Source organism: Lycium barbarum, chromosome 10 (genome assembly GCF_019175385.1).
Source record: "Lycium barbarum isolate Lr01 chromosome 10, ASM1917538v2, whole genome shotgun sequence".
NCBI classification, from domain to species: Eukaryota; Viridiplantae; Streptophyta; class Magnoliopsida; order Solanales; family Solanaceae; genus Lycium; species Lycium barbarum.
The window spans coordinates 19,059,948-19,132,036 of NC_083346.1; the positions used below are offsets into that span (position 1 = coordinate 19,059,948).

Below are 72,089 nucleotides of genomic sequence, written 5' to 3' on the forward strand. Positions count from 1 at the left end.
CCGCCTTTTTGTCGTAGTCTTGCCCTTCCGGGCGGCTGTAGCTTTCCCTTTTGGCGGCATTTCTGAAATCATAACACACTATTAAGAGGGGAAAAATCTTATAACACAGCTCTATCGCACGATCTCTTAAGATGAAAGATGGTCATTTTTCCTAAATGCCCTGTAGCCTCTTGTTTATTAGTGTGGCGCGCACCACACCATAAACAAGACTCTACTAGACACGGCTCGTAAACACTTCCTAGGACCGAACTGCTCTGATACCACTTTTGTCACGACCCGACTAGGAGCCGCGACGGGTACCCGGGGCTAACCACCAAGCACCGCTCGTTCTATTATTCATCAAACTCATTTAACGCTCTTTTATCAAATTTATACTCAAATCATAAGAAAATCATTTTTCCATTTGAGAACATAATTGATTTTATATACATACGCCCTTCGGCTATCAAAATAATAACATATAAACCACAGTAGCATCATGAGACCATACGTATCTACTAGCTTCTACTAGAGTACTAGACATATGGACGGGACAAGACCCTGTCGTGTATATATATATACACACACAAAAGTATAAACCCAAGTAGCACCTCCGGAATAATGGAGTGCTCCTGCAAATCTGTTGATCGCTCCTAAAGGTCTGGATCAAGCTCACCTTCCTGTCTACCTGTGGGCATGAACACAGCGTCCAAAGAAAATGGACGTCAGTACGAATATTGTACTGAGTATGTAAGGCATGAATGAAATAAACATGATAGAGAAATCATAAGTCATAAGATGAAGGCAAAACCTGCGCGGCCTTTTGGGACGAATACATTTCATATATGTATCATATATACATAATCATTGTACATGAATCATCAAAGCGTATACATCATTAGGTCATATAATTCATCATCGTAGTATCTTATCTGCTCACACACATAAAACATTATCCGTATTCGGCCACGTAGGGGCTCGACAATATCCGTATTCGGCCACGTAGTGGCTCGACAGTATCCGTATTCGGCCACGTAGTGGCTCGACAGTATCACATACATATCTTCCGTATTCGGCCATGTAGTGGCTCGACCATATCACATACATCATAAACAGGGATCGGTATATCTCATCATCATCATTGTCATCAAATACATCTTATAAGCGTATCGTAACCTTTCATTTATGCATACATTTAAATTTAAAGACAATCTATGAAAATCACATCATATTCGTAGCATGGACTTCGTATGAATATCGTAGGATAGACTTTATAATCTCTAGACTTAGGTTCGTCATTACCATTATCGTATCTATAGCATATCTCTTACCTTTATCTCATATGAAACCCCCTTATGAACATAGACTCGTAATTCTTCCAAAACATTTGTCATAGGGCATGCATTAGAACTTATAGACGATCTATAACAATATCGGGGTTACATAAGGTCGAGAACCCCCGATTCCACTATGGGGCATTCATAAGCATTCTGCCTCACCTTGAAGGAATTAACATATAAGGTGAGTGTATTCAATGAACAACATCAATGGATCATAATAAGGATCATTAGATTCATGGACATCATATCTTACTTTAGAATCTCTAGGCTTAAACTTATCTTCATCATTATCGTATTCTTGGCATATTTCTCATTTTTGTCTCATAAGAAGCTCTTTATCAATATTGTCTCATAGTTCTCGGAATGTAAGAAAGTCATGGAGAGGTAAGAGGATTCATACCATAAGATTTATGCCTTAGAAAGAAAGGACTAGCCTTACATACCTTTTCCTTTAGTTATTACACCGATTGATCGTTCCCCTTCAATATTCGCGTTCCTACCTTCATGAGAAGTCGTACGAACGTTAGTCAATCGATTACTTAAGCATTCTTACTATTTATAGGAAAATTTGGGCAGCATCTCCTTTGTTTATACAACTTTCCTCATATAATATATCAACTCCCAAACGTTCATAACAACATTCACAATATCGCAAGCAACAATCATCGTTTATCTACATTTACCACAATTCACCATTTCCCTTCAATTTCTCCACAATTATGGTTATAGCTCATTATCGCATTTTATCATATATAATACTTATTCCATGGTCTAAATGTCATTTATAACATATTCACAATCCCAACATACCAACATTCATGATTCACCCTAACCACTATTCAACAATGACACTATTCACTCATTTATGACCCATTTTCTATGTCTTTCTACAATTCAAGTGTCTTAGCCTTCCAATACCTTAAACAACATGGTATGGTCATGAAACTTACCTTAGATGATGGATTAACAACCCTTGAGTGGAACTTCTCTTCTTGTACCAAAACCCTAATTCACTTCCCTTGAGTTTTCTTGGTGTAGATGAGCTTTTGCTAGGTTTCACACACTTGTTTTCATGGATTTGGTGTAGTTGATCTTGGTTTTCCCTTGAATTCTTGTGGATGGATATTAAAGAGTGTTCTAGAGTTTTCTTGAAGGGAGGAGAGTGGAAATGAAAAGAGAAAAGGTCCCTTATATTAAATTGAAACCTGTCCCGACCACGTTATACGGACCAACATACGGTCCGTACATTTTATACGGGCCGTATGTGTGGTCGTATGTTTGTTCCAGTAGGTGGTGCTCCTCATGGTTAAATATACGGCCTAACATACGGCCAATATATTTTATACGGTCCGTATGTTGGGCCGTATAGTGCCCAGTTGTTCCGATTTCGTTCTCGTCGACTCGTTTGATCTCCAATCCTTATGGAACCTTCTTGACACTTGTTTAACACCTCAATACCAATCTAAGGGATGTTATCACTCATCTCAAAGACATCATTATGACATCGTTAACTCATAGTCCATGATTCTTACCCGACGCACAACATATTCTTTACTTCCTTTGTCAAACTTCTTCCTTTACATATAATGTATTGAACCTCGATTAGGATCGTCAAATACTATCTCTCACTTATCTGAATCATCGTATACCTCATGCTCTTCGCTAGCCTATTCACTGTACGCTAACGAGAAATTTTCCAAGGTGTAACACGGAGTCGTCATAAGAATCTTCAGAATTATAGACTTCTGGCATTTCTAGGAGTAAAAATATTATGGATGTCATGTATGGAATCAAAACATAGGAATCATGTCTTTTAAAAGAAAGGTTTAACCTTAAAATACCTTTTTGGTCGCCTTAACTTTAACTACTCAACGCTTGTCCTCCCAGGCTCGTAAATCTATATTCAAGAAAATTTATACTATTGTTAGACTCACCTTTATACGCTTGTCTTAATCCTTCAAATAATGTTTTTTCTAGAATCTGCCGAAATTTCGGCAGCACCTCCTCTGTTTATATCCCCAGCCCGAAATCACAATTACCAACAACAACAATACCAACATCAACAACAACATTACCAACATCATTACTAACATCAACATACTCCATAAGACATCTCATGTGACTTTTATTCAATTTCTCCACCGACAAATTAACTATACGCTTATTTAATCGTTCTACCTTCGAAAATAAATCTAAAACAGCGATAATAAGGAAAAATTCATACCTTAGTCTTGTTAAAACAGTGATATCTCCGATGTTCACCTTGAATCCACGCCAAACTCTACCGTAAAATGATGCTATAGGCACAACTATGCACCACCCGAGCCTTGATTAACTAAAATTACTCAAATATCTTAAATATTTATGACCAAAATGACCCTATATGTTGCTGAGCTCTAAAATTTGATTTTTGGTGAATAAAATAGGGTTTTTCCCCTTTTATAAGGTTCTAAAGTCGAGGGGGGGTCACTGTAGCAGTTTGTTGCGTTGGAAACTAGATACGACAAACTTCATTTTAGGATTTTAAAACGCCTTAAAACTCCTAATATAGTAGGAGATATACCCCACTAAAGTTGACTAAAAATCTGCCTTAAATCCTGCCAACTTTTTCCAAATTTTTGTCAAACTTATTCTTTTCGATTTGCTTGATCTCGGAATCTTCTGAAACTCTCCATACATGATATTTATCATTAATCATACTTGATAATGGTCATGTCCTTTGGTTCCAAGGTTGTCCTTCTCGGTTACGACTTATAAGATCATAATTTATCCTTTACTTAAACAATATACTTAATAATGTTTTGTTCCTCACAATCCAAAGTTGTTTTACCTAGCCATAGCTCGACATACTTACATTCAAATTTGACCAGTGCTTCTCCGAGGTACCGGGTGTAACACTTATGAAAATAGGAACAAGATAGATAAGTCTAATCAGCAATGTGAGTTTTGTCATATAAAGGGACATGTAGCAGGTGATTACTATAGACTTCATGGCTATCCACCTGATTGCATGTTTAAGAAGAAGAACAATGCATATGCCAACAATGTCACTACTGGTGAATTTTAGCCTTCAACTACCAATCATCTAACTGCCAATCAGCACCACTCTTACACTTCTTACTATCCCCAATCTTCCAAAGGGAACTTTCAACAAGCTCCATACTCCTCACAAGGTTATGTACCACAATATTATGCACCACCTCAACAGGCATATCCATAAGGCTATCCTCATAGTTATGGTACTTATCAGGGTTATCCTCAAGCTGCTTTTTCTCAACCCTCACTAGCACCTCCTGGATTCACACCTAATCAGTACTCTCAGATTGGAACCTTAGGAACCAAGTCACCTGATTCAGGTATCATTATTGCTCTCTTGTCTAGTCTAGCTGACTATAACTGTGTAGTTGACATAGGTGCAACTAACCATATAGTGCACAATGAAAAACTACTAGGCAACACAAAAATACTGATCCACTTAAAAGCAAAGTGTATTCAAGACTAAGACTGTGCAGGATGTCTTATATATCCCTGAGTTTAAGTATAATCTACTCTCAGTATCTAGGATCACTAAGGCACTCAAATGTGTTGCTGCTTTCTATCCTGGTTTTTGTTTGTTTCAGGAGCTCTTCACTGGGAAGGTGATAGGGATTGGTAGAGAAGCAGATAGTTTATACATTCTAAAAGGAAAACATTTCAAAGGAACAATTGAAGATTTATAGGGGAAAACTGATGCTGAAGTTGCACCTGCTGATACTTATGTAACTAATGTTTCTCATTCTAGTAGTACTACAAATAAAACTGACATAAATGATTACATGTCCCTTCCTGTGTCTAGTGATAGTGCCTTTACTTCATTATGGCATAGAAGGTAATTAGGTCATGCATCTTTGAGAGTCTTAAAGAAAGTCTATTGTTTGAATCATGCTATGCTGAAAGACCATGTTTGTACTGTTTGTCCTATTGCTAAACAAACAAGATTACCTTTCCCTCTGAGTACTTTTTGTTCTGTCTCTGCCTTTGATCTTGTCCATGTTGATGTCTGGGGCCCTTATAGAGTTCCTTCACATAAAGGTAAAAGATTCTTTATGACTGTGGTGGATGATCATTCTAGATACACTTGGATTTTCTTGATGACTACTAAATCTGATGCTCTTGTGCTTCTCAGAGATTTTATCATGATGATTAAAACACGGTTTAATTGCACCATTAAATCCTTTAGGTCAGACAATGGCACAAAATTCTTCAATTATCAAGTTTGTGATTTGTTAAGAGAAAATGGTGTTCTTCATCAGAGTTCTTGTGTGTATACACCTCAACAAAATGGTGTAGTTGAGAGAAAGCATAGATACATTCTAGACATAGCTAGAGCACTAATATTTCAAGGCTTTGTTCATCTAAATTATGGGGGTAGTGTGTGTCCACAGCTATGTACCTATTAAACAAACTGCCTACAGTACTTCTGCATGGAAAGTCTCCCTTTGAAATGCTCGAAAATATCCCTTTGAAATGCTCTATCATAGAGTCCCTTCCTTACATCATGTAATAGTATTTGGCAGTCTAGAATATGTTACAGTAGTCAAAGGCTCAGACAAGTTCAATCCAAGAGTTGTTCCTGCAGTTCACCTAGGCTACTCTTCTATTCCTAGTTCATCCTATCCTGATCCTATTCCTCAGTCAGCTGACACCTATGATCCTTCATCTAATCCTATTCCTCAGTCAGATAACACCTATGATCCACCTCCTTTGCCCCCATCTATTTCATAATCTCCTAGTCTTACCATCTCATCAGCTGACCCTAGAAGATCATCCAGTCCTCTAAACCTCCTGTTTGGATGAGTGATTACATTGGGGCCAAATCACTTTGCACCTATCCTGTTTCTAACTATGTGTTCTATGACCATCTTAGCCCTCATTATGCAGCATCCTTTGCTGCTTATTCTGCTATCATTGAACCTAAATCCTTTGCTGAGGCAAGCACAAATCCTTTGTGGGTTGCTGCTATGAAATCAAAAATTTCTACACTTAAGGAGAATAACACTTGGTCTATTGTTGACCTGCTCCCTCGTAAGGTTCTTATTGGAGGTAAATGGGCCTTCAAGGTGAAGTATAAATCCAATGGTGAGGTGGAGAGATATAAAGCTAGGCTGGTTGCTAAGAGGTTCAGTCAGCAAGAAGGGCTTGGTTTCAATGAAACTTTTTCTCCGGTTGCAAAGATGGTCATTGTGAGGTCAGTTGTTGCTCTTGCTGCCTCTTCCAATTGGTTCATTTTCCAGATGGATGTTCATAATGCCTTTCTTCAAGGTGATCTTATTGAAGAAGTGTACATGCAAGTTCCAAATAGATTTTCAATCCAGGGGAGTCTAAGCATAGGGCATGCAGGTTGCATAAATCACTATATGGCCTAAAACAGGCCCCAAGCAGTGGAATTTTAAGCTCACTAAAGCCTTGATCAGTTTGGGCTTTGTCCAATCTCATTATGACTACTCTCTATTTACTCAGAAGATTAAGGAGGAGTTAGTAGTAGTTCTAGTATATGTCGATGACTTGTTAGTCACTGGCAGTTCCCTGAAATTTATTCAATAGGCAAGGAAGAATCTTCAAGAGAAGTTTAAGATGAAAGATCTTGGTGAACTAAGGTACTTCTTAGGGATTGAATTCTATAGGTTTGAGAAAGGCATACATATGTGTCAAATAAAATATGCTCTTAAGTTAGTGTCTGAATTGAGATTATCTGGTGGAAAAACTGCTTTCACACCTTTGGAGTTTAATCATAAACTGACTTCAGTTGAGTATGATGAAGCAGTCAAGAAGCCTAGAGATTGTAATGACCCCTACTAGAGAACAAGAGCAGTTATCAAAGAATTGTGGGAAGACTTTTGTATTTGACCATAACAAGGCCAGACTTAGACTTTGTGGTTCAAGTACTTAGTCAATATATGCACGCACCTAAACAAAGTCATATAGATGCAACATTAAGAGTGGCAAGATACATCAAAGGAAGTTCAGGATTAGGACTGTTTATGCCAGCAGGTGGAAAACTAAGCTTGACAGCATTTTGTGACTTTGACTGAGCATCTTTTGCTGAAACTAAAAGGTCTGTAACTGGTTACTTAGTAAAGCTTGACAATGTACTCATCTCTTGGAAATCAAAGAAACAAAGCACTGTTTCAAGGAGTTTAGCTGAAGCAGAGTTCAGAAGTATGGCAATGACAGTAGCAGAAGTCACTTGGTTAGCTGGTTTGTTTAAGGAGTTAGGTGTTGCTGTTGAACTACCAGTTCAGTTGTTTTGTGCAGCAAAGCTACCATTTAAATAATAGCTCATCTGATATTTCATGAGAGAACTAAACAAATAGACATTGATTGTCACTTTGTCAGAGAAAGGATATAAGAAGGATTAATTCAAACTTTGCATATTGGCACAAGAAAGCAACCTGCAGATCTTCTGACCAAGAGCTTATGCACATCACAACATGAGTACCTTATTACCAAGCTGGGAATGAAAAAAAATATTTTCTTCCATCAGCTTGAGGGGGAGTGTAGAAGTTAGTTAGTGTAGGGACTACTGTAATTAACTTAAAGATGTGTTTGTTAGTCGTGTAGATATCAAGATAGTTAGTTACTTAATGATTGGGTTAGTTAAATGACGAGCTGTACACATGTAGAATTAGTTGTGTATAAGTAGTCTTGGCATTGTATCATTTACATAGAATTGAATGCATACTTTTAGTTATCCTCCTCTTATAACCGACTCTCTCATTTCTCATTCTAAGCTAATTTCTTCTTCTTCAAGCTTCTAAATCTCCATGGCTGATTACTTTAACACACAACCATTAAGTGTATTTGTTTACATTAAAATTTAAGCACTTATTTGATTTGAACGGATCTTAATCATTAAGATCATGAACAAAGTCTTAATATCATTAAGAGGTACTTTTGAGTGGATAATTTTCACCACCACTCTATCCACAACCACCAACCACCATCACTAACCACCTCTACCATCACAATCACCACCACCGTCGGCAACCACTAACCACCACCAACAACAACAACCTTTGTCATCACAACCACCACTAGCAACTACCATCGCTACCAACCACTATTGTTAGTCGCTATCACACCTAATACGTCTATCATTATAATTGCATCCATTGCCACCACTGCAGCTGTCACCGCTGCCGCTACCTCCGCCACCACTATCACAACTGCAGTCAATCCCTACTACCAACCACCTTCACTAACTACCACCAACACCATCATCAACCACCACACATTCTTCAGCCGCCACCACCACCAACTACTAACATCAACCAACTCCACTATCACAACTACCACCATTACTTCCAACCCCCACCATCGCGCTAGGCACAACGACACCAATCACCTCTACTAGCACAACTATCAACACCATTACTGGTCACTAGCACAAACCATCACCACCACCACCACTACAAACCATCTCCACCATCACTGGCAAAGATAAGTGTTTTATTTTTTTATCAAATATTTTTGCTTTTATTAAATTGATGTGATTTTCATATTCAATTACTTTTTTTATTTGAATTGTATATTTATTATGTTTAAAAATAAATAAATTATGCACATTCCGACGTTGAGAAATAAATAGTATTAATCATTCGGTGTTTAGATCTAGAAACAACATCTTAATCACTCAGTTGTGCATTGAGATTCAAATGTCTTAATCTTGATGCAAACAATTGAGGTCTTAGTCTACCAATGTCTATTTCTCCCTTAAGATTGTATTTCCTTTCTTGTAGAGTCATTATACTTGGTTCTTTGAGTCTAGTTTATACTTTAGTTTGTTTTTAGAGAGCTCCTGTATACTTTTTTCTTTGAGAGCTTCCACTGAGGAAGATAGTTTGTACCCCCGACACTTCCCTTGAAATGATCCCTAGTGTTCGGTTTTAGCTTTCTAATTCCGGGCATTACATTATACCAAACATACTGGAAAGGAATCAATAAGACTTCTGCGCCCTTTCTTTCTATTTAATTATTATCTGTCATTACTTATTGTTCGTACTTACTTTTGGCACACCACTAAAGGCCTTGTTTCATAATTGACTGTAAAGCAGAAGTTTTCCTTTACAGTTTGGTGTCCACCGTGAGCCCTTGGCAGTGTTTTCAATATAGTTTTGTTTATCATTTCTTATCGTGCTTTTGATTACTCAACACTAAAATGGCAGAAAAAGCACCACGATTCACACCCTGTTAATATTACTTTGTTTTCCCTTTTTCATTTAGTTCTGTACTTTACGAAACTTCCTTTATTACATGTGTTAGAAAGAAATCTGTGATTGAAGTAGCTCAGCTAAGGCACAACTGAATTTGGGATGTCATGCATAGAAAAATGTGATCACTTAGTAGAAAACATGATCGGATGGGAAGAGCTATCCCTGCGTGAGATAGCATAGCTTGGGAGTTCCGTCTATCTCAGACAAATAAAAATAAAAAAGAACAAAGGAAAAACTTCCTAAGAGAGCACATGAGGCTCGCTCTATAATTTAAGCAGACATGTTTTATTAGTTGAGCTTCAAATCAAAGTATTTATTATCACTGGGTTTAGTTGTTAAACAAATTGAGCTCCATTAATTCAATTTGTCATTACGGAGCCAATAGGATCAGACTAGTCTGCCCTTTGTTATTCTAATATCGTCTTGAGTGTAACACTAAGAGATGAACCTCTTTGAATTATCACAACATCCAACCCTTATGTAGTCTTCCTCTTGCCCATACTATACTTGAAGAGGAAAATAAATAACAATATAATGTGCTTCAATTTTTCACATTTTTTTTCTACTCTTTCATCATCCCAAAACCAATCAAAGAACCAAATGCCAAAATAGAGAAAAAAAAATTACAAGGCCAAAAAGAAAAATGCACACACGCACACACAAAGAGAAAAGAGAAGCAAGCATTTTCCAGGTTTGTGATAATTTCACTTTTTAATTCGACTCAATCTCTCTGAATTAGCTATTTCTTTTTGTCATATTTGATTGATCCATACATCGTAAAACAAATTATGTGTTTCATCTCTTTTAACTAAGAAATCGCCGAAGCAAGTATCGCAAAGTTCAAAACTTGATAATAATAATGGGCTCACTCTTTTACCTCATCCACTTAAATAGCATATTTTTGTATAGAGAAGAGTTTGAAACTGTGACGTGCGCCTAACACACACATCACGTGGGTGCTCTCACCACCAGATCAAAGTCATGTGAGATTTTTTTATGTCTCATTATCTTATGGATTTTATGATAGAAATTTAAGGGCCTTTTAATATATTTTGTCTTTAGGCCTCTAAATCCATTGAGTCGCGCTCATAAAGACTGTAACAACAACACCACATAGTTTAAGTATTGAAAGAGCAAAATGTAAATGGTTTAGGGGGCTTTAAGTATTAACTATTTAAAAGTAATCGTTATAGTTAGCACTCCTTGATAGAAGTATAGAGGGCAGCCTGACATTAGGATTTCTAAAAATGTTGGCTCTCATGTCGTGCTCATCTCTATTTTAACCGTCTCTTTGTGCTTAATTGGGTCAAATAAATTTTGTATGGAAGACTGGAAAAGGATATTGAAAACTTTGTACTGCTTTGAGACTAATGCAACTAGAAATTTACTGTAGTTGATAGCAGATGCGAATCTAGAATTTCAAAAGAATGAGTTCACCATTAGCTATGGAGTATTTTTATTTCTTTTGCCTTTGGTTCGCCGCTTAGCGCCTATGGAAAGTTAAAAGGCTACTTTAGAAATAAAAAAAAAACATAAAAAGTGGAGGAGCTCGAGTTAGATCCCAAGACCCTAAGGAAATAAACACAACTCCTAACCAATGCTCTATTAGATATATTTTCAGAATTATACACATAATATATCGAGTTTAGTCGAGTAAACATGTGTTAACGTGACCTAAATTTGATACCTAAATTCGTCTCTAGTTGATAGAGACAAAAATGAGAGAAAAGTCGATACTCCAGAAATAGTCTTGTAAGTTGTACTGTGTTTTTTTTAAAGTATATTAGAGACAATTAGAACAATTATGACGAAACTAATCAAGCTCATTCAGAATATTTATATTTCAATATTAACATTTTAATATCAATTAATACTAAAAGAGCTAGCAGTTGTTTTCCTTTCTCTATATTTTCCGAATTGTAATACTCCCTCTATTTTAATTAATGTCAATCTCTTTTTTTAGACCGTTTAAAACAATGATTCATTTCTTAATTTGAAAAGCAATTAATTGAAAGTTACATTATTTTACTCTTAATGAAAAACTTTACAATCACACAAATTTTAACCTCAAGTTTCAAAAGTCTGTATTTATTTTCATCATCTTTGTGCCCAATCACGTAATTTTACATAAATTGTAACGGAGATGGAGTATTTTATATTAGAGAGATGGAATTAAATACATCCTAATTTTTAAATGAAGCAGGGAAAACTTACGATATACTAATCCAAAAGGAATCTAGTTTAAACCCTCTTTAAGAAGAGGTTTATAAGCACATAAAATATTGGTATACATAACTTGGAAAGGTATCACCAAAACTAAGATGATTCAAAATTTTAGTTTACTTTTCTCAGTTAGACCGTTGAACTGTTGAAGGCCACAAGTATTTCGACAACAATATAATAAGTTTGTTTACCCCGAATTTAGGTAATCAATTGAATTTGTAAGTGAGGTATAGGATATGTGGGCAAACTTCAATCTATTTTGGTTTTTCGTGGAGTATATATATGGATTCGTGTGCAATGGTTTGTGTATATGAATCTATGCGTTAATAACTTGAATAAATACGTTGCTATGGATGATCAAGTAAATGATGTTAGAAGAGTAAGCTAAAGACAATAATATTCCACTGATTCGGACTAAAGAGAAGAATGATATTTTGACTTGCTATTACAATGCTCTAGATCCCAAAAAGCTAACCTTTAAAAGTAGGGAAATGCCTCATATTTATAGTTTTGTCTTATGGGCTTTGCATACAACATAAAGCCTTTTTAGAATAAAGTAAACCCTAAAAAGATAAGGTTGGGTCGTACGGTCTGACACCCGTACGGTTGTCGGTACAAAGTGACAGAACGATGTTGACGCGTGGCGATTTTGTAACGATTAACCGGACTAACGACTACGATCAACTCGGTCACGCTAAAGCCGGACCAACAGCCACGATCAACTTGGTCACGGAGAAATCGGACTGGCTTAGATGCGGAGTTTGGTCCGGAGATACCGAACCAAGCAGATTTGCTTCACTTTTCTCAGGTCAGCTGCAGCCGGTGCAATTTCACCGGTTCTAAGAGAAGACTCGGTGATCATGCCTGTCTTTTCTTATCTCCGGTCCTCGGTCTCACCGGTCTTGTGTATATCCAATTTTTACCGTATACAAAGTAACCTACCGATTTATTTTTAAGAAAGACTAAAAGTCAGTTTGGTTTCTTTTATAAGACTTTTATAAGTTGCTAGAACTCATAGATAAAATTTGTACATGGCATGCCGCCTTTTTACTAGTTGAATTTCTAAAATAAGTTCTAACATAACTTATGTAAATATAATTCAAAAGAAAAGGAAAAATATGTTTGTAGCCTCATTCAACAATGAAATTATACTTTAATGACATCACTCATTATATGTCAAGTTTGTTAACCACTCATTTTTTTTTTAATATTATTAGCAGGTGTAGTTTCAAAAAATATAATAACGCATATACGCTAAATGAAGAAAATAAAAAAATAAAAACTACGAGCAGTTACATGGAATCACAAGAAGTAAAGGTTGAAAAATGAGAAGAAAGAAAATGAAAGATAAATAGTATACAAAATGTATTTTAAAAATAAAAACAATATAAAAGTCAAAACAAAAAAGAAATTAAAATAATAGAAACAAAATATAAATTAAAAAGAAGAGAAATTAAAATAATAGAAATTTAAAATAAATTTAACAGAAAATAAATTAAAATAAATAGAAAAGAAATTAAAAAAAATTCCATGTAATTACACCCCATTCTCAACCCCCCTTGAGAATTGGAGAGTATAATTACACCCTCCCAATTACACCAAATTCCCCTCTAACTTGGTAATTGACTGACTAAACAAGCATGATAAACAATGTAACTACATCCAATTATACTCACTTCCAATTCCCTTATGACTTTCCAAATAGGCTCTTAATTAACCTATTGGTGGAGATTGTTTCCGCTACAACTTTCTTTGTAAACAGAGTCGGATCCAGGATTTGAAATTTCCGGGTGCCATGTGCCATTGAATCAATTTAGGCTTCGGGTCGGATAAGGATTATTCATTTTTCGGGCTTTGGTTCGGGTTATTCGTCTTTTCCGATGAAACATTTGTTTATAGCAATATATAGAAGAGAAAAGCATAAAAGTTCCACTAATATTACTAATATCATAAATATCCATCATTCATTTACAATTGTCCTCGACGAGGTTTCATCTTCTGAAAATGATCAATGATGACATCATTACTTACATTTGTAAATACATCACGCTCTATGTAACATACTAAACAATCATTCAAATATTGATCACCAATGCTATTCCGCACTTCATTTTTGATCCGCTTCATGGATGAGAATGCTCTCTCCACAGTTGTGGTTGCAACAGGTAAGATCAGAGTTAACTTCACAAGTAAATAAACAAGTGAATAAGTATCCACAAGATTTTCCTCAACCAATGCTTTTGCCAAATCACGAATTCCTTGCAAGTTAGAGAACTTGGGATTACCACTTCGCATATGAAATATGACAGTATCAAGTTGGTAACTCAAATCTCGAATTCGTACTTCATCAAACTCATCTGGATAACACTTTGCTAAAGTCATGATTCTACCTTTATCAAAATTAGCAAAAGAATTGATTGGATTCAAGCTACCCATCCCAAGAAGCAAATCACTACTCGCTACATCAAAACGATCATTAAGCTCTTGAAGTTGCACATCAATCACGGCACAAAAGATTTCAATACGCAAGTGGTGTGAATAACAAACACCAGAAGACTTACGCTTTGACTTTCCAGGAAAATAAGACTCATCTAACTTGGGAATCAAAATATCATGTTCATCACAAAATGAGGAAACATCATCCAACAAAGGCTTCCATCCAGTTTCCCTCATATCTTGCAATCTTTCTTTTACAATGTTAAGAAACCCCACCGCATTGATAATATCTTGATCCTTTTTTTGTAAAATCTTGCTCAACTCATTTGACATTGCCAACACTTTCAACATCAAGTGAAGCATAAAAACAAATTTGAATGTTTTAATCTCAATCAAAAGATATTTTGCTTGATTTCTATCACTTGAGGTGGAACCTTCATGTTTAATCACTTCAAGAACATGAACAATAGTTGAGAAAATAACAATAAAGTTATCTAATGTTTTGAAATGCGATCCCCAACGAGTATCACCTGGTCTTTGAAGTCCGCGCGTTTGATTTAGTTCTCGTCCAGTATGAACTTCACCTGATTCAAGTAACTGCTCCAACTTTTCAACTTGATGATGACGAATTAAATCTCTATGCTTAAAAGATCCTCCAACAACATTCAACACATTAGTAACATGATCAAAGAAGTCTTCAACATCCCCATGTTTTTTAGCAATAGCTACAAGTGTTAATTGCAATTGATGAGCAAAACAATGAATGTAATATGCCGATGGACTATCTTTAATAATCAAAGTTTTGAGACCATTTATCTCTCCTCTCATATTACTAGCTCCATCATAACCTTGTCCACGTATTTTAGATGGACTTAGTGAGTGATTGGAAAGCAAAGAGTATATTTCTTTCTTTAATGAGCATGCCGATGTATCACTAACATGGACTAGACCGATAAATCGTTCTACCACCTCACCATTCTTATCAACATACCGCAACACGAGAGCCATTTGTTCTTTGTGTGAGATATCTTTGGACTCATCCACTAATATACCAAAGTAATCTCCATTCAAGTCTCCAATTATAGCTTTCACCGTTTCTTTTGCACAAGCATTGACAATGTCTTTTTGGATCATAGGACAAGTCAGAGTATCATTTTGTGGAGCATTTTCTAGTATCACTTTTCCCACATCCGGATGTTTGTCCCCGTGCCATCGTAAAAATCCTAGAAAGAAGCCTTGATTTGTTGAAGATTCACTTTCATCATGACCTCGAAAAGGCAACCCATGATGCACAAGAAGTCTTGCCACATCAATTGAGGCTTCCAAACGCATTCTATAATCACTTTTTTCCTTCTCGGAATGCTTTTCAAGAACAACTTGAATTGATTGATGATGATTTGACAAATCTAGCATCTTCTTGAAACATTTATCATGGACGCTATTAACCTCACCAACATGCAAACGAAATCTTTCAAGAGCCCTATTCCAACTCCTAAAACCATTTTTCGTATAAAACTCAGCCGCACTTCCATGTACAAATTCATTTTTGAACAAATAACAACATAGGCAATATGCGGCATCTGTCTTCATGCTATACTCTAACCATTTAGAATGTGGACCTTTGTACCAATTTGAAACAAATTGCGACCTCTATTTCCTATTTGAGTTGAAGGAAATTTTTTAAGCAAAGTTTGACAAGGCCCTGTTTGAATATAATGTCTCTTCACTTCATCCCGAATTCGAGGGTTATATTCGGCAATGGGTACCCTTTCTCCTAGATCGGCTTCAAGCGATCCTAAATTGAGCTGATTTATAAGTTGAGAACTGTTGGCATCCGTACTAGAACTTGGTTGAGAACAATTGAATTTTGTGAGAAATTTATCCATCGCAATTCAAAAAATCGGAGCACTTCCTACAAAATAAAATTTGTATTCAACTCACAGTTATGAAGCACAGAAGCTGTAAGTAAATTTTCTCTGTAAACATGAAGGAATCACTTAAGTGCTAGTTTTGTATTTCTATTTGCACAAAGTTTTAACAAGATATATATCAGATGCAACTCATTACAAAATCTAAAATGGATAAAAAGTACTTTATGAACCTAAAACTCAAAGAAAGCCTTGATAGTTGATATCACTGATTCAATGTCACATTCAAATAAATGCATATTAGTTATTTAGTTTCCTTCAAGTCCACTTGCAGTCTTGCACACAAATCCCATTTTCACATTCTGCACCATAAATCTTCTTTTAATGTTTATTTCTTTCAAATTTCCAATAGACAAAAAACAAGTAAATAACTAAAAGAAACAAAGAAAGAGAGACAAACAGAGACATACGGCAATGGAATTTGGAGAAGGTACTGTTGTACTGATTTTGGAGATAAAGGTTCTTGGCAATGGAATTGGAAGGTTGCCGTACTGATTTTGACTTTGGAAAGGGGGAACCCAAGAACTAGGTTTATGTTTCTTGATCTGATGAGAGAGAAGAACTTATGTTGTAAAGTTTATATATCTAAACAAAAAAGTAGTACTAACTAATAAGAAATAAAAAAGCTAAAAAGTAGTAACTAAATTACTAATAATTGAAACTAAGTCAACACAAATTATTAAAAAGAAAAAGAAAGAGATTAGACTAGGAACGTGGCTGCTTGCTGATTAGAATAAGAGGATTTGTACCTCACGTGGCTGCTTGCTGATGCTGTCTATATTTAATTTTTTCTAAAAATTAATGTGTAATTACGTGGGTTCGATCCCGCGTATTGAAGGGCAGAAGTCTGGCCCATTCACCACTGGCACTACGACATGCCTTTGTCATCAGGGTGCCACTTTAATATTTATCTATGCATTATGTATATATACCTATATATATGTACAGTTTCGTCCGAAACTTGCGGGTGGCGTGGCATCCCCACGCCACTGAGTAGATCCGCCCCTGTTTGTAAATCACCACCCAAGCTTTAATCCCCTTCTTTTTATATTATTTTCCATTTACTATTTTAATGGTTTTTTTATTAATAAAACGGAAAAAGTAAAAAATGCACTTCACATATTGAAAATGACTTACATTTTTTCCTCCTTTTACCTTTTCGACTTAAATTGCCTGCAACGTTAATATTCAAGTTAAAAGTTTCCCTCGTAATCATCTATTGAACCCCTATTGTCCTTAATATTAATGTTTGAGTAAATAATGCCCCTCAGTTTTGATGAAATTAAAAGATGACACATATGGGGCTTTACTTAATTAATAGGTGACACTGGTTTATTGATCAATGTGACCCTAACAATAAATAGCCCGACCCATCTAGGTTAACCCGAAACAATAAGAAACCATTTGCTTGTAACTAGTTCTTCGATGCTTCATGTTTTGCAACTGAACGGATTAAAAAACAACAACAATGTCTTCTTCGTTCGAAGATGCGATTTTTCATTTAAAATCGGTGCAAACTCCAATTGATTCTAGGTCTAGGTTTAACTCAACTTATTTCATCCATTAACAATAGTAGATTTTTAAAGTTCAGTCCCAACAATTATCAAATAAATAAATTCGGATGGGTCAAGTTATTTATGGGTTGGTCTAATATTCACATGGATCAATAAGTCAGTACCGCCTATTTAATTAAAGACCCACATATGGCATCTTATAATTCCATTAAACGGAAGAGCATTTTTAAATCGAAAAGGGCAATCGGGTTCAATAGGTTAAATGATGGACATTTTAACCCGAAAATTAAGCAAACAACTATTATATCCAAAGAAGAAAAGAAAAAAATGCGAGGTTGAGGTAAAATTTGCTTGGTATATTAAGAAGAAGTACGGAAAAAAATTAAGAAGAAGTAAGAAGAAATACACAAATGGAATAAATTATTATATGACAATTAATGACTGAAAAATACCCGCTTAAAAGCTGATTTTTTTTGCACCAGTCTCATGCACTTAAAAGAAAGTAATTAGTACAAGTAATAACTTAAATGTGCCATGCCAACATCCCGAGGGTAATGTTATTATAAAAAAAATGCCAAGTTTAAGAGAGCAATTAGTTTAAAGAATAGTTTAGATGTACAAATAAACGATGCCAAATTCAGAGGAGTTTCAAGATATCATGCTTTTCTTTAGTAATCCTACATTTAGCACTATTGGTATAAACGTTTGAGGGCGGCCTAACATTAAGGTCTCTGAAAATGTTGGCTCCCATGTTGTGCTCATCTCTATTTTAGCAGTCAATTGGGTCAAATAAATTTACTTTCTATGAAAGAATGAAAAAGAAATTGAAAACCATCTACTGAGACAGTTACAAATATACTGTAGTTGATAGAGACAAAAAGAAGCAGAGTCGCCATTCTAGAAATAGTCTTAAAAAGGAATTGAAAACCATCTACTGAGACAGTTAGAAATATACTGTAATTGATAGAGACAAAAAGAAGCTGAGTCAATATTCTAGAAATACTCTTGTACGTTGTAAAGTACTTGACAAGCACATTTGAGATAGTTAGAACATTTGTATATTAACATTTTAATATACACTAATACGAAAAGTAATAGTAGTTGTTTTTCTTTCTCTGTATTATCTGAATTGTAGTACTTCCCCCATTTTAAATTATATAAATCTATTTCTCTTATAGTATGTTTAAAAAAGAATAATTTCTTTCTTCAGAAACAAATTAATTTAAACTTTTTATTTATTCTTAATGAGAAGTTTTATGGCCTCACGGATGTTATAAGTAATATGCTTAAAACTATCGGTTTCAAAAGACCTTTTCTGTTTCAGAAAATACGTGTCCAGTCAAATAATTTCACATAAATTGTAATGGAGGGAGTATTATTTTAGAGAGACGAAATTAAATACACTCTAATATTATTTAAAAGAAGGATGAATAGCACTTTTAGTCCCTATGTTAATGGTATATTATGATTTTAGTCCTTGTGTTATTCAACTTACTACTATTGACCTTCAATTATAACATGTTGAGTGATTTTAATCCTTCAACTAATGGATCCTAAATATTCTAACAGAAAGTTGATTTTACTGAGGATCAGTTCCGGTATTAAATTTATTTGGTGAAGAACCAGCGATCCTACACATTCCGAGGTGAAGACAAGCTCGATATGGCAAAATCAAGAATAGCTCTTTTTCTCTTCGTTGTTATACCACTGCCTATAATTTCTCATTCTAAGGGATACTTTCATATCAAAAAAAGAGTCACTTAACAAGATCTAACATTCTTTGTTGTCAGTAGAAGTCTTAGGAAAGGTTTTCCTGCATCTTTTTCATATAACTCTTATTCTAAACTTGGTCAGCAAATGTAATTTCTAATAGCAATCCAATGCAGTTGAAGGCACTTTGAAATCCACTAAATTTGGAGGTGAAGGAAAATATCAAAGAGGGTTGGTTTAAGCAGCATTCGTAGGCTACAAGAAAGAGCTTATTTTTGTGTGGGAGGGGGAAAGGGGTTCGTTTTGTGGAGGTTCACCACAAATAGCAAGATAAGTAGAAACTTTGCATGTGCAAATAATGATGCACACAAGGAAGTTCGCAGAAATATAGAAAACAAAGCATAAATCCAAGATTGGAGGATTCAAATTGGAAAGCGATTCATCCATAAGAAGCAAACTTCAACCAGCAAACCAGAAATTTAATACTGGAATTGACCTTCAGTAGAATTAACTCTTTGTAACAATATTTAGGGTCCATTAGATGAAGGATTAAAATCACTTACATGCTATAATTGAAGGTCAATAGTAATAAGTTGAATAACACAAGTTATGGAATACAGGCATACACAGGGGAAGCAAATAACCAGGATCGAACTTGTATGTAATATAGACAATACATAATCAAGATATTAATCAAACACAAAATTAATACTTATCTCTTGAAGCGTGACTTCGACAAAGAATCGAATCTTCAATCACGAACACACACTATCCACGAGATCGTCATACTTCAGCTTCACAGTTTTCTGCTGTGTAACTCGAATATATCAGAATTTGTGAAATTCGCGTGGGTGAATTTCTATGGAAAAAGTGTAGAAACTTGTAAAACTATTAACCTCCTTATGGAATAAGACCCCTATTTTATAACTACAGGTTTAGGGTTTTCACCCTTTTTCAAAACCTGTTGGGTCTTTATTTCCACCAAGAAATAATATTCTATTTAATTCTTTATTATTCGGGCACAGTAGGGACCACAAAATTTAATTAACGAGGCTACCTATTATGGAATTAATTCAAAAAATCTGAATTAATCCTACCATAATAAATTATGAATTATTCCGCAAAAAAATCGTAACTGCACTCCTTAGTTCTACAGATACCAATTAATTAAATTAAATTACTGACAATTTAATTCATTGACTAATTGAATCCTTTATATTTCTGCTTAACTTACATCATGTGACGGATACAAAATCCACATGCAGGGTTTTCACATGAGACCTATAAGCATCTATAAAAGGGTATCATCAATCTCAAAGTCGAGACATAGATTCTATCAACTATTTATTACTTCATAAATGTAATTTGCCATTATCCAATTTACCAAGAATACATAGACCCGCAATTGAGTTATACCTTTTAATAAATCAAAATAATGAGCAAATCACATCGATCATATTAATTATATCAAGATTAAGAGTATAAGTAAATTTAATGAACTAGAGAACACTTATCTCTACTTGGTCCGTTCAATACATATAAAATGTACTAGCACAAGAAGACGGAACTATTGCGTTCCCATAATGAAGATACATTATATTAATCTTGTGCTACAATCATACCGATGGCTTTGTCCAAATTCCATCTTAGATTGTGAACATAAACTTTATACTTATAAGAACTAATGATTTAATCTTCCATGTATAAGCTAAACTCTATACACTAAATCATCTACTATACAATTAAAGGACACACATACTAGTACATGATCTATTTAACTCTTTATTAAAAAAGGATAAATAATTATTCTATAATAAATACTATATCCATACACATGGTTAATAGTATATATCCCAACAATCTCCCACTTAGACTTTTAACTATGACAATTGTTAGAATATACCATACTTAAACGCATGGTTAGTGGTGTATACCCCAACAATCTCCCACTTAAACTTTTAACCATGCATCCACAACTTTCATATGTATTCTTTTTGCATGACTACCAAAAGTCTTAGTAGTGCTCCGTCGTAACTGACCGGTTCTGTACTAAGATCTTCAGGGATCCTATCATGAAACTCTCCGAAAAAAAATGTATCTCTTTTCAGGATCCTATCATTAGACTCTCCCAAGAATATACATCGAACCGATCTTGATTATATTCTTCCATTACGACTAAGTGCTACTACTATCATAGTCACACTATCATTTTCTTAGGTCTTAATATTATCTTCATTGTCTTTCTGTATTGAAATATTAACAACTTCATATAGGGTTATTTGCTCAACATCACTCCCACTACTTATAGGTAGTGAATTTCCTTACGCCTATTAATCTTTCTCCCACTACTTAAATGCAATGGAACATCAACCTTGACTTGTCGGTTAGATGTTCTTTAACTTTTGAATTTTAGATGATTCATTTGCTATTTCTTTACTCAGTTCCTATAAAACTAGTTTACTTCTAGGGACTTGGTTTATTAAATAGTCCTTTTCTAAAAACAATCTACCAATTGTATTAACAATTACCTTATTTTCTTTTAGGACAGTAAATAAATCTCCTTTCGTTCCCTTTGGATATCTAATAAACATGCGTACATCCGTTCTTGATTCTCACTTATCTGTTTTCCCTTTAAACACATGTGCTAGACAACCTCATATCCGAACATGTTGCAGATTTGGCTTACACCCAATCCACTGTTCTATGGGTATCAAAGGTACAAACTTAGAGGGAATTAAATTAAGAATTTAACTCGCAGTTTCTAAGACATATCCCAAAACGAAAAAGCAAATATAAATAAGTCAATCGTTAATCTTACCACCTTCAAAAGGGTCATATTTCTTTTCTCTTTCACACCAATCTATTGTTGAATACTTGGTGTAGACAATTGAAAATGCAATCCCTCTATCTAATAAGTAACTAATGAACTCTACAAAAAGGTACTCGCCACTACGATCAAATCGAGTGACTTAATATATTTTCCCTGACGCATTTCATTTTCGCCTTAAATACCTTGAAATTTTCAAAGCATGGATCTACAGAGCATCAAATAAATATATTCATATCATGAGTAATCTTCTATGAATGTCACATAATACTCAAAATCACCTCTTGCCTTGAAGTTCATTATACCACACAAATCAGAAAGGATTGGCTTAACTTATCATTAACTTTATTTCCTTTTAAGAGAAAAGGTGTCTTACTCATTTTTCCTTCTAAATAAGACTACACAAGTTGGTAGTGCCTCCACTTTCAATGAACCTCAAAAGTTCATCATTTGACCAACTTCGAAATTCTATTCAGATTAAAATGACCTAGACACAAGTGCCACAGATAAGTTCATTTAATTCACGAAAGAAAAAAAAACTCTTATGGGACAGATTAACATTATTCAGTTAAGAAGAAATATGAATTTAAAGTGTCCACACATCAATGTACCACAAGAGATAAAATGTTTATCAAACTCAATAACACAAGAGTTACAAGAAAAATAAACTAACTATCTATCTCTTGTTTGGTTAGAAACTGAAAATAAATTCTTTCTAACAGAAGTTACATATAATGCATTCTTTAATTAATGTCTTATCTCTATCAGAAGAAATTCCTGACTAGTAATAATTGGGCTGGATAAAGTCTATTGAGAATTTGAGATATAATCATTAAATAGATCATTAGTTATGTAGTAAGAATAATAAAATTCAAAACGCACATCACACATACAACCATGCATACTGAATAGCTAGATTCGATAGGGAAATTTAACTATTCATGCAAACTATATAAGTCATGCCAGATAATTCACCCCATAAATTAAAACAGGACCAACTCAAATGGAGAGTAAACTGCTAATTTAAGTTAGGTAAATATCACTTTTAATAAACCCTAGTTTCATTGAACCAACGTGTAACTCGGTTGGAGAGCCAAGACAAGCTATCAGTTAACTAGGGACTGAAGCATAGTAATTTACCATAATGAATTTATCCGATGGGGAAGAAGACCTATGTCAACATATAAACTCATTATATCACTGTTATATACAATGGAGACCATAGAGAATGAACCCTACCACTATTGTTTGAAGAAATAAAAAAATTATTTAATAAAACATTTCCAGAAAACAACAAAATGACCAAAAAACCATCTAAACGACCCCGGATGGCCAAAAAGGGCTCAGTTCACCAGCATATCTCGTGAGTATTACTCAATGGGTCATTTCCGATGAACATACCAAATTTCGAGTCAATCAGAGTTCGTCAAAATCAGAATTCCGAAACCATGACCAATTCGGATAAAAAAAATCCTTTTTTTTTTCCAGCCAAAATAGAATTTAAAAAACATCTACATTTGTTCAGTAGTTCTTATCACATATCATCATTAGCGAACTAATATACATGAATCAAGAACAACGAACAAAATTTTTAAAATATGTTTACATAATCTCAGTGTTGCTTTCTGGAAATTAGCATGTTTATGTAGTCATTACATATAAAATTCAAAACACACCACATAGATATCCATGCATCTTGAACAACAAATTTCAATATAAAAGAATAATTCATGCAACATATATATGTGATGCCAGATATTCACTCTATAAATTTAAAACCAGAGCTAACTCAGACGAAGAGTATGCTGCTAATTTAGGCCAAGTGCATATCATTATCATTATCTCTAGTTCCATTGACCCAACATGTAACTCAGATGGAGAGTTAATACCAGTTATCAATAACTAGTGATTATACCTAGTGACAACCCATAATAAATCTATCCGATGGGGAGGAAGATCTAAAGTCAAAACATAAATTTATTAGTTCACTAGCATTTAGTCATGAAAACCATAAGGACGAAAACCATTAGATCATAGCCAAGTAATTTTTCCTAAAAAATTAATTTTTCAGAAATGAAAATTGCCCGAAACACCATCTAAACAACCTCGAATCACCGAAAAACAACATGATTCACTGCAAAGAAGTGAGTATTGCTTACTGGGTCGTTTTCGATGAACCTACTGAATTTCAGATCAATCGGAGTTCGTAAAATTCTTGATCTCCAAAACTATGACCAAATCCGAAAAATAACATATTCAGGAGATTTAAGGAAAACATAATCTGATCTATATCCTTATCATATATCAATTTCATGTTGAATAATCATGTGTAAACATATTTCAAATTTAACATAAATTAAACTGACATAAAGAGTAGTTTTTTCATACTTAAAACACGTTTTAATCCGAAAGAACAGCCTAAAACCCATTTGAACAGCCTCAAAGATTATTTCTGACTGGGCGTTTCCAATGAACACACCAAATTTCAGGTCCATACGAGTTCGTGAAATTCTTGATCTCCACAACTAACCAAATTCGTCAAAATAACCGTTTTAGGCATAGCTAAGGATTAAATAATCTGATTCAGGTTTCTATTCTACTTTTATAATTATCCCACGAGCTCAAGGCATACATTGTGTCCCTTCTTTTGGGTAAGGCGCACAACACCTAATTACAACAAATTGTCCTCACAATTAATACACCTGAGAATCAAGATAGAACCCGTTTGGATTGGCTTATAAGTTGCTTATAAGCTGTTTTCAGCTTTTTTGAATGTTTGGCTGGCCAGCTTAAAGCCATTTTTGCTTAAAATAAGCCCAAAAAAATAATTGGGTCTATTTGGCTTAACTTATCTAAAGCAGCTTATAAGCTAAAAAACAAATAAGTTGGCCTACCCCAATTTTTTTTTTTTTTTGCTAATAAGCTGAAACAACTTATAAGCTGCTTTAGATAAGCCCATCCAAACAGGCTCATATTACATTTCTCTTTTTGGGTGAACACCACAATATCTCTTCCGGTGAATTAATTAAGCGTTATTAGTATCTAAAGGTATATCTCTTTTTCAAGTAAATAAACCTTCACTACTAGTTTATACTTATACAAGACAGTTTATACATGATACCTTGAGCATATTCTAATGAGTAAAATAAACTACTTTCATAGATCATATTTATTAATCATAATTCTCAATTCATATATTGATATAATATCACATATATAAACCTATTAAGAATTTCATAATTCCAAATAAACAAACGACTTTAATGGTAATCGTTTATTAACTATAAAATTCTTAATTTATACATGTCAGATACAAGTGCGTCATCAATAATACTCATATAATTATAAAAAATAAAATTGACCAATTAAAGAAGAATTCACGAGTAGTTAAAAGCTAAAACTACCAGCAACTTGATCAAATAACCAATTAAACACTTTGTAATCAAGAATATAAAATTAGGGGCAGCCCTAAGGAGTCATGCCGCCGCCTCCACTAACACAGATTAGTGAATACTCCTTTCCTTTTTTTTTTTTTTTAATTATATTTATGTTAGAAATTGTTTGATAGCCCAATATCAGGAAGCCCTGTAACCCCATTTTGGAACACAATTACAGCATCTCTTCCGCCGCCGTACACCCAAAACAACGAGCATCATCTGACCAATTACACAATGGCCATCTAAGACCACTTTGTGTCCTTGATGTCAAGCCGCCGAGTACAAGCAATCAAAGGGACTAAACACTTTTCGAATACACAATTATTTAGTATAAGAATTAAACAATTTCCAGATTTAAGCGATTAAACATAGAGGTGAAATCAAATTAATAGACACAGTCGAATAACCCATAATTATGCGACTATAATCTGCCCCAATCATGACAGCATATCATATCTATAGTTTCACATATAAGCTACACGTTATCTATTTGGGTGCAAGAAGGCTCTTTATGCCAATTGATGGAATACCGGCATACGCAGCCGAAGCAAATAGCCAGGATCAACTTGCATGTAATAGAGACAATATAATCAAGATATCAATCAAACACAAACTTAATACTTATCTCTTGAAGCGTGACTGCGACCAAGAATCGAATCTTCAACCACGAACACACACTATCCATGAGATCGTCATACTTCAGCTCCACAGTCTTCTACTGTGTAACCCGAATAATACCAGAATTTGTGAAATTCGTGTGGGTGAATTTCTATGGAAAAAGTGTAGAAACTTGTAAAACTATTAACCTCCTTATGGAATAAGACCCCTATTTTATAACTACAGGTTTAAGGTTTTCACCCTTTTTCAAAACCTGTTGGTCTTTATTTCCACCAAAAAATAATATTCTATTTAATTCTTTATTATTCGGGCACAGCAGGGACCACAAAATTTAATTAACGAGTCTTCCTATTATGGAATTAATTCAAAAAATCTGAATTAATCCTACCATAATAAATTACGAATTATTCCACTAAAAAATCGTAACTGCACTCCTCAGTTCAATTTCGAAATCATACATTAAAACTTATTTAACTCCCCATGTTAAGATTACAGATACCAATCAATTAAATTAAATTACTGACAATTTAATTCATTGACTAATTGAATTATATTTCTGCTTAACTTACATCATGTGACGGATACAAAATTCACCTGAAGGGTTTTCACATGAGATTGATAAGCATCCATAATGAGGTATCATCAATCTCAAAGTCGAGACATAGATCCTATCAACTAATTATTACTTCACAAATGTAATTTGTCATTATCCAATTTACCAGGAATACATAAACCTGCAATTGAGTCGTACCTTTTAATAAATCAAAATAATGAGCAAATCACATTAATCATAATAATTATATCAAGATTAATAGTATAAGTACATTTAATGAACTAGAGAATTTGCTTTATATATTCAGTACAAAAACACTTATCTCTACTTGGTCCGTTCAATACATACAAAATGTACTAGCACAAGAAGACGGAACTATATCGTTTCCATAATGAAGATACATTATATTAATCTTGTGCTACAATCATACCGATGGCTTTGTCCAAATTCCATCTTAGATTGTGAACATAAACTTTATACTTATAAGAACTGATAATTTAATCTTCCGTATAAGCTAAACTCTATACACTAAATCATCTACTATACAAGTAAAGGACACACATGCTAGTACATCCAACTCTTTATTAGAAAAGAATAACTAATTGTTCTATAACAAAATACTATATCCATACACATGGTTAATAGTATATATCCCAACAACAAGGACTAAAATCATAATATATCATTAACATAGGGACTAAAAGTGCTATTCAAAGAAACTTTACCATATACAAATCCAAAAGGAATCATGTTTAATCCCTCTTTAATAAGAAGTTTATAAACGTATATAAAATATCGGTATATATAACTTGGAACGGTATCAACAAAGCTAAGATGGTTCAAATTAAAGTTTTAGTTTACTTTTCTTAGTTAGACCTTTGAAGGTCACAGGTTATCCGCCAACAATTTAATTCTCTTGTTAAGGCTCATAGATTAATTGAATTTGTACATGGCTTGCCGCATAACACTACTTGAATTTCTAAAATGTGTTTCTCTCACATTTTAAATTATTCTAATTGCCTCTATATAAATATGATACCAATGACAAAAGACTAAGCAGAAAACACTGAAAACCCAACATTCAAATAAGTTTTCAGATTTTGCAATTATACCAAAATATAGCAACAATGACTTCATTGACTGGAAATGTAAACCATGAAGATAGGATTTTTCGACCAGAGGCTAATTTTTCTCCTAGTCTTTGGGGAAATATTTTTAGCTATTCTACTGTGGATAATCAGGTAAATATATATATACACTGTCAAACCTCTATATAACGACGCTGTTTGTTCAGATAATTTTTGACTGCTATAGCGAGATGTTGTTATAATGAACATATAATATAACATAAATATAAAAGTCCGTTCCAAATAATACTTGACCATTATAGTGAAATATTGTTATAGAGGATAACCGTTATAGAGATGTCTCATTGTATATGTTTCTTTAGTTATTTCTTAGTAAGCCTTTGTTCATTCTTTACTACTAGCTTTGACAAAATTACTAACAATGAGCATTGCATTTACAGGTATCCGAGAAAAATATAGAAGAGATTGAGACCTTGAAAGAAGAAGTCAAGCACATGATAATAAGTACTACTAACAGTGCCACCATAGAGAAAATACATTTGATTGACACTCTCGAACACCTTGGTATTTCGTATCACTTCGAGTTGGAGATTGAAGATCAAATTAGCAAGATGTTTGATCTAAATGTCATCCATGAAGAGGATGATCTATACAAGGTTGCTCTATATTTTCGATTGTTTAGGCAACATGGCTATCCGGTCTCTTCTGGTATGTTTATATACACATCTTACAAGTTTTCTTTCTATAATGTCTTAAGTTTGTATTATATAATTGTTGAACTAGCTCAAAAATAGTCTTAATAACATGGTGACATTGTTCATTTTGGGACAAGTCGCCACGGTTTCCCTATCCATACCTATACATAGTTTTTTTTTTCAACTGTCAATATGAGACTTTGTCCACATACTCAACAATAAGTAACATAATGAAATATTTGTAAATTAGATCATTTCAACCAATTCAAGGACAACAATGGGAAATTCAAGGAAACTCTACTTACAGATGCAAAGGGTCTGCTAAGTCTGTATGAAGCGGCACATGTTAGGGGACATGAGGATGTCATATTAGAAGAGGCTCTTAGTTTTGCAACATCCCATCTTGAAAGGATAGCACCTAATACCTTAGATTCTACTCTTGAGAAACATGTAACACATGCCCTAATGCAATCTCTTCATAGAGGCATCCCAAGAGCTGAAGCACACTTTTACATTTCAATATATGAGAATGTGGATTCCAGAAAAGAAAAGCTACTGAGGATTGCAAAACTAGATTACAATTTGTTGCAAATGCTACACAAGGAAGAGCTTAGAGAACTCACATTGTAAGTTATTTTGAGTTACTTTATGCTTTTCATTTGAATATTAAATGACTTCTTAATAAGAAAAGAATGAAAAAAACGATGTTTCCAGCTTCTGGTCTTTGACATAAAGAAATTGACTTAACTAAGCATTAATCTTCTCTACTTTTAAGGTGGTGGAAAGATTTGGATCTTGCGTCTAAACTTTCTTATGTCAGAGACAGAATAGTGGAATGCTTCTTTTGGACCGTAGGCGTGTACTTTGAACCTCAATACTCTAGAGCTCGGATTATGCTTGCGAAGTGCATAGCTATGATTTCATTAATTGATGATACATATGACTCTTATGGTACTCTTCATGAACTAGAAGTATTCACGGAAGCGGTGGACCGGTATGAATTTTGTCAGATAATTTATCTAGTAATTGAGTTAGCAATTTCATAGTATCTCTAGTCTGATTTTTAACTCTTTATTTCTAAGATTATTTCCAAAGAACAATAAAAATAGAGTTTAAATTATATACATCGTTTGAAAAGAGTTTTTTTTTTTTTTACAATCAGGTCATCTAAAGGATATTTACAGATAAGCACCTTAAAATGTGGTGTTTGTAATCTTGAAAACAACGCAAGTTACCTGCTATAACAAGTAAAAGTGACCTTAAAAGTGACCTGATTGTGTATAAATTAAACTCGTAAAATATTAGATCAAATCTTTACGGGGTAATATATATGCGGAGTGCGATACATTAATTAAAATATTTTCCTACATTACAGGTGGAATGTAAGTGAAATAGATCAACTGCCAAATTATATGAAACCGATATATACAATTCTTCTCGATCTCTTCGAGGAATATGAAATCGAAGTCAAAAGCCAAGATATATTCTATGGAGTTTATTACGTCAAAGAGGCGGTATGAAACTTAAAACACTAATATAATTTTCCTTTGATTTAATGAATTTCAAATATTTAATGGAAGATACAGAAGTGTAATAAATATTGTTTCATGATTAGATGAAAGAAATCGCGAGGAGTTACTATATAGAGGCTCAATGGTTCATCGAAGGAAAAATTCCATCATTTAAAGAGTACCTAAGCAATGCACTGATCACCGGAACTTATTACCTACTAGCACAAACATCATTATTAGGCATGAGGTCAGCATCAAAGACCGCATTCGATTGGATGATGAATAAGCCTAAAATTCTTGTTGCTTCAGCATTAATTGGTCGAGTCAATTGTAACACCCCGTATCTTGGAACTAAGTTCAGACTCATATCATTAGAGTTTTAGTGGAAAAACTGAAAGTTTGAACGTTTTGCGAAAATGGTTAATAGGCCTACTTCGGGCAGCCGTAACTCCTTGATTAGTTGGGAATTTGGGAAAGTACCCTTAATGAAAGTTGTAGTACGTAGAAATACCTTTCTAATGATATAAGGACTAGGCCAATCAAAGGTCGGAGCAAGGAGATATGATCGTCTAAATATGGCTAATAGTAAGGCACCTAAAATTCTATAGAATCGGCTAAGTTTTCGATATGTCTGCCTTCTAGTCCAATTTCGTGAAAATCCGTTGGTAATGTGAGGAAACTTAAAACATGAAAGTTGTAGCCCTTTGAAATAGATTTCCGACGGTATATTGTGGAGCCCCAACAGAGCTGTGTACAAGAAGTTATGTCCATTTTACCGAACACTGCACAAAACAGACACACGCCGCTTCTCGGGGCGCGTGAAGACGCGTGAGAGCACGTGCAATGGCCCCGCTTCACTGGTCGATCGCGAAAATCTGAGTAGTTACCTACAGAATGTTGAGCGATGCACCCGCATCGCGGGACCTTCGCGAAACAGGTCGATTTCGAGTTAAAAGTTGGGATTTCGCGTTTTAAGTTATATTTAAGTTTGGGGTTTATTTCCCTAACACCCTAGTCACGAAAAATCACCCTAAAGTTAGAGGGAACAAGTTCCAAGCCTCAAGAACCCTCCAAGGTAAGTTTTATCATGATTCTAGATTGAATTCAAGTCTCTAATCTCTTTCTAAATTGAGTAAACCCTTCTGATCAATAGAGTGTTGAGTGGAACATTATTGTTGGGCGTGGAAACCCTAGAACTCGTATTCAAGAGGATTGAACGTCAAAAAGGTAATGTTTCTACACTCTAATCATTCATAATAGTGAATTGATGAGTTCTTGGGAGAATAGTAAATGGGTTTAGTAATGAGAATTACACGAACTATAGTAGGATTTTGGATTGTTGACTTGAGATTGTTATAATGATATGGGTGATGGAGAATGATGTTAATTACACCTAATTGAGATTCTAGAATCACCTAGAAGTAATAGAAAGGGAATTAGGTGAAGAAACACCACTAATGAAGATTGTGGAGCTTTATGCCTACTAAGTGTTTGATGAAATGCTTAGGTGACCAAAGCATGAATATTATTGCTAATATAGAATCCCTTTGACTTGTATTGATATAGATCAAAATTGAAAGGGTTGACGAACATTGTATTACGCTCAAAGGCTGGAATTATGGTATGTGAGGCTAACTATCTACGTTAGGGAATAATCATGATTCTCCCTACGCCTCATTCTTCATGCTTGTTAGTAATTTGACTCAGAATATAGTTTAGCCCTAGTTTCATGGTATGGTATAGAACTGTTATCTTCTAGGGTTGCAGTTATAGAATTCGTTCACGGTTGTCACTTTGAACATCATGAACTCAGCACGTAATCTTTATAGACTTGTGCATTGTTATCACATGAGTCTCAGCCAGTGTATAACCAGTTATTTGCATGAGTCCCATAATCAGAAACAGTTATCATGCTATCAGCTATAGCCAGTCTTAGTCTTGTAAATTCTTAATGTTGAACACCTGTATCTGTATTTTTGGGCCCTAGGCCACAGTTTATGCATACGTATTGCTTGGGCCTGAGGCCACAGTTTTTGTGCACATCATTTGGGCCCTAAGCCACAGTTATATTTATAGTTTTACAGGTGATTCTTCATCCAGAACAGTGAGTACTTCAGCTTCTTGCTGTCCTGTTTAGTTTAGTTTCAGTTCCAGTATTTTATTGCTTCAGTTGCTCTACATACCAGTACAATTCAAATGTGCTGATGTCCCTTTTATTGCTTGGGGGCCTGCATCTCGCGATGCAGGCAACGATATACAGGTTGACGACTCAGCTATTTAGGAGTGCACGTATCAGCTACTGGTGAGCCCCAAATTCCTTCGGGGCGTTGTCAGCTATCTAGTAAATTCAGTTTATAGACAACTTTATTATTCAGTACTCTTAGAGGGTTCATAGACACAGTTCAGACAGTTAGATATATGTTATGTTAGCCTTGTAGACAGTTATACTCAGTCGTCCAATTGTTTTGGTGTAGCCATGTTGGCTTCTTTCAAATATGTTCAGATTGTCTAAGTATTTCCGCATTATGATATTTCAGTCAGACTTTTAGTTAATCAGCATGTGTTAGTTTTATTTTATAAATTAGTTATGTTTTGGTATCACATGTTGATTCAGCCAGCCAGTTGGTTCGCTCGGTCACATGCAGTCAAGCACCGGGTGCCGTGTTACGTCTAGGCCCAGGTTCGGGGCGTGACAAAGCATGGTATCAGAGCCCTAGGTTCAAGTGTCTTAGGGAGTCTATGAAGCCGTGTCCAGTGGAGTCTCTTTTATATGTATGAGGGCCCCACACATATAAGCAGTTGACCACCAAGACATTCAGGATTTGTCTCATTTCTTTCTACTCTAGATCGTGCCATGAAGCTTAGAGCAATAAGTAACTTCTCTTCCTATCGAATTATGTACGTTTCGAATGCGCAGGAGATGAACAGGTAATTCAAGGCCCAACTGAGGTTGATTATCCATAGGGGTACAATTGTGAAGTACTTGTTGGTAATAAATAAGACTTGAGGTGTTACTGAAAGATGAATAAAGTGTAAGTTCCCTGAGAAAGGGCGTTGTATAATGAATGGGAAGTTTAATAATAATGATGTTCTTGAGAAATGAGAATGGGATACAACAGGGAGAAGATATCAGAGAAATTAGAGAATGAGTTAAGTCTGCAGGAAACGTAAATCATGGAGGATCTCAAAGAGGTGGGGGCAGACAGTTTTCTACCGGAAGCTATCAGGATCCACTCTATCTGCAGCTAGTACACTAGTCTCGAGGTCTAGATATGATAAAAAAAAGGTCAGTTCAGCTAGAAACGGAGTTTAAGAGCACCGGTCTCTCAGTGACATACCAGTGTGAGCCATAGAAGTTTTCAGAATCTTATGTACAACAAGTTTTATATGAGACACCAAGGGGTGTATCGTTTGGGGCCTTGATATGTGTTTTGGTGGCTCCTCTTAATTCTCAAGCCTAGTCAACTTGCAATACAACTAATCCTGGTATTTAAGTTCTCAGTTAAGACTACTTGGATGGTTCGGCAGTTCGTCTGGACAAAGAGGCACCCCAGTTATCACCACAGATGAAATTTTCGTACGAACTATGCCTGTTAATAAAATAGGTATGTATGAAATAATAAGCATGAGCAGACAATATTAAATTTTCGGGAATGATTTTAGTTTGTTTAAGTTAGTCAGATCAGAGTTAGAGAGTACGATGGTTGTAAGTTACTATAAGAAGTAATTATTATTATGAGAAAATGAGAAGTGGCAGTTCTCGCTTAAGCTATGTGAGTAAGTGTTTATCCCAGATGTGTATAGTCTGATACGATTTTGAAGTGTATAGAAAGCTTGGGTTTAGTTGTTCCAATATTTCGTATAAGATAGATGAAAGATTCTTGAGTGTGATCCATAGTCCAGAAAAGATAGTGTACAACCATAGAATAGCGTCAGATGATGAGGGAGAGTTAGAAATAACGTAGGTTATTTAGAGCAGAATAAGAAAATATGAAGCTAGCAGGTGATTAACAGAAAAATAGTAAGTAAGTTTTGAGTAGATACAATGCATTAGCAATTTCAGCAGAACTATTAGAAATATGATTCGATTTCCTTATTCAGATGAACACCTTAAGTGGGTGACAGTTCGGATACATCCGAATGTGTGTTAGAAACCAAGGGCTTAAGTTAAGTTCAGAGTAGAGTGATTAGCGAAAGAAGAAATCAGCTAAGCCGTAAGAGAGCAAACTACAGAAGAATAGCCTTTAAGAGTTGTCAAAAGGGGTTGTCCTAAGATTTACAATGTGAGCAGAGTTAAGTCGTTAAGATGGAGTATGCCAGTTATGAATACAGTAGCAACCCGTTCATGTAAGTAAATTTAGTTTTTCCCCATGAGAAATTGCTCAGATGTGAGTAAAAAAAAAAGGCGTCAGTGTTGTAGAGTACAAAGGAATTACAGAAGATAAGGAATGTTAATTGGATGCCATCAAAGGAGAAGAATTTGTAAGTATAAGAAGTTAGCCTTGGTCTAAGGGGGAGATGCATAAATCGCCAGTAAGTCCAGTGAGATAATTGAAGACCCGAAGGGTTAGTATGAGATATGAAGAACCTCAGTTATTTAAGTTGGCATAATGAGATAGCCTTCATAAGGAATATGCCTCAACTTAGAGGAAACCCGAAATGAGTAGAATGATCGTCGAACGAATCGTGTCAAGTTCAATTATTATCGATTAGGCGATCACAGAAAAGCTATAAGATCATGCCCAGTTATGTGTCACAAGGGTAGTGCCATTGCACGAGATTCTAATCTTTAAGGTGCTAGTCAAAGACTTAGCGCACAACAGTACTATGAGTATTTTAGGAAATATCTCAGAAAAAAATCAAGTATGGGAAGTACAGCTCATGATTTAGGCAGACAAGAGAACTATGGTGAAAGAAGTTCACCGCTTATCCAAGCTAGGCATTCGACTTTCAGACTCCAAAGTGGGTGGAGTTATTGCCCAGAACATGGCATTCCTGCTTAGTCATTGAAGTTAGAGAGAAGCAGTTTGGTGATTCCTACTTGTTGCAGATGAAAAAGGGGATTCACGAACATAAAGCATCAGCTTTTGAACAAGGGGGAGATGGCGGTACCATGAGATACCGAGGAAAATTATACATTCCATATGTAGGTGGCAGGGTTTGTGGCTAAGTGGCCCAAATGTTTTTGCAAGTGAAAGCCGAACACTAGAGGCTCTGCGACTTGTCTCAGAATATAAATATTCCTGTTTTGAGAATGAGAGATGATAAATATGGACTTTATAGCAGGTTACCTCATTCAGTTAGGAGGCACGTTCCGATTTGGGTGATTATGGACAGACTTATGAAGTCGACACACTTCTTGCCCGTTAAGACGACAGCTTCAGCACCAGACTATGCCAAGTTGTTATTCGAGAAATTTTTTCGACTTCATGGGACCCAGCGTCCATCATTTTAGATTGTGGTGCCCTGTTCACAGTAAACGTCTAGAGATCATTTCAGAAAGGATTGGGTATGGGGATTAACCTCAGCACAACTTTTCAATCGCAGACCGATGATCAGATAGATACGCTATTCAGATCTCATATTATAGTATTCATGTCAGCTTAGTACTCAGATGTCAGTCCGGTACTCATGTATTCATGCCAGTACAGTATTCAGTTAGTGTGCTAGTTCCGTATTCAGTTAATCCAGTATTCAGTCAGCTTAGTATTCAGTTAGTTCAGTAGACATTCAGTTCAGCATCTCAACAATTCAGTAATCATGTATTCATTCAGTTCAGTAACCATGTGTCCTTGATTTCAATGGTAATTGGGATGACCACCTGCCTCTTATTGAGTTTACTTACAAAAATAATTACTATGCTAGTATTGGGATGACACCGTTTAAAACCCTTTTTGAGCGTAGGTGCAGATCACCGATTAGTTAGTTTAAAGTTGGGGAAGCAGAGTTGTTAGGACCAGATTTGGTCTATCAGGCTATAGAGAAGGTCAAGTTGATTTAGAAGCGTTTGAAAACGGCTTTGAATTGCCAGAAGTTTTACACAAATGTGAGACTGAGAGATTTAGAGTTTGAAGTTAATGACTGGGTATTTCTTAAGCTCTCACCTATGAAGAGTGGCATGAGATTTGGTGAGAAGGGGAAGCATAGTCCTTCCATATTGGACCAAACATAATCCAATAAAAGGTTGGTCAATTAGCTTATGAGCTTGAGTTTCCACATGACTTGATTATTGTGCATCTAATGTTTCATGTGTCCATGTTGAGAAAGTGTGTGGGAGACCCGTCATTGGTTGTCCCGACTGATAGCATAACAGTCAATAATAATTTGACTTATGAAGAAGTACCAGTGAAAATCCTTGATCGCCATGTCGCAAGTTGAGGACTGAGGAGGTAGCCCTAGTAAAGGTTTTGTGGCGAAGTCAGAAAGTTGAAAAGGCTACATGGGAAACAGAAGAAGATATGAGGTCCAGCTATCCCTATCTCTTTGAAAAATCAGCAGAAACCGGTGAAGGTATTGTACCTTCCCCTCTTAGATCTTTCCTTCTACAGTTTCTACATTATCAGTATTCATCCTGTTAGACAGTCAGCTTAGTAGTTGTCCAGTTCAACAGATAATTCAGTTCAGACCCTTTTCAGTCCAGTTTTCATGTGCTCATGTCAGTTAGTGTGCACATGTCTCGACAGTCACTCTTTATCAGAATCCATCATTCGAGGACGAATGATCCCAAGGGGGAGATAATGTAACACCCCGTATCTTGGAACTAAGTTCAGACTCATATCATTAGAGTTTTAGTGGAAAAACTGAAGGTTTGAACGTTTTGCGAAAATGGTTAATAGGCCTACTTCGGGCAGCCGTAACTCCTTCATTAGTTGAGAATTTGGGAAAGTACACTTAATGAAAGTTGTAGTACGTAGAAATACCTTTCTAACGATATAAGGACCAGGCCAATCAGAGGTAGGAGCAAGGAGATATGATCGTCTTAATATGGTTAATAGTAAGGCACCTAAAATTCTATAGAATCGGCTAAGTTTTCGATATGTCTGCCTTCCAGTCAAATTTCGTGTAACTCCGTTGGTAATGTGAGGAAACTTAAAACATGAAAGTTGTATCACTTTGAAATATATTTCCAACGGTATATTGTGGAGCCCAAACAGAGCTGTGTACAAGAAGTTATGTCCATTTTACCGAACACTGCGCAAAACCGACACGTGCCGCTTCTCGGGGCGCGTAAGGATGTGTGAGAGCAGGTGCGATGGCCCCGCTTCGCGGGAAGATTGCGTAAATCTGAGTAGTTACCTACAGAATGTTGCGCGATGCACCCGCATCGCGAACCCATTGCGAAACAGGTCGATTTCGGATTAAAAGTTGGGATTTCGCGTTTTAAGTTATATTTAAAGCTTGGGGTTTATTTTCCTAACACCCCTAGTCACGAAAAATCACCCTAAAGTTAGAGGGAACAAGTTCCAAGCCTCAAGAATCCTCCAAGGTAAGTTTTATCATGATTCTAGATTGAATTCAAGTCTGTAATCTCTTTCTAACTTGAGTAAACCCTTCTAATCAATAGAGTGTTGAGTGGAACATTATTGTTGGGCGTGGAAACCGTAGAAATCGTATTCAAGAGGATTGAACATCAAAAAGGTAATGCTTCTACACTCTAATCATTCATAATAGTGAATTGATGAGTTCTTAGGAGAATAGTAAATGGGTTTAGTAAAGAGAATTACACGAACTATAGTAGGATTTTGGATTGTTGACTTGAGATTGTTATAATGATATGGGTGATGGAGAATGATGTTAATTACACCTAATTGAGATTCTAGAATCACCTAGAAGTAATAGAATGGGAATTAGGTGAAGAAACACCACTAATGGAGATGGTGGAGCTTTATGCCTACTAAGTGTTTGATGAAATGCTTAGGTGACCAAAGCATGAATATTATTGCTAATATAGAATCCCTTTGACTTGTATTGATATAGATCAAAGTTGAAAGGGTTGACGAACATTGTATTACGCTCAAAGGATGGAATTAAGGTATGGGAGGCTAACTATCTACGTTAGGGAATAATCATGATTCTCCCTACGCCTCATTCTTCATGCTTATCAGTAATTTGACTCAGAATATAGTTCAGCCCTAGTTTCATGGTATGGTATAGAACTGTTATCTTCTAGGGTTGCAGTTACAGAATTCGTTCATGGTTGTCACTTTGAACATCATGAACTCAGCACGTAATCTTTATAGACTTGTGCATTGTTATCACATGAGTCTCAGCCAATGTATAACCAGTTATTTGCATGAGTCCCATAATCAGAAACATTTATCATGCTATCAGCTATAGCAAGTCTTAGTCTTGTAAATTGTTAATGTTGAACACTTGTATCTGTATTTTTGGGCCCTAGGCCACAGTTTATGCATACGTATTGCTTGGGCCTAAGGCCACAATTTTTGTGCACATTCTTTGGGCCCTAGGCCACAGTTATATTTACAGTTTTACAGGTGATTCTTCATCCAGAACAGGGAGTACTTCAGCTTCTTGCTGTCCTGTTTAGTTCAGTTTCAGTTTCAGTTCCAGTATTTTATTGCTTCAGTTGCTCTACATACCAGTACAATTCAAATGTGTTGATGTCCCTTTTATTGCTTGGGGGCCTGCATCTCGCGATGCAGGCAATGATATACAGGTTGATGACTCAGCTATTTAGGAGTGCATGTATCAGCTACTGGTGAGCCCCAAATTCCTTCGGGGCGTTGTCAGCTATCTAGTTAATTCAATTTATAGACAACTTTATTATTCAGTACTCTTAGAGGCTTCCTAGACACAGTTCAGACAGTCTGATATTTGTTATGTTAGCCTTGTAGACAGTTATACTCAGTCGTCCAGTTGTTTTGGTGTAGCCATGTTGGCTTCTTTCAAATATGTTCAGATTGTCTAAGTATTTCCGCATTATGATATTTCAGTCAGACTTTTAGTTAATCAGCATGTGTTAGTTTTATTTTATAAATTAGTTATGTTTTGGTATCACATGTTGATTCAGCCAGCCAGTTGGTTCGTTCGGTCACATGCAGTCAGGCACCAGGTGCCGTGTTACGTCCATGCCCAGGTTCGGGGCGTGACATCATTGATTACATAGCTACTTATAAGGTATTGTTATACAAATTTGTACATATATTTTTACCAATGTATAAATATTGTTTCTAACATTCTCACTAATCTTTTTTTCCTTATAGATTGAGAAAGAAAAAGGACAACTTATCACAGGGATAGAATGTTATATGCAAGAGAACAATTTATCCGTGGAAGAAGCTAGTGCAGAACCTTCTGAAATAGCTGAAAATGCGTTGAAGGATTTGAACAAAGAGTGCATTAAGCCTACTTCTATGCCAGCTAAAATATTGATGCGTATTGTGAACCTCACACGTCTGATTGATGTTGTTTACAAGAACAATCAAGACGGATATAGTAATCCAAAGAATAATGTGAAGTCTGTGATTGAAGCCTTACTCGTCAATCCCTTCAATATCTAGGGAACTTTTGATACTCACGAGTTGACATGAAAGATGATCATTAACGAAATAAGTTGATACAAATCATTACTATACTTTATTCAATAATTTCATAAATAAGTAATTTGTAATCCACCATATTTTCTTTATCAAGTAAATTTAAAATTAAATTCCAATTATTTTAATTTCTGTGACTAAATTGTTTGTGCTTTTAGAATATCACTCAATTCGATGTATTTTGCCAAGCATTTTATGTTTTAACTTGATCTTCTCTTGTTCTTCTTCTTTTGTTGAAATTCTCACATTTTGTTTTTACATGAGTTTATTTGCAATATTTTCACTACCATATTATTTCCATCAGTTGGGTCTCTAGCTCGTTTGTATTTTATGGAGGCAACAAAGTCTAACAGGCTTAAAGGTTTTATATAGGAAGTTTTTTATTTTTATAAAAGACTAGGTGGCATCCACGTACTTAGCACGAGAATATTATGTAACACTTGACCCACAATTTAAAGGTGTCAACCGGTTGACCAGCAATCGGAACCGGACCCGGTTGGCTAACCGACTGGTTACCGATTTTTGAAACGACAAGAGATTCCAGTTACCGGTTCCGGTTAGCCGGTTGGTTTTGCTCTAACAGGACCGGAACCGGTAGGCTTTGTAAAAACCGGTAATCGGTTAGCCCAAAAACGTTTTTTTTTTTTGCTTAATTACGTATTTTACACATAAATTAACACTATAGTTTATTAGTTTATATATATATATATAAGTTATGTTTGTATATTTATATATGTTATGTTATGTTACTATAAGTGTATATACATAAGGATAAGGCACAATTCCCTCCCCCCCCAGCCACCCCAACTTGTACCAAAGTTGCTAGGACATACCTTTCCTTTCACGGGTTCCTATTACCTCCCTAAACTATTTTTACCCGTAATTATTTGCACCTTTTGTGCTGACCTGGACTAGTGCGTGAGATCAAATATGTGAAGTGCATAGGAGGTAAAAAAACATACTTTCTAACGTATGGGAAACTGCCACGTATCACTCCCAAAGCTTATGTGAAGACCCCATCATCTAAAATACACTATATTTCATCCTATATTCAACCGATTATACACCCAATTTAGAAGAACTCAAATTCTTATTTTGGTCTTAAATTCTCATCCTTTTCGACGAGGTAAGTAAATTATTGTGTAAATTCGTTATCCTTTCTCCATCTCATGTCGAATTTCTAGTTTAGGGTTTTAATTTTCTTCCCCAATTTCTGTGTATGAAATTTTAGGGTTAGGAATGGCGAACAACTTGTTGAATAAGTTGTGTATGGACGAAGAAGATCCTATGCTCATGTTACACCTCAAAAATTTTCGGGTCGTGTGCATTGTGAGTAAACTAATGTAAGCACGAACAGGTCATGGAACCCTTATAAGGTTAAGGAATACTCTTAACAAGTGTTAAGCAACTGTCTAAAGGTTCCGGGATCAAACAAATCGAAGAAAATAAGTTTGTCAAAAATTTGGCAAAGGTTTGGATAGAAATTTTGGGGTCAACTTCAGAGAGGTCGATCTCCGGGTATATCAGGAGTTTTGAGGTGTTTCAAGATCCTAAAATAAAATTCGTCGAGTCTAGTTTCCAACGCAACAAACCGTTCGTCCATACAACATCGGAGTAGAGAGTTATGGGTATTTTAAAATGGATTTCCAGAAGCCCGCGAACCTACGCGGAAATTCTAGAAACCTCTTAAAAAGTCCACTAATTTCGGCCCACCAACCCAACCCGAATTGGACTACTACATCTACCCCTTTAAGTCATCTAAATCACCTAATTTTTCACCATTTCTCATCCCCACACTTCTCTAGAGCCTTCCACACTTATCTTCCCATTATAAGAGAGTTATTGAAAATTCTTGAAGGTTCTACAACATTCCACAACCTTCCATACCATTGAAAGAGAAGATCAAACATCAAAACCTTAAGATAATCTATGGAAGATGATTATTCTTGCTTCTCTTCAATGTTGTGCTAAACTTGAGCTTGAGAGAAGTTGAGTGAGGTAAAGTTCTTCCATTATAAGGTATGTTCCCCATCTTATTTATATGATTGAGTTGGTTTAAAAGTTTAATAACTCTTGAAAAGGAAAAGAATCAAAATGGAGAAGTCACAAAGTATTGAATTGAAGATGATGACTATGGGATGAATCTGGAAGGAGATTTTGTATTAATTTGAGATTAAATTGAAGATAATTTTTTTATTATGGTATTGTTAATATTGTTATGGTTGGTTGAGAAATTGGGAAACACATCGCGTGAGATGTTTTATGGAGTATATTGGTGTCGATGATGATGTTGTTGATATTAGGGTTGCTATTGTTGTTGTTTTATTGGTATTGTGATTTCGGGCTAGGGATATAAACAAGGGAGATGCTGCCCGAATTTCGGCAGCTTTTAAAAGGAATTAATTTGAAGACTTAAGATAAGCATATGATGATAAGCCTAACAGTAGTATGAATTCTCTTGAATGTAGATTTACGAGCTTGAAAGGATAAGCGTTAAGTAGTAGGAGACCAAAAAGGTATGTAAGGCTAAACCCTTTCTTTCTAAAGGCATGACTCTTTTCTTATGAACCCATACATATGTTCCATAATATCCTTATTTCCAAAAAGCTAGAAGTTGATGATTCTCAAAGTTCTTATGATGCTAAAGATAGATCTTTTCTATGATGAAAACGATGATGATGATGATTCCATTTCTAGAGATTTCAAAGCTTATGGTCTTGATGCTATTATGAGATTATTGAGTTTATTTCAGGATATTCTTGATTTCATTCATTATTGTTGATCTCACCTTATGATAACTTTTCCTTTAAGGTGAGATAGCTATGATGATTGTGCCATAATATAAATCGGAAGTTACCGACCTTACGTCACTCCGATAAAGTAGTAGCTTTTATTTGGGCTCTCATGCATGCTATGAATATAATATATGTATATAGCTATTTTGTGATATTACTGAGTCCTATTATTTCATTTTACTTATGCATTGCGCTCATTCTCACTCTTCATATATATATATAAGGCACATTTGACAGGGGGTGACGATGTGGCCTATGTTGTGGCATTCATGTATATATATAAGGCACATTTGACAAGGGATGACGATGTGGCCTATTTTGTGGCATTCATGTATATATAAGGCTCATTTGACAGGGGGTGACGATATGGGCTATGTTGTGGCGTTCCTATATATATATATATATATATATTTACTCTTCCTGATATACAGTCATACAGATTCATTCTGATTCACAGACTCACTGCATGTCTCAGATATTTTTCCATGATTCTTATGTACATGTTCGCAGGTAGACGGACCAGACCCTTATGAGCTTCATCAGCGGAGTTTCAAAAGCGCTCCAGTTGCTTCGGAGCTGCAGATTATTGGTACTACTCTTATGTATATATATACTTGGGCATGGCAGAGTCCTGCCCCGTCTTCACGGATTCCTGTATTATACATAGAGGCTCGTAGACAGATATGTGTAGCTAGAAGTCCCGTATCGTCATCAGTTCATATTGTTGTATTATATTTTGGTAGCCTTGTTGGCCTATGTTTATGGACATAGTTATTGATGCTTATACAGCGAGGTGTCTTTATCTTGTGATATATGCCCTTATAGATTATGATAATCATGAGCTATCTTTGTGGTCCACCTAGAAATGATTATGAGATGTATATTCGGAGGTGCTCGGTGGGATAGCTCTGGGTGCCCGTCATGGCCCTCTGGTTGGGTCGTGATAGCTCAATTCCGAAGTGCGATGCAAACATGGCATTTTGCTGAAAATGCAGACTTCTTGGTCTGATCGCAATCCTGGAAGAAGATTTTGGTCTTGTCATCACAATGAGGTTTGTGGTCATATTCTAATTTGGTTGATTAATTTTAGTGTTAGTGTTAATTTGAAGTGACTGTATTCTTCAAATTTCAGCCCATGAACTGCAAGTTTCAGATGGAGAGATATGGAAAGAGTTGATCAAAGATCAAGGTTTATTATTCCAAGATCGGTGAACAAAATCAAAGAGTTTGAAGAAAATTACGAGCGTGTTCGGGTGCATTTGGATGAGCTTGAAAGTCTTAAGATGAAATATGATAATGTCGACACGAATTCACTTGAACTTGAGGAGAAATTCAGTTGGGTGAGGTTAAAAGTCTTACCCTTCAATATGATAATATGAACATCAACTTGATTGAGCTTCAAGATTCAAAAGATAAAAGTGAGTTGATAGAGCTTCAAGATTCAAAAGATAAAGGTGAGTTGAATGAGTTTGAAGATTCAAAAGAGGAGAAGGATGAGTTGAATGAGTTTGAAGATTCAAAAGAGGAGAAGGATTATTTGAATGAGCTTGAAGATTCAGAAGAGAGGGGTAATTTGAAAGAGAAGGATATGACAGGAAAAAAGAAAAGCAGCCGGTGTTGGTTTAATAGAAACTTACTTTTGTGTTTGATGGTTTGTGTATTTGTTGTGTATCTTAGTAGTTTATTCGAAATGGGCAACCTGAAGAAAAGTCAAATGAAGTTGTCATAGTAGCTAGTGTTCTATTAATAATACCTCATTTTCTTTGTTGTAATGGTACTTGAATGATCCCGGATAGGCTAAGTTAGATGTGTTTTGTTGGATGGTACATTTTGGTATTGTAATGAAGCATTGTTCTGGTATTTTAATGGTGGTCTTGTACCTACACTTGTTTAGTTTATCCTACTTCTCATAGTGGTGTTGTTTCACTAAATTTTGACAAATTTCTTTTGGTGTTGTTTGAGTAAATGTTGGGCAAAATAAGATCACATAATGCAGCAAATTGCACCAGATTTCAGCAAAAAAAACCATTCTCAAATGCCATAACAACCTAACAGTTTTTTCACTCTAAAAGTGCACTAGAATTTGTCACTTAATTGTACCAGATTTCATTATCAAAACCATTCTCAAATGCCATAACAACCTAATAGTTTTTTGAGTGACAAAATGCACCAGAGTTTTTCACTCAAATGCACTAGAATTCAGCATCAAAACCATTCTCTAATGCCATAACAACATAACAGTTTTTTGAGTGACAAAATACACCAGATTTTGTCACTCAAATGCACCATATTCAGCTTCAAAACCATTCTCAAATGCCATAACAACCTAACAGTTTTTTGAGTGACAAAATGCACCAGATTTTGTCACTCAAATGCCTCATATATAAACAAAACAGTTCTTAAACATTGCATCTAAATAACAGAATTCAGTACTATTTCATACATAAACATAGTTTCCAACATAACAAAAAACAAATGGTACATTTGAATACCAACATGAACAAAACAGTAGCTTCAAACAAACAAAATACAACACCTCCAGCTAGTGCTTAATTAACATTAGAGCTTCCATGGGTCTCTTGGCAGTGAAGGATTGGTACTTTGGCTTGCATTAGCCCTTGCTTGATCTCTAATCTCTTGAAGCCTTCTTGTTATGAGTGCTTTAGCTCCTTTCCACTTCAGTCCACTTGTTGGTTTGAAACCAATATCACCAGTTATATCAGTTGATCTTACTATTTTTTTGGTCCAATAGATACTATTTTTTAACTTGGCAGCCCAGGCTATTTAAAAAAATAATCATAAGTTGAAGTTATTAAGAGAACAGTACAATATAGTAATGTATCAATACTTACCTTAAAAGTTGTGATGCCATTCTTAGCTTGAAACACACCTACTCCCATCACTCTTGGCCTTTTATATGGTGTCGTTCTTGCCACACCTTTTCCTTTTCCTCTAGTTGCAGCAGTTGAACTAGGTGCAGTAGTTGAACTAGGTGCAGTTGTACTTCCAGAGCAGTTAAACCAACTTTCAAGTGGATGGTTAACATCCCTTCCCACACTTTTTCTTTTTCCTCTAGTTGCAGCAGTTGAACTATGTGTAGCAGTTGAAATAGGTGCAGTAGTACTTCCAGTGTAGTTGAACCAACTTTCAAGTGGGTGATTAACATCCCCTCCCACATTTCTTCCCACACCTCTTCCCCTTCCTCTACCACTTCTAGTACCTCTGGTTCTTTTGTACTTTCAGCAGCTCTTGAAGAAGTTTTAGGTGCCACATTTGGTGTTGTGTTAGTAGTAGATGGAACTTCAGCAACAACTGTGTTTTTCTTAGGTCTACCTCTCCCTCTCTTTACTGCAGGCTCAACTTCAACAGTTGTTGTTTTCTAACATACAAAGACATATATATTAGAAGACACAACCAATATTAGAAGACACACAATAAAATAGTACATTACCTTTGGTCTGCCCATTCTTGTTGTTGAACTTGATGGAATTGATGAAACAGGATGATCATGTGCATCGGTTGAACTTGATGGAAATGATGAACCAACATTTTTCAAAGGACACCCTCTTCTATTTTGACCCTTAACATGGCAGAGACCACATGTCATAGGCATACCACTTTTATTTAATTTCCCAGACTTCTTTGTTTAATTTTGCTCTTTCCTTCTATTCTTTTTGGGCCTGCCTGGCATGCAGGATGTCTATTGTCAGGCCAAAATGGCATATTAGTTACAGGCTGAATGAAGTGAGAATATGTCATCAAATATCTCTCCTTTTTGTAGCAGCTGTCAACATATTCAGTTGGGTCATATTGTTTAAAAATCATGGCAGATATGGCATGTGCACAGGGTATCCCCCTAAGCATCCATGATCTACAACTATATACGCTCTTTCTTAGACAAACAGAGTGTTGTTTGTCTCCTTCTAACACTTCATATCCTATTTGTCCATTAAATTCCAATGAACAGTCCATTTCCTTATGAATATTATCCTCTAATATCTTCATTCCCATTGGAGAAATGTCCCCTATCCAAGTATTGCAAATTGACTTTACCTAGCAATTCTAGTCATAACCTTTACTCTTATCTCCTCAAGCATGCTAATGATACTTTTGTGCCTAGCTTCCAAAATCCAAGCATTGAAACTCTCACACATATTTTTATCAACTGAATCACACTTCACATCAGTGTTAAAAAACACCTTGCACCAATACTCTTTATCATAGTAGAGTAGATCATCAACTATTCCCTTTCCAAGTTTTCCCAATAACTTCATATTTGCATTAAATTTGCCTCATAAGTTCTTTTAGCACACTTCCAAAATACTTGCTTCCTTTGAAGCCCTCTCCATTCCTTTGACCAGTTAGCAAGAATGTGCCTAGCACACCTCCTTTGTTCACAGGCTAACAATAGTTCCCTAGTTGCTAATTCAAATCCCTACAACAGTTGGCATCAAAGTATGAAAAAACAGAAAGAATAAAGAAATGAAAAATATGAAAATAACTAGATAGCGTGATAAGAGAAAAAACAGAAAGAATAAAGAAACAGAAAGTATGAAAATAACTAGATAGTATGATAAGAACATACCTTTTGCATGTCTGAAATAATGGTGTAGCCCGTGTCATCTCCTAATCCCAAGTCCTTCTTCAACAGAGTCAAGAACTAAGTCCAAGTATTTTTGTTCTCATATTCCACTACTTCCCAAGCAAGTGGAAGCATTTGGTTATTCCCATCCCTAGCCACAGTACATAGTAATTTCCCCCTACTAATTCCTTTAAGGAAACAACCATTTAATCCTATGCATTTCCGAATAGCCATGAATGCCTTCTTGGGTGCATCAAAACAGATGTAAAAAGCTTCAAAAACTGGCTGACCAAGATCATTAGCATCGCTAAGTTTAACAACACAACTACTTCTAGGGTTTTTCCTTAACAACTCATCCATATAATCAAGAATTCTTCCAAGGTCAAGAATATGATCTTCCATTATCTCCTTCAGCATCTTAGCTCTTGCTCTCTAAGTTGTGGTCTTACCAACATGGACTTTAAACTTCTTCCTAACTATCTTTTTCAGCTTAAAACTCTAATGTTTGGTTGTTCAATTATTCTCTTTTTAAGGCATAAGCCAAGAATTTAGCATTGCACATGGAATTTCTGGAGGATTTTTCACAGCTATGAACTGGAATGTAAGTCCTAATAACAAAATTATTACTTACTTTGTCAAGTCTAGCAAACAGAAGCCACTTGCAACCTTCCTTGCAACACCTCACCCTTACTCTATTAGGCTCATTAACATACTTCTCAATCTGAACTCTCCTCTGGATTGCATACCTAGTGACTGCATCTCTAAACTCATTCACACTCACAAAAGTCATTCCCAACTGCCACACTATTTTTTTACAAGTTGGATCAAATCTCACAACCTTTGCACTAGATTTTTTTCTTTTTGATTTTGACAATTTTACCCTCCTCTGTTGCCCCTCTTCAAGCCAATATTCATCATCATCAGTTTCATAGCTACCAGGATCAGAACTTGGGTAATATGGTTCATCACTTCCTTGTCTGCCTTTTAAATGTTTTTTACCTACTTTTGCAGTCTCGTCAAATCCCACATCTAGTCCAGCTTCACCACATGGTACTTCTTCAGTGTCTTTTGGAATTCTTTCCCTTCTATTCTTCCTCAATGCTTTTGTTCTCTAATTCTTAAGCTCTATGTACTCCTTATGTACATCACTGAAATGATCATCCTCTCCAGTTGTTGTGCCCCGAACCATGGCCTGGGCGAAACACGACACTCGGTGCCATACTGCATGTGACCGAGCAAACCACATGGCTTGCTGAATCATCATGAGGCATACATGAGCGGAATTATAGCATAAAATATGATGGGTTTTAAGAAAACACATGAAGTCATAACAATTTATAAAATACTTATTTAAAACATGAATGCTGAAATACCACGAATCAAGCCAAGAATGGCTAAACAACTCTGAATATCTGACCCAACATAACTGCATAGTATAATCTATGAACCCTCTGACATGAACATGAGTTTGCTAAACATACTTGTTGGGACAAAGCCCCCATCATACCTTTAAGTGCATAGCTAATAACATAAAGATAACTGTCTAAACCCCGAAAGAGATGGGGCTCACCAATAAGCTGATAAGTGCGGAGACCTACTAAACAGATGCGTCGTCCTGTAGATCAGTACTTGCATCATGAAATTCAGGCCCTCGGGTAATAAAAGGGGACGTCAGTACATTGAATGTACTGGTATGTGATGTGCCGTGAATTTCGGCACATTTTACGCCTTTGTAACTAGAAGTGCTACTTGTTTTTAAGTGTTTTTACATCGTTTCTTATGTTATTTTGGTGTTTTGTAGGGTTGGTTGACTAAGGAACGGAAATGATAAGAAATGCTAAAAACGAATAACTTGGAGAAAAAGGACGATCCGTAACTCATGATACGGGCCGTAACATGATCCGTACCAGAAAGGATACGTGCTTCTATAAAGGACGGTCTGTAACTCATGTTACGGGCCGTAACTTGTACCGTAAGCTGAGAAAAATTCCAGAAAGTTGCCTAAGTAGTGTCACAGGTTACGCCCAGAAGGACGGTCCGTAACTTAGGTTACGGGGCGTAACGTCATGGCGTAACGCATTGTCCACTGAAGACTGAGGCCATGATACGTTGGAAGATACGGACCGTAACCTGTGTTACAGTCCATCGCAAGAAGCCGTGACAGTTGACCTAATCAAGCCGACAAAGTACGAAATTGAAGGACGGACCGTAACCTATGTTACGGTCCGTAACGATGCCGCGTAAGGGTGTTTTTGTCCAGAAACTTGGCGCGATTTTTGGCCCTATAAATACTTAAGGATAGGGTTTTAATTAAAAATTCTGATTTTCTTGGGAGCATTAACTTTAGTCTTGAAATATTTGAAGTGGTTGAGCATTTAAAGCACTAACTTCACTTCCATTCCATATTGTAGTAGCATCGTAAGTATATTATGTTAACTTTTAAGCTTCTTTGTTAACTAAAATGATGAGTAGCTAATTTTAATACTAAGGTTGTGGATCCCATGATGGGTATTATGTGAATGGGTTTCTACTATTGATATATGCATAATGGTTGTTAGTATTTATTCTATCTTTGTGCGTTAGCGATGGGTAATGATTGCAAGCATTAGCCTAAGCCATTATACTAACTTTTCTTGGGAAAGAGAGTCAGTATTGGTAAGATTGAATAACAATGACTCGCGGCGTTAACCCTCGTTTAATAGACTAACTTAGGGATAAGAAAGAGTCTAAATTGGCATTATTGGTCTCTCTTCGATTTCAACTCTTTTACATTTGGAAAAATCATAAAGAGGAAATACGGCCTAACTGTTGGGAAACATTAGGAAGTCCTTAAGAGATCAAGTGCAGACTCTTAGAACAACCATTAGAAATATATCACATTGAAACCTGAAGCATAATATCTAATCAAAATGGGGAACACAACCTTGGTCTCTCTCTCGCATTAAGTACAATTCAAGTCAAAGTATTCAATTACATTACTCAACAATTATTTCAAACTGTTCGGAATAGGATTAAAGTCTTTAAAGACTAGTATCGCATACAATTAGTACCCTTTTCTCTCCAGATTCCTTGTGGTATTCGACCCCAACCTTGTTTGGGTTACTATATTTGACAACGTCCGCTTTACGCCATTAATAGGTGTAATTTGAGTGTATCAGTATGTAAAGCAACTGAAAGAAATAACATGGGACATGGAATAACACGATAAGAAGTGAAACTAAAACCTTGGGCATGAACATGAGTGTTGTTATATATATATATATATATATCATGAGTAAAAATATGGTAAGTAGGGAGAGCATTTCATAAACCGACAACATTATATTACCACGTGGGTATGTGGAGTCTGGTACCTCGCCAGACCAGCAGAGCCCCCCATACCCTGCCAGGGTATAAGGTGTAACGTACCTGATGGGTCTATTCAGTGTAAAATTAAGGAATCGTCGTAATTGGGCGGAGCGATCCTTGTCCTATGGTGGCTACATAGTTTCAGGCTATCTGAGCCTTCTCGGTAACTCGTGCAACACCCAAAAACATGAACATGATATAGTTGACTAAGAATCCCGTAATTTTCGTGAAATAACTTGTAATCAAGATTTCACGAAATAACTTGTAAACATGATTTCATGGAATAACTTGTATTTTGCAAGTATGTATCTTGAATCATAGCATGAAGATAATTATATAATACAGTTGCATAAAAACTTGTAGACATGTAGGATATTCGTGAAATATGCATTTTTTTTAAAACATGCATGCAAGAACCCATGAAATACGAGATATAGGTTTTCATGAATTACGTACAGATTCTCAATAATCATAATGAAATATCAAGAACACAATGAAGAATTACTAACAATTTCATACATATTATAATCGTGGGACATGAGCCTAGGGTTATCATGATCATGGTCAAAACCCTTTCATATAACTTCGTAGTGTATAGAAGAAGGGCGCGGGGAAGAACAATGATGTTCTCACAAGTAGATAGAAACTCTACATACCTGGTAATGCTCCAAACTTGTATTAAAAATCTGAACTTTGAATAGGAATCCCAAAGCCTAGTCTTGAATCCCTTTTATTTGGGTTTTCTTGAAAACCCTATGTTAAGAACATGAAATTCCTACTTAGAATTCATGGAAAATTGATGAAATTCACTTAGGATGGTCTTAAGGGGCTTACCTTGATACTTGGAGAAGTTGAGACGAGAGAGTTTTCGTGTTAGGGCTTGAGAGGAATAAGACTTAGGAAATAAAATTGAAGTTCTCGTCTTTAATAGTCTCAGTCGCAGCACCGCTACGGATGGTGTTATGGTCCGTAACACATGTTACGGTCCGTAACACTGGACCGTAACGTGCATCAAAATTCCAGTGAGCTTCTAAGTTTTGGAGGTTGGGTTACGGTGACACGTTACGGGCCGTAACACGTGTTACAATCCGTAACGATGAACCATCCTTTGGTCCAAAAGTTACAAGACGGTGATTTTTCAAGCGTACCTGTTACGATATGAATGACGGTCCATTACACCCTTTGCGGTCCGTTCCTTGGAGTGTGACACTGGATTTTCTGAGCTGAGACATATTTTCGATTCCAACACTCTCCTTCTTGGGTTTCTAATCTCCTGAGTCATGAGTATGGTTTAGTATGGATTTTATAAGGTGTTACACTAGTCAAGTCACCATTTTCAAAATCAGGACTATCATCAGTTGATTCATCAGATCCTTTTACTGAAATTTCACTGTTTTCAGAATCTGATGGTACAACAGCTAGATCTATTGGATCTTGAGTGTTTGGAGGTACTATTTCTAATGGAGGAGAAATATCTATGGCATTTTTTGGGGCAATATTTGGGGTCGAAGCTGGGGAATTTAAAGATACCTCGCCAACTTTAATGTTTTGACTAGCACTTCCTTGAATGGTCCCTACCCCTTTATAAAGAGAAGAATCAGATTCCCCCTCATCCATGTGCACATATACTTCCAAAATCTACCCACTTTGCAAAGTCCTACCAATTCCTGAAAGAACCCTATCATTGTCAATATTTCCTAAAATGCCACTGTTAAGTCACCTAATACTAAAGTTGCAACATGAGTTGTACCCTAGGTCTGTAATATAAGCCTTCAGCTCAAAATAAGAAAGTGTATCAACATCAACATTAGTAAATTCACTCATTACCCCACCCACATATCTTGCTTCATCCTCATCATCTTCATACACTAAGTTCCCACCATGATACAATCTTACAGTGATAAATGTAAACCCACTCATACCTAAATGCAAACAAGCACAAATAACAACGAAATTTCATCTTAATTCTCAACAAACTAAGTAATCGACAAAAATGAGAAAAACTCACTAAAGGAAAAAAGCAGTGTAGACATGCAAATCAAGTGGGAAATCTAACATTTTAGCAGAAATTCAAGAAAAATACTATTTTATTTGATTTAACAAAATCGCAAACCTAAAAACCCCTAAAACCGTAGACTAACACAAACCCAATTAAATGTAATAAAGGACTAACCTTTGGTCGAAATGTAAGCTTATCCTTCCAACTGAACTTGAATCGACAAGTTGTAACACCAAAGAAATTAAAAAAAAACCTAGACTATACTTTTTTGAACTGGACTGAAATAGAAACGTTCGAATGAAGAACTTAATAATCTACATATTTCTTTTCACTCTATTAATGATGAATTGCAAGAGAATTAAGAGGAATTAAGGATTCAGGGAAATCTTGTTGAAGGATCGAAGAGGTTCGGATAATTTTGGGATTTCTTTTGGTCGAAATGAACAATGTAATAAAAATTAAAAGGAAAGTGAATTGTCTTGGGGCCCACAACGCGTGTATAACACAGATTGTAATATAACCGGGACTCTAGTCCAGGTCAGCACAAAAGGTGCAAATAATTACGGGCAAAAATAGTTTGGGGGTAATAGGACCCCGTGAAAGGAAAGGTGTGTCCTAGCAACTTTGGTACAAGTTTTTTTTGTGGGGTGGGGGGTGGGGGGTGGGGGGGATAATAGTGCCTTATACCTTATATATATATAACTTAAGTATATTTATATATGTTATGTTGTGTTACTATAAGTATATATATATATATATATATATATATATATATATATATATATATATATATATATATATATATATATATATATATATATATATATATATATATATATATATATATATATATATACTAGTCTCTATGAACGTGTCTCGCACATTATCCCCTATCAGTTATATTGTGCAATTGCATAAAAGAAAAATTACTGTATAAACACAATTGATGTAATAACATTAATAAAAGATAAGTTTTCTCAATCAAAATACATTTTTAAAGCATTAGAACGTTTAATTAGGTTGTAACCTAAAGGGAATATGCATATGACCAACAATTCAATTATAGGAAGTGTTGGTCCTCAAAATCCTTGCAAATGCAGTTTGTTAGGAACATACCCCAAAGCTTTAACATGAAAATACAAAAAAAATTGCTAAAAAAGTTATCACGTGAATAATTGTGAACGCAAGCATTGTGATTTAACAGCAGCCGGCGAGTTATTTTTATGAAACATTTTCTAGTAAGCCATATGCCTTGTCATGTCCTATCGGTAAAAATAACATATACAAGTGTTCTTATAATTATTATAGTTTCTATTCATATAATTGGAGATGAAGATTATGCATATTATCTTGAAAAAAGGTATTGACGTGACAATTCACATATGCGCATATCACTTACTTTACTTTCTTCTCCTTTATTACGTATCTCTACAAGGTATTTGCTTAATATATATTAAGAAATGATTTAAAAAAAATAGTAATAACATAAAATTCTAGAAGACAGTATGCATGAACATCAACAACACATACTTTCAACCCTGGCCGGGGTGAATCCAAGACTTCAGTCATAACCAACATAAGTTTCCTTCACCCAACACAAGTGAATACCGAAAACAACATAATGAGTTATATATAATATGATTTTGATATCTTTCATACTTAAGGTCTTAACCCCGTGAAATGAGAAGCTGCAATAGTTGAGCAACCTCTAGACTTACAAATGTATAAAAAAATAAAACAACTAAACCAACATATATACATGAAAAAACTAAATTACCATAAAACAAATTCATCATATTTTGGGCCTGTGACAATGGCTGATAATTAAAATGTATTAGGAGTATTAAAAAGTGTAGTGAATCAATGTAAGTAAAGATTTGTTCACTGTATCTGGTGTTCAATTGGATCAATTTCTTTATTCATAAATGAAATTAAACTGAGATTCATTAATCATCCACGGCTAGTTATCAATTTAAAATTCAAGGCATTTGAAATTTCTAGTATTGTAATATACAATAGTTCGTTAGCTAAGAAATTACTTGAATGTGGTTGGTTATAAAATTTATTCCTCAAAACTTGAGGCTTATTCACTTCCAATTCCAATTTAATTAGCTAGTGCTTTTTGTTTTTTGATGGGGTTGGTGCTGTAACATTCATAAGTTTGTTAATTAATAATTTTACATAGAATTATTAATTGCTTGACTGCTAAATCAAATGGTTGTTATATAATTTTAAGAGGATAGCTGGTTTTTGCACTTGCATCTCAACTCAATACAACCTCTTGAGGACCTAGTCTCATGATTGGCTCTAAATATGATTATTTACGCAATGTCTTTTGAGTAAAAGACTGAATTTCTACGTTTAATTTTAAAACATTGATAATTATAAAGATTGTCAAAATTATCATAATTCTACATAAGTTGGATATGAAAGGAGTTAGTCTACCAATTTTGTGATGGAGATGGAGAGAACTTGAAACCAGTTTGGAGTCTTTGGACTTATTTAAAATCAATATCGAAGATAAGAATGTAAAATGGTCATATACCTTAAATATACATCTACTAACTAAAATCATACAAATAAATACTTTCATCTTTATCAAAATTTATATATCTTTGGTTCCTTATATGATGTGAATTCCTATCTTATTGCAAGTTAGGAACAAAGACAGAGAAAATTAATGTTAATATTATGACAATGAAAATATCATTCATTTTTTTAATGTGCATGCCACTGAAATAGAGATTAGCTTTCTTGAGTTGACACACATTTATTGTTCTTTTGCAAAAAATCACAACTCATGTATTCTCCCAACTATTTTCCTTCATATAGATGATCTCTGTAATTAAGATTTTTGTGTACATGTAGATTCACATTGAAACACACACCAGAACTCTTTTTAATGAGAGTTCTGTTTAATGAGAGGTTCATGAAATAATAAGAAGTATGTAAAAAAATTTACTCCAAACCTCGCTTGGTTCAATCCTTAAATCACATGCCTTCTTGTATGTATATAGACGAACAAAATATTGTCTATAACAACAACAATTAATGAGGACTTAGACGAATATGTTACCCTGTATGCTAGAGTGTCCAATTGTTAATCATATTCAAAAGTAGTATTCGTTTAGGATTCTATTTTCAATCGGTGATATTTTTTTTAACTAGTATGCGCGGATCATTTAAGACAAAAAAGGAGTGGAGAGATATAATAGAAATTCCAAAAATATATTGTTCAAATATCTCTTCTTTAGTGTAGTAAGCCATTCAATATTTGAAATTTGAATTTCTAATATTAGTCCTTCCATTACGCTTAGAGACAATATCTTGAAAGTAGTCTTCCATAATATATTCTGCCGTAATATTCTTTTCCAATACTGATTTGGATATTCAGTAAACAATATGAAAATACTTTTTTTCTTCGCATATTTACTTGAATCGTCATTATTTCTTGCATAATATATACTCTTTTCCCATATTGTTTGCAACTTCACCAAATTCTTCTCTATTAAATAAACATGTACAAATAAATTTACCACAAATAAACATTCTTTGATTAAATATTACATTGATTGTTGTCATCAAGTAGGTGAAATCGTGGATCTAACATTTTATTTCCCGCACCCATTGGAACTCCCAAGCACAAAGTAGGAAAATTGAAAATTAGCAAACTTTGTCTAGAACCTAGTTATAAGAGATTAGGCTTGAATAGAATAAACAAAATGGTTGGACGGTCACAAACATGTAGTCCCCGGTGATGAACATGACAATCAATAAATCCAAGGACCATGCATAATCATTCCATCTAGATTTAGCTTCTTAATAAGTCCAAACTCTTTATAATTCTTGCCTTTACATGTAAATCTGAGCATAAATACGTATTTCACTATCGTCCATAATCTTGATTTATAGTATTGCATTTCTATAGCATTTGAGAAAGGATGAAGGGATAAATGAATTAGAAATCAAATGATCGTTAAGAAACCAAATGTATAAATTAAATTGCACTCGTATCTCTCATTAGCTCAAGATAGCAAAGACACCCCAAATCATAAGACATTAACAAATTGGAACTACATTCCATTTCAAAATCAAATTCCAAAAGACTCAGAAATATATGAGATGAATGAAAACAGTGATACTTTTTTCGAACATTAAGAAAACAGATATTCAAGTTATAGGATCACATATTTATACATGCTAGCTATGTATGTGCAATTAGAAATGACTAAACCCTCACCATACTTATACATGCTACATTATCGTTTTTAAAGGAAAGAATGCAAAATAATTCCTAAATCGTAATATTTATCCTATCTATACATGAATTTATATTTATATTAATTATGGGTGAAGATCCCAACCCAACTTTCTACAATTGCCATCCCCCGCCTCCTCCTCTTTTTACCATGTAAAGGTCTATTTCACTCTTGCATTATTTCTATCCTCCCTCTTTGTGCCTTTTTTTTAATATGATATTTTAATTAATTTTTTCTTTAGTATTGTACCAATAATCCAAATGATATCATAATTTAGTCTAAATTATAATGTTGAAATTGTTTAAAGTAATGATAAGAAGTCCTTTATAAGATTGTTATAAAATCTAGGTTTTTAATTATTATAGTAGTATGTACGGTATAAGCTATTAATTTTTCTTATCCTTTATTTCAAAATAAAAATTTAAATATCAATTTCCATTATTGGAATTATCTACATGAGTAACTTTTTTTTTTAATTTCTAGACGATTGATATATTGCATGGAGTTTTTCATTATTCAATATATTGATTACTATGGTTAATTATTACTTATTATATTTCTCGCTGAAATTGAAAATAAGTATTTAATTTTATTTTTAAGTTTTTACTTTTTTCTTGGAATTCTTTCATTGCTCAAAGTTATTAGAATATTTTTACTATTTACTTGATTTATTGTATTCTTTAAACTAATTGAAAGTATAAATAGAGAATTTTTTTTTTTTGTGAAACCTATAGCTATTTTAACCAACTGTTATTTTTTTTTTTTTATCAATATGTTGGCTAAATTTTTGAATTTTCTATCTCTTATATTTCCCACGTTTTTAGATAGATTTTGAGTTTCAATTGCTTTTTGTGAAGTTGTCTGGTTAGATTATTTGTATGTTGAAATTTTCTAGATGATCACCTTGAAAAATAATGATTTTCTCATTTATAATATTTGATTACTACTGGCAGATATTTCTAATATTTTATTTGAATTATCTCATTTAAATTCTCATAAATTACAAATGCTAAATAGTATAAATATGATTAGAACAATCATAAGAAGTTTATATCTTTATCAGGTAACTGAATCAATCATAAGTAGAAGATGGAGTCACTTAAATCCATACATCTGTTTCTTCTATTAAAAGTTCCATATTCTTCAATAAATACTTCTATCATTTTAATGATAATACAGATACATGTAAATACAAATATATAGATATATGTTCAAATCTGTTGCTTGAAATTCTTTCATTGCTCTTGATATTTATTTTTATTACTCGAGAAGTAATTATGGAGTAACTAAATGAACTTTTTACATTTAGCATGTGTAATTAAGATAGATGTTCATATCAAGTTTAATTTGTACGCGGATAATATTACTTTAAACAATTTCAACATCAATACAAATTAAACTTGAGATGAACATCTATCTTAGGTTATAACATAAGTACAAATTAGTAGTACAAATGATTAAATAATGGAGCTCCGATAATTTAGTTTGATAGATTTTAAAGAAGTAACTAACATTCCAATAATTTAATTATCTACTATCACATAAATCAAATCAACAACTGAAATTTTGTCTAAGCAGAGATGATGAGTTACTTTACCTCGAAAGCCCTTCTCTCAATAGTCGCTTCAACATGTCAAACGTCCTACAATTAAGAGATAATTAAGCTCAGCACAATTTTGAAAGCAACAAAATGCAAATAATTTGAGCACAAGAGAAGAAGAAAAACAAAAACGTGGAAGAATTCATGAACTGATGGAGTTATTCAAATACATCTACATATGTATATATATTAGTAAATATTTTATCTTCATCTTATCTACATATTGGTTTGAATTTGATTAGTTTGACTGAATATATCTATAGAAATTTGAATAGAGTCCAAAACTTTTGGGATTATCTTTGAAAGATATCAATTCAAATTAAAAAATTTATATCTCAAATTAAAATAAAAACTAATAATAATTAAGTCAAATGTTTTATCTTTCAATTAATAGTTAGATTAAAGATTGCCACCCCCGCCCTCCACCACCCACCCACACACGTTCGCACACACAATAACATGGAAAAGGAAACTTGAGTTTTTATCTTCTTATACAAATTTGAAATTTTGTTCTTTCATTCAAATTCAAAATTATTATTATCATCAAAAACTGATTTGAAACAAAAGACAGTTAAAGAAAAGAGAAAAGGCTAAACATCCGCTTTACGAATTTGAATAGTAGATTTGAAAAAAGCTGGTAATCTTTGAAATTCAAGTTTAGATAGTTCCATCTCTATAGTATGAAATTTATTTTAAAATTTAAATTGGGTTATCTATTATTTTTTTTCTAATTCGTAAGATTGATTCATTTTGTTATCTTTGGATTACCATGTTGAGTAATAATTTTTAACTTAGTACAGCCATAATATATAATTGAAAGATAATTTTAACCATAGTTTAGCCATAATATCAGTAGTTTTTAAATTAATTTGGCATAGTTTAGCCTTAACATCACAAAATTAGAAGATAACGTTCACATTAGACAACAATAAGAGTTCCATTAGGACTCTTTAGCCGTGGTAAATATTTCAATATATAGGTTATACTACCTCTAATTTAACCTAATCAAATCTTTTAAATATTTTTATAACTTTAATTTCAATTCAAATTTAATAATTCAAAAAGTTTATTACAAAGCATATTTAACATTGTCTTAAAATTGCCAAGTGGCTTGTTATTAGCTTGCCACTTGACTTAACCACATTGCTTGTACCTCTTCTATTTTATATATATAGATATAGATAGTTTTTATAAATGGGTAAGTTTACAAAGAGAGTGTTGTTATAAGGATAGTTGTTGTTGTTATAGGTAAAAGTTATTTTAAAAAAAGGGATGAAACAACTATTATAGAGAGGTAAAATATAACTTAAAAAGTTGATTTGGATGAAAACTTGACGGTTATAGTGAGATCATATTATGTAAAGATGTTTAGGCAATAATGTATATTAAATTTAAGTAAAATAATAAATGCGTAGTGTAATAAGAGGCTTTATTACATATCCATAGTTTCATTCTACACAAACATGTAAAGCTCAATGAGAATAAATTTTATAACCATGAATATTCAAAAAATTTATTCGACCCTCTTTTAAATTTATATGCTTATAAAATTTATTCTCATTGAGAAAGTGATTTTTTTATATGTATAGTCGAATGTATTCATTTTCTATCAAAATCAGAAATTACACTAAAGAATACTACTTACTTGAGTTTAGGCCTCACGTAGTAGGCAAAGAAAATATTTTAGTGGCATCATCTTATGTAATACGACCATCAAAAATAGTTTAGTGGCATCATCTTTTGTAATACGGCCATCACAACCTGCATATAGAAAATGGAAGCATTAAAACTGATAAAGCTTTTGTAAAATGGAGAGTATGAAGAAATAAAGTAAATTCACGAATAGAACTAATGATCAATAACAAATAAAAGAGAACAAAGCTTAATATTATGATCACCGGAGGGATATTTGAAAGGGATGAGATCAATTCAAAAAAAATTATACTAAAAGGATCCTTATCCTTATCGTTACCATTCCTTATGCTTTTCTACCTTTTCCTTACATTTTCTTCACTTTTTTTCTTTTATCTTTTATTTTTTCGTTTGTTACCAAAAAAAAAAAAAATTATACAGAGGTTAATACATATATAACTTTTATTAACAACATAAAAACAGTATTTTTAGTTACATTTATTGAAATTGCCTACGTGAGAAAATTTCTTATATTTTTAATGATATACTATAATTTAATAGATGTGGTATTTGATTAACGGATCATTCTTTTTAAAGATATGTTTGAGTTTGAATACTTCTAGATAATTACATATTGCTAAGGATAAAGTTTGAAACATTTTGATTGTTTAGTTTTAATTTAAATTTAAATTGATATTTGGTTAGTAAGATTTCTCATGTTCAGTTACACTAACTGATATGAACTCTAATTTATCTTCAATTCAAATTTTAAAAAAAGTATCCTTTAATTAAAATAAATGTTATTACACAATTTAATAATTTAATAAAAATCATCCTAAAATTACAAAGTAGCTTGTTATTAGCTTGTACTTGGCATCTTATGCTAGACTTTACTTTTATATATTTTACTATTATTATTATTATTATTATTAAATACTTAATATTATTTATTCATTTATTATTAGATTTATTTATTTATTATTAGATGATGATTTGACAAAAGATAATGGTAAAAAGAAAAAGAGATAAACATCCGAACTTGGTTCAATCCTTAAATCACATGCCTTCTTGTATGTATATAGACAAACAAAATATTGTCTATAACAACAACAATTAATGAGGACTTAGACGAATATGTTACCCTGTATGCTAGAGTGTCCAATTGTTAATCATATTCAAAAGTAGTATTCGTTTAGGACTCTATTTTCAATCGGTGATATTTTTTTTAATTTACCAAAATAGCCAATGAAAATGTGGTAGAATTAAGCTAAAAGGGTATAAAAGTCGTTCAATATTTTAAGGATATTTTGGTCAACCAACATTTATATTCATGCTTTTATAATAATATAGATGGATATATGTACTACTTAAGTTATGTTTGTATATTTATATATGTTATGTTGTGTTTATATATATATAACTTATGTGTGTGTGTATATATATATATATATATATATATATATATATATATATATATATATATGTTTAAGTTATATGTATTATTTAAGTTTATATATTTACTAACAAGTAACAACTTATGAGTATTATAAAATTCATGATTGTTTTTTCTAAGTATATAACTTTCTATTTTATAACTTAAGTATATGTATATTATAAGTATGTTCAAAGTATATTGTAGGTATATATATATTTAAGTTATATGTATTACTTAAATTTTATATTTACTAATAGCTCATGAGTATTATAAAATTCAAGATTGTATATTTATAAATATATATAGTTATAACTTTCTATTTTTTAATTTAAGTAGATGTATATTATAAGTATATTCTAAGTATATTGTAGGTGTTTTCTTTACTTAATATAAGTAAGAATATGAACACAAGTAAATAGAAGAAAGCTCAATGAGCCATAAGAATATGAACACAATTAAATAGAAGAAAGCTCAATGAGCCATAATTTTTATTCATTAATGGATAACATTTATTTGCAAGTTGTAATTTTTTTTAACTTGCAACTAATACATGAGTTGTACAAGAATAAAATTATATTGTAAGCACCATTTCGCTAAGTTCTTCTATATTATATTCTTCAATTGGGATATCTTCCATGTCGTCAATTTTGGTCCCCTTCACTTGCTATTAAAAATTCAATCTCTTCCTCTTCGCCTTGCCTCGCCTCTAGCCTTTGGTTGGCCCGCACCGATCGAATCCAATCACGAATGCAAACTAGTACTTTCAAGCTAAATCCGGACAAGGAGTATCTATGATCTCCAATTTGTTGTCTTCCTTGGCTAAATTCACTTTCCGAGGCCACGGTTGATATTTGAACTTTAAGTATATCTCGAGTCATTCTTGCAAGTACCGGATAATTTGTCTTGTATTTCTTCCACCATTCTAAGACGTCCACTTCGGGCATGGTCATTATCACCAATGGCTGCTTCAAATAAAAGTTAAGTTCATCAAAGTTTGCAGTAGTTTGAGTAGTAGAAGAAGACATTCTCCAAAAAACACCTAAACTCGATATGCCTTTCCCTTTATTTTGAGAAGTGAAAGTACTAGGTGGTGGAGGTTTGGGAGTACCACTTTCTTCCAACTTAGAATAATATTAAAAAAAAAATCTAAGCTCAATATCTATGGTTCTCTGGGCTCAGATTGTGATGGTTCCTCGGGGGTAATTTCTAAATATTCATAAATTTGTTTAACCAATTGAGAGGTAAAAGAAATTTTAAGACAAAGATTTAAAACAGAACCCAACATGAATAAATTTGGTATGGGAAAATAATACTTCTTAAATTTTTTCCTCATAGAATGAACAACCACTTGGTAACCCAGTTTTTCCTTATACTCAAATAAAACTCTGTCTATTTCGTTCAAGTATGCTAAAATTTCGGTAACCGCAGGATAAAATTGTCTAGAAAAAAAAAGAGCAGCATTGTAAAAATGTTTAAAATGTTCTTTACATTCCAAAACATCTTCCCAATCGCAATCATATAACCACTCTGAAACCTCTTTATTGTGATTGTTGTGACTATTTTGTATGACAATCCTATATTCATATGCTTGTTGTAACATAATGTAAGTGTAGTTCCACCTAGTATCAACTTCAACTTAAATTTTCCTAGATCTAAGACCAAGACTCTCACATTGATTTCTAAAATCTCTCATTTTGGACTCTCACATTGATTTCTAAAATCTCTCATTTTAGCCTTACTTGAATTATAAAAAAGAAAAACAACCGCATCTCTAACCTTTTGAATCGAATCATCAAATAAGGTAAGACCATCTATAACAATCAAGTTTAAAATGTGACAACTACATCTTACATGAAAAAAATCCGTTAGTGGAGGTTTTAATTCCCTTTTTATAAGGCCAACCACTCTTGTGTTGTTAGTAGCATTATCTAAAGCAATACAAAATGTTTTTTTGTAAATGTTAAAAAATTTCACAATAGTTGTCATTCCATCTGCTAAAAATTTACTGTCATGACGACCCTTACCATCATCATATAAATAAGCTATAATTCTTTTTTGCATGACCCAATTATCATCTATCCAATGACATGTAATAACAAAAATTCTAACTTATTAAGACTAAGACCAATATCGGCGGTAAGGGAAGCATTACAATTTAAAGAATTAAGTGCATGACGCAAATAAAAGCTATACTTTTTATATAAATCAATAATATCCGCTCTACGAGTACATCTAGGAATACCCTCAAACATCAGATTATAACTACGTTGAATATAAGTAACAAAATCCGGCCCCGAAGGAAAGGAAAATGGTAAACAATCATAAGCTACCATTTTAGCTATCTCTATACGGTCTTTCTTTTTGTTGTAACCAAAAGATTTTCCGGTATGTAGGTCTATTGTTTGTTGAGTACCCCCTACGAAGCCCGTTCCCTCTACCCAAACGTCCGGATATGTATTCAATAAATGAGTCCTTAGTGAACCCGTTCCCCCAGGCTTACTGTTCTTACACTTGAATTGAAATGATTTTTTACATATATTACATATGGTTATTTCTTTCTCCCTATCTCTAGTCATAAAATTCCAAACTTTAGAGATTGGCATACGAATTTTTGTCACTTTTTGTTGTGTTTGTGCTTGTTGTGCTTGTTGTGTATCACTATCTATTATCGGATTTTCCGGTGATTGTGTTTTGTCATCATCATCATCAACAATTTCATTATAGGTTGGGCCAAATCAGTGTTCTAATAGTTCATGTTCTAAAATTGGATTTTTTGAGTAATGTCAACTTGACCTATCATATATGCTTCCGTTCCGGCACAAATGTTTCCTCCGTAATTCTCCTCTCCCCCCCCCCCCCCCCCACGACTACCACTGCCTCTTCTAACTCTCTTAGACATAATTAAATCGCAAGCAAATAAATCACGAGAAAATAAATTGCAAGAAAATAAATTGCGAAAATTAAAAATACAGTTGGAATGAAGGTACCAAATTGCCTAAATAAATTCCGCCAAAACAAATGTTGAATTGCGCCTAGACTTGCAAATCCACCAACTCCATCAACATTTTGTTTTTGTATAGTTGCAAAATATAAAATAGCTAATAATTGAGAATTTGAGATTTGAGAAGAGAAAATTGGTATGGATGAAAATAAAATGGAGAGGGATTTATATAGGAGTGGGAAAGGGGTTAAAGTGTTAAAAATAAAAGTTTGGGGGGTTAGGGGGGTTAGGGGGAGGGGGGCCAAAAATGGGTTTTTACGCCGTTGCCAACGGCCAAAAATAAATTGGACCGTTGGGCAATGGCCCAATAACGGTCAGATCTGCCCCTGTTTTATTTTTTTTATTTAAATTTTGATCGTTAACCGTCCGGTTCGGTTTAACCGGTTACAAGTTCATTAAAATAAAAATCGTAACGGGCCCGGTATACCACGATTTTCGCAACCGCTAAACCGGTATACCGGGGCCGGTTCCGGTATCGGTTAAACCGGTTCCGGTTACCGGTTAACCCGGTTTAACCGGAACCGTTTAACGGGCTTAGACCCACATTCTAACTTTTATATTTTAAATGCTATTTTTTGTTATGAAATAATAAACTAAAGCAAGAATATATGTAGAACAAGAGAAAAGAGAGTTCTCATTTCTTATAAGGGATGAAATACAATGAAGAGAACCTCTTTATTTATAGGAGAGAATTGACTTGGTGCCAAAGTCACAAATCCTAAAATTCCTCCTAAAGATAGACATCACAATATTATAAAAATATTTATAACACTCCCCCTTGATGTCTATTTCGATAGATAATATGCCTCATTAAAACCTTACTAGAAAAAACCTAGTGGGAAAAATTCTAATGAAGGAAAAAGAGTACATATTTCTAATAATATACATTTTGGTTGCCTCATTAAAAACCTTACAAGAAAAACCCGGTGGGACAAAACCTTGTATGGAAAAAAGAGTACAACATGTATTAACTCCCCCTAATGAGAACTTCAGTCCAAATATTTGAGTCTACGCATTCCAATCTTGTGCACCATCTTCTCGAAAGTTGCGGTTGGTAGAGACTTGGTGAACAAATCAGCATATTATCACTTGAACGAATATGTTGCACGTTGATATCACCATTCTTTTGGAGCTCGTGTGTGAAGAACAACTTTGGTGAAATGTGCTTTGTCCTATCTCCTTTTATGAAACCTCCTTTCAATTGGGCAATGCATGATGCATTATCTTCATATAAGATTGTAAGTATTTTATCACATTTCAAACCACACTTTTCTCGAATGAGATGTATCATTGACTTCAGCCACACAACTTCACGGCTCGCTTCTTGAATAGATATTATCTCAGCATGATTTGATGAGGTAGCCACAATAGACTGCTTTGTAGATCGCCAAGATATGGCAGCACCCCCACAAATAAATACATAGCCTGTTTGAGATCTAGCTTTGTGTGGGTCAAATAAATACCCTGCATCGGCACAACTAACAAGATCGGGACTGCAATTGCTAGAATAAAATAAGCTCAAATCGATAGTCCCCTTTAGATACCTCAATATGTGTTTAATTCTGTTCCAGTGTCTTCTTGTAGGAGCACTACTATATCTTGCTAACACATTAACTGAAAATGTATATTTCATTTTCAAGTGATCCATATAGATAGGTTGTAACCACATCCATCAAATGCATCTCAAGTCTCTCATGGACAGCAAAACTAATGAGATAACGTAACGTTATTGCATCCATAACAGGGGAGTATGTCTCTTCATAATCAACACCAGGACTTTGTGAAAATCCTTGTGCAACAAGACGTGCCTTATATCTTTGTATCTCATTTTTCTCATTTCTTTTTAGCACAAAAACCCATTTATAACCAACAGGTTTAATGCCATTAGGTGTTTGTACTACAGGTCAAAAAACTTCCCGTTTGGTAAGCGAGTTTAACTCTGATTGAATTGCCTCTTGCCACTTTGGCCAATCACATCTTTCTTGGCATTCTTTAACAGATTGGGGTTCAAGATCCCCACTATCTTGCATAATTCTTGTTGCAACATTATAGGCAAAGACATAATCCACATTTATTTCCAATCGATTCAAATTAGTCCCAACATTTATTGATATTTCCTCATTTTCTTGAGTCTCAAGCTCATTGATTCCTTCAAGAATATCAGTATTGTTCAAATCTTGAATTTCTTTATGAGGTTCTTTCGTAGTGTCATCTTGACCATTTATTTTTCTTTTTCTAGGATTTCGATCCTTAGAACCCAATGGTCTACCACGCTTCTGGCGTGCTTTGGACTCATTTGCTATGACACTAGTAGATGGTCCTACAGGGACAACAATCCGAATTGGGACATTCTCTGTAGGGATATGTGATTTGGCAATCCTTTTCAAATCTGTAAATGCGTCTGGCATTTGATTTGCTATTTTCTGCAAGTGAATAATCTTTTGGACCTCTTGCTCACAAATAGAAGCACGTGGATCAAGATGAGACAATGATGAATTATTCCACAAAATTTCCCTTTTTATTTCATTATTCTCACCCCCTAATTTTGGGAAAATTGTCTCATCAAATCGACAATCTGCAAATCGAGCAGTGAACAAATCTCCAGTTAATGGTTCAAGGTAGCGAATAATGGAGGGCGATTCAAACCCAACATATATTCCTAATCTTCTTTGAGGACCCATCTTGGTGCGATGTGGTGGTGCTATAGGCACATATACGGCACACCCAAAAATTCTTAGATGGGATATACTAGGTTTTTGACCCAAAACCAATTGCAACGGAGAAAATATATGATAGTTTGTCGGTCTGAGACGAACAAGTGTTGCTGCATGCAAAATAGCGTGACCCCAAACAGCCGTGGGCAACCTCGTTTTCATGAGTAATGGTCTTGCAATCAACTGCAGACGTTTAATTAATGACTCTGCAATGCCATTTTGAGTATGAACATGAGCTACATGATGTTCAATTCTTATCCCAATTGATAAAAATTAATCATTAAATGTTTGGGATGAAAACTCTACAGCATTATCAAGGCGAATAGACTTTATCGGATTATCAGGAAATTGTGCCCGCAATCGAATTATTTATGCCAATAATTTCGCAAACGCCAGGTTGCGAGATGACAGTAGGCACACATGAGACCATCTAGAAGAAGCATCTATTAGGACCATAAAATATCTAAATGACCCACTAGGGGGGTGAATTGGTCCACAGATATCCCCATGTATACGTTCTGAAAATTCAGGGAATTCAAACTCAACTTTTGTAGGTGATGGCCTAATAATTAACTTGCATTGACAACAAGAAGGGCAAGAAAATTCATTGTTTAAAAGAATCTTCGGGTTCTTTAATGGATGCCCATTTGAATTTTCTATAATTCATCTCATCATTATAGATCCAGGGTGTCCCAATCGATCATGCCAAAGTACAAACGTATTGGAGTCCGTAAACTTCTGGTTTACGACAAAATGTGCCTCAATTACATCAATTTTTGTCCAATATAAGCCAGAAGACAAGGCAGGGAACTTTTCTATAACAACTTTCTCGCCAGAGATATCCTTGGTGATACCAATATATTCAAGGTTCATCTCATCCATTGTTTTAATATGGTATCCATTTTGACGGATATCTTTAAAATTTAATAAGTTCCTTCGGGACTTAGGAGAGAACATGACATCGCTTATAATGAGTTTTGTTCCCTTAAGCAAAATTATAGTGGCTCTTCCAGAGCCTTCAATCAAACTAGTACTACCAGAAATGGTATTAACATTTGCCTTACCTATAAGTAAATGAGTTAAATATTTATTGTCTTTGAATATCATGTGTGTAGTAGCATAATCGATCAAACAAATGTCTTCATAATTGGATTTTAATCCAAACTTGCTTTGATAACTATCCATATCTTCAAATCACATATACAAGTAGAATAAATATACACTAAATATTAGTAAAGTAGCTCGTGCCAAAGTACCTGCTTGTAAAGCTTAACCATCTATAATGTGAATAAGAATAGTCCAAATAATGTACAGGGAGCAGATAACAGCGGAAATCATAATTAACATGGCAATCATAATTAACGTGCAAATAGCCAAAAGTCTGTTGTATCAATGTACGTACACTTGAAAATTAATCATAAATGAGAGTCAATGGAACACATACACACCATATATTGTACTTACTCATATCTCCTTTAATTAGGAAAAATAAAGTCCTACAATTGTAAAGCAAATAGGATATATAAAATTTACATATGCAGCATTCTTGAATCACAAGAGATTCTTTTCTTTTCCTTTTCTTTACACATTAGATTATTTTCCTTTGTTGTTTACTCTTAAAATAGGTGTAACAGTGACCTATTCAATATTAGTACCACCAACAATGGGAAAGAATAACATGAAACAACATGTATGTGATTTCTTTAATTGCCAACGGCATTTGCTGGGTGTTAGAATATTAACCTTAGACATGGTCTGTACAAAATACATAGAAGAGGTTTACACGTAATAATTCAAATGGTCTCTGGGCAACAAAAATAAACGTCCCCTGCCTTGTTAATAAGCAAACTAACTTCAATATTAAACCATTATTTAATCAAGACAAACAGATTAAAATTTTATTAATAACTAACAATAACAATGGGACTAGATCTAGACTAATTAATACTAATTGAAAGACTAGTACTCATGTAAACAACTACTGTTACATGATCTTTTATTCACTAAAAACGATGACTAGCAAAAATTAAAACAAACTATTCAAACATCTCTCATAACAGATCCATCACCAATCAAGTGATCTATCCTTCCTTCGGGGTGCTCAAAGAAATCTGCTACATCCAAGTGTGTGATGTCAATTTGATTTTCAGAGTTAAAATTAGCTTTGGGATTTTTTTTTCTTTCCTTTTTATTGATGCCTGATAAAGCTCAACCAAGTGCTTCGTCGTACGACAGGTACGGGCCCAGTGTCCACTTCCACCACATCGATAGCATTTATTTTCTGAGCCACGTGCTTCTGGCACTTCATGCCTCTCATCCTTCTTTTTCCCCTTTTGGTGGTAATTTTTCTTTGAAGGGTGATTAACACCAGGAAAATAATTTCTTCCTTGACCATTATCACGACCACGACCACGACTATTATCACGACCACGACCGGGGCCACGACCTTTTTCACGCCTGGAGTAGTTGGCATACACCTCATTCACTTCAGGGAGTGGTGCAGCGCCAGTAGGTCGATTCTCATGAATTTTCATCAGCAAATCATTATTTTGTGTAGCCATAAGAAGATGAGCAATCAAATTACAATACTTTGTGAAAGCTTTCTCTCGATATTGCTGCTGCAGGAGCACATTCGAGGCATGAAAAGTGGAGAACGTCTTTTCCAGCTTATCAAAATCACTAATCGTTTCTCCACATAGTGTCAATATAGAAGTAATTCTGAACATCTCAGAGTTATACTTCATAACTGATTTGAAATCTTATAGCCTTAGATTGATCCATTCGGGTCATGCTTTTGGGAGGAAGACCATCTTCAGGTGGTCATACCTTTCTTTCAAGTTTTTCCATAAAACGAGTGGATCCTTAATAGTAAGATATTCAATTTTCAGGTCCTCATCAAGATGATGACGCAAGAATATCATAGCCTTGGCATTTTCTTGGTTGGATGCTTTATTATTTTCTATAATGGTGTCTCCAAGACCCATAGCATCAAGATGGATTTCAGCATCTAGCACCCATGATAGGTAGTTCTTGCCCGAAATATCAAGGGCAACGAACTCGAGTTTTGTAAGGTTAGCCGTAAAATAGAGAGAATAAAAATAGTACCTTAGCCTTCAAAAATTTCTTGAGACGGTAGAGTCTCGTGCTGATAATGTGCTATGAAACAATAAACTAAAGCAAGAATATATGTAGAACAAGAGAGAAGAGAGTTCTTATTTCTTATAGGGGATGAAATACAATGAAAAGAACCTCTGTATTTATAGGAGAGAATTGACTTGGTGCCAAAGTTACAAATCCTAAAATTCCTCCTAAAGATAGACATCACAATATTATAATAATATTTATAACAATTTTGAATATGTTATTAAGTTGTTATAACTGTTTGTGACTTGTGTGGATGGTTAAAATTGAGTTTAGAGGGGTTCGGACTATGTATATGGGTCTAATATGGACTTAATTAATAAACTTTACTGTAAAAGAAATCTAGTGTAGCTGCAATCGTAGGACTTCGACCGCAATATTTTATCAACAAAGTGGAAAAGCAAAAGAAATTAATGACCTGCGATCGTAAGGATTTGAGCGGCGCTCACATGATTTGGATGACCCAACAAAGTTGCGATCGCATGCGAATATGCGATCACAACCAAGGTTGACCAAGTCAAGGCGATTACTTTTTTTGTGATAGTAGGAGCGCTCCTACAATAAAGGTGTTGTCTAGCCCAACTCTATAATAGAGTAATCTTGTGATCAGAGTCCTGAAAAGTATATGAATATGAAGAGTTCATTTTTCTGGTCACTCTACTAATAGTTATTATCTTAGAAAATCATTTTCTTTGCTGAAGAAAATCAAGAAGAAATGTGATTTTATGAGATCATAACTATTAGTTGAGTGACCATTTGAGAAATCAACCCTGAGTATATTCCTAGGAATTTTTCTCATTTTCAACACTTTTGAATTATCAGAGCTCGGATTTGAGGGTGATTTCACTCTAAATCAAACTATTAATATAAGGCCCCTACTACTATTTTGAAGTTAAATATGTGAACGTACACATGATTTAGCCTTCAAATATTAGATCAAACTATAAAAGTTCACTGGTTTAGTCTAAAACTCCAAAATTGAAAATTTTGGGATTTGAATCAAATTAATGAATCTAATGAACTGTCACGCCCCAAAACCCACCCTAGACGTGACCGGCATCCGACATCATGAACAATATCGGAAGAACCTAAACGACACAATAATAACACTTGAACCCGCCAGGTTCAATATTCGCCTCCAACAGTTTATAAAATAAATGTAACATCAAGTTCCTTTTTAATAATCTTTCCTTATTAAATTAAACAAAGTTATAAGTAACTACATATATCAAGATCACAATTATGAAATAAGATCAGCGGTAGTCTAATGTAAGTAAACAGTCATAAACGTGGCAAACACCCATTAAGTTGTATGAGACTTTGACAATCTACCCACAATTCTGACAACTATCTATGGAGCTTCTAAGAGACACAACAATCATCTAACTTCGGGACGCAACCCGAAAATCTAGAATAATAAATGAAATAGGAAGTGTCCCACGAACAAGAATGTGGGCTCACCAAATCAACAGCAGCAACAAGTTCTCCTAAGCATCGAGAGTATCACGAACCTGCTCTTCTCCGTTACCTAACATACCATCAAAAACAACAATGGTATGCCCGAGTACTTTCGTTCTCAATGAGCGCCTCGGGGACAACAAGTAAAATAAAAATATAATATAATAATACATAAAGAAATCAGTTTTGAAAAGATAGTATAAAAACAGTAATTCACTTTGTGATTCTTAATATCATTTATTAAACAGTTTACAAAGCCATTTCAAAATCCCAGTTTCAATTATGCTTTAAATCAATCAGGCATAAATACCAGTTCCATAATAAAGATGGATATCACAATCGCCCATATAGGCCCACTCAATATCAACAACACTGCGCAATACAACCAGAATAAGGATTCACAGTGGCTACTCTTCCTCCTGAATAGCAAGGCCATTAATACACCCCAGGTAGTGAA

General features: G+C 34.4%; 2 protein-coding genes across 2 annotated transcripts; one reads left to right on the top strand and one right to left on the bottom strand.

The window, feature by feature from the left end:
* Positions 1 to 13,762: 13,762 nt before the first annotated feature.
* LOC132612800 (uncharacterized) lies at positions 13,763 to 15,820 on the bottom strand. The gene has a single exon (XM_060326888.1). It carries the CDS (start codon positions 15,818 to 15,820, stop codon positions 13,763 to 13,765), a length of 2,058 nt encoding a protein of 685 aa, XP_060182871.1.
* A 12,070-nt stretch (positions 15,821 to 27,890) lies between these two features.
* Positions 27,891 to 39,741, top strand: LOC132612801 (vetispiradiene synthase 3-like). Its single transcript, XM_060326889.1, has 8 exons — positions 27,891 to 28,058; positions 28,346 to 28,613; positions 28,851 to 29,226; positions 29,376 to 29,594; positions 29,976 to 30,114; positions 30,216 to 30,488; positions 39,121 to 39,249; positions 39,336 to 39,741. The coding sequence occupies exons 1-8, from the start codon at positions 27,945 to 27,947 to the stop codon at positions 39,630 to 39,632; spliced, it is 1,815 nt and encodes a 604-aa protein (XP_060182872.1). The 5' UTR covers positions 27,891 to 27,944; the 3' UTR covers positions 39,633 to 39,741.
* The last annotated feature ends 32,348 nt before the right edge of the window (positions 39,742 to 72,089 follow it).

What these genes read in the sequence shown, in the direction of transcription:
- LOC132612800 (XM_060326888.1), bottom strand. Translation starts at nt 15,820, where the DNA reads ATGAAGACAGATGCCGCATATTGCCTATGTTGTTATTTGTTCAAAAAT.
- LOC132612801 (XM_060326889.1), top strand. Translation starts at nt 27,945, where the DNA reads ATGACTTCATTGACTGGAAATGTAAACCATGAAGATAGGATTTTTCGA. An exon ending in GAGCTTAGAGAACTCACATT is followed by an intron (nt 29,227 to 29,375) that starts GTAAGTTATTTT and finishes TCTACTTTTAAG; the next exon opens with GTGGTGGAAAGATTTGGATC. An exon ending in TCAGACTCATATCATTAGAG is followed by an intron (nt 30,489 to 39,120) that starts TTTTAGTGGAAA and finishes ATTAGTTATGTT; the next exon opens with TTGGTATCACATGTTGATTC.